Below are 71,595 nucleotides of genomic sequence, written 5' to 3'. Positions count from 1 at the left end.
CAGTACTACTTTGTTGGACTTTGGAATCCCTCTTAAAAAATAGACTCATTTATTCTTAGCCACACATTCTCTCAGCTTCACCATCAGTTTCTCCCACAAATTGAGAAAATCGTCTTCTGTGCTTGCCCACTTTTGTAAAGGCCTTTAAAACTCTTCCTAAACATCCTAGCTGCTGGACATTGCCATATTACATGCATTATAGTCTCCTCCTCTCCACAACAGATCATGGGACAGTAATTGATACAGAGTAAAACAAAGGAGAGAGAGAAGTCTGAAGATATCAAATGAGATGAACTAAAGCTCAACTTTATTCATACGTTCTTGATATTCACATTCTAAATCCTCTGTATTTATAACCAGAAAATAGAGGGAGGGAAGTAACAGAACTAACAGAATGTAAACTAACTATTACATGTATCAAATGAAAATATTACACGTGTTGCAGTATATTATCTGTGATAGTCCCCCTCAAGATGATGTGTATATGTTGTGCACATTCATCTTGGATAAAAGAATTTCAAATGACTTAGAACCCAAAGGTTTGGTCATTAGATCTGCAACTTGATGAGCTGAAGATACATGCAAAGTAGTGATCAAACCTTCTTGTAACTTCTCACGTACCAAATGACAATCTATTTCTATGTGTTTAGTACGTTCATGGTAGACTGGATTTGCTGCTATGTGAAGAGCCGCTTGGTTGTCACAAAATAAGAGAGCTGGCTGGATGTGTTGTTGATGCAGATCAGTAAGTAAAGCTTTGATCCAGATAATTTCACAAACTGAAAATGCCATTGATCGATATTCAGCCTCAGCTGAAGATCTTGATATTGTGTGTTGCTTCTTAGATTTCCATGATACAAGAGAATCCCCAGTGAAAATGCAATAGCCACTTATTGATCTGCGAGTGTCCGGGCAACTAGCCCAGTCTGAATCCGAAAAAGCTTTGATGTGAACCTTTGATGAAGCTGGAAAAATTAAACCTTGTCCAGGAGCAAGCTTGAGATATCTCAAGATTCTCATAGCAGCTTGTAAATGAGGCATGCGAGGGCTATCTAAGAATTGACTAAGATGGTGTACTGCAAATGTAATGTCAGGTCTGGTGTGAGTCAAATACAATAGTCTGCCAATTAGCCTTCTGTAAGCTGAAATATCATCTACTAATTCACCCTCATCTTTTGATAACTTTGTATGAGTATCCATAGGAAATAGCACTGGTTTTGCAGCAAGTAAACCAGAATCTGAAATAAGTTCTAAAGTGTACTTTCTTTGAGATAAAGAGATGCCCTTCTTTGATCGAGCTATTTCCATGCCAAGAAAGAATTTTGCTGGCCCCAAATCTTTCAATTTGAACTCAGCACTTAGAGATCTTTTAACACTCTCAATTGCAGCTATATCACTACTAGCTAGCAGTATATCATCTACATACAACAACAAGGCAACAAATGAGTTTCCTTCTTTCTTAGTAAACAAGGAATAGTCAGCCTTTGATTGTGAAAATCCCATGTTAAACAACACAGAGGTAAACTTGGAATTCCATTGTCTTGAAGCTTGCTTTAAACCATATAGAGACCTTTGCAATTTACACACTCGTTTGTCCCCCTTGCTAAGATAACCTGGAGGAGGCTTCATAAAAACTTCTTCATCCAATTCCCCATATAGGAAAGCATTATTAATATCGAGATGAAAAATTTTCCAATTGTGTATTGCAGCAAGTGATAGAACACACCTCACAGTAACCATCTTTGCAACAGGTGAGAAAGTCTCAAAAAAATCTAAGCCTTCCTTTTGAGTATACCCTTTGGCAACAAGTCTTGCCTTATGTCTCTCTATTGAACCATCAGAATTGTATTTTGTTTTATAGACCCACTTACAACCTATAGGGGTTTTATTAGGTGGTAATGTTGTGAGGGCCCAAGTGTCATTCATTTCTAATGCAGATAATTCTGCAGACATAGCAGCTCTCCAATGAGCATGCTGGACAGCTTGGTGATAAAATGAAGGTTCTGATTCTGAAGAAATAGCAACAGAGAAGGCTTTATGTGATTGTGATAATTTGGAGTAAGAAAGAACCTCAGATATGCTATATTTATTACCTGGATTAGTAGCAAGATCCCTGATGGATGATTGAGAAGCAGAAGCAGCTAAGTTGCAATGATAGTTTTGCAAATAACTAGGCATCTTGTGCTGTCGAGTTGATTTTCTCAAGGGTGGAAATTGATTTTCATCATGTAGAGGTAGGTCTGTGCTAGTTTGAATAACTGTATCAGGGGAAGAAATTTCTGATTGTAGTGATTCAGAATGAGGAATTTCTGAGTGCAAAGACTCAAGATAGATTACATTTTCATTGTAATCTGAAACTGGTTTTGGAAGAACAGAAATGGAACTCTCTGAAATGTTATTTGATTGAGATGTATTTTCAGTCATAGAACTTGTATTCGAGTGAGATAAAAAAGGAAATATTGATTCATGAAATATTACATCTCTGGAAACAAAGAATATTTTCTGTTCCAAATCATAAAGTTTATAGCCCTTTATACCAAATGGATATCCTACAAACATACATTTTCTTGCTCTTGGTGAGAATTTTGATCTATTTTTGGTAAGGGTAGATGCATAACATAAACACCCAAAAACTTTTAAATGATGATATGCTGGAACTGAATTGTATAAAACTTCATGTGGAGATCTGTTATTTAAAATTGAGGAAGGAATTCTATTAATGAGATATGTTGCAGCAAGTATACATTCTCCCCAGAAAATCAAAGGTATATTTGAGTGAAATTTTAAAGCACGTGCTACATTTAATAAATGTTGATGTTTTCTTTCAACTATAGAGTTTTGTTGAGGTGTTTCTACACATGAAACTTGATGCAAAATTCCTTTTGAATTAAAAAAATTTGTCATTTTAAACTCTAAACCATTGTCAGATCTCACACATTTTATTTTTGTCTCAAACTGTGTTTCAACCAGATTGTAAAAAACAGTAAAAATATTTTGAACTTCTGATTTTGTTTTCATTAAGTAAGTCCAAGTAAATCTAGTGTGATCATCCACTAAGGTAAGAAAGTATCTAGAATCATTATGAGTTGAAACAGAAAAAGGACCCCATATATCAGCATGAACAAGATTGAAAGAAGAACTTTTCTTATATGAATGAGTCTCAAAAGAAAGCCTTTTTTGTTTGGCTAGAGGACAAACTGTACAATGATCATTAAGTTTGTCTGAAAAACTAATATCAGGTACATTCTTTGAAAGAAGAGACAATCGAGACATAGAAGGATGTCCTAATCTACTATGCCAGATTTTGGAATTTGTAACAGAGTTTACAGTATTTGATTTTGGTGAAGACTCAACAGCATAAGCACCTGATGGTTGCAAGATGTATAGCCCAGCAGATTTTCTAGCAATCCCAATCATCTTCCATGGGGTAAATTCCTGAATAAAACAAACATCAGGTAGAAATATAAAAGTGCATTTCTGAGATGAAGTAAGTTTGCTAACCGAAAGCAAATTATATGAAAAAGATGGTACACAAAGTACATCTTTGAGAATCAAATTTTCAGACAATTTGACTGTGCCAAGACGGGTGACTGGTACAGTATTGCCATTTGGAAGCTTAACATAAGTGTTTAAGGACTTTGTTATGGAAGTAAAGATATCAAGAGAATGAATAATATGGTCTGTAGCACCAGTGTCTACAATCCAATTTTTCTGAGGTATTGATGAAGATAGTAAAGAATTTGAAGAAAAACTGGAAAGTATCATACCTTGGGTAGTTTGGAAAGGAGTGCTAGAAACAACATTGTTTGCTTGATGGGTGATGGTTTCATTAGATTGTGAGTGGATTAAAGCTAACAATTTCTGACAGTCCTCTTGAGAGAAAGGCATGTTATTATAATGCTCAAAGGGTGTAGCAAGAGGTTGGCTCATGACTTGGTTTGCTGATGAAGACTTTCCTTTCTGTCGAGAGTTGGTAGATTTAAATCCTGGAGGATAGCCATGTACTTTGTAACATTTATCAACCGTGTGATTAGTCATCCCACAATGTGTACAAAATAATTTTGCTCTTCTTTGCTGCTGATTTCCAGGAACAAATCTTTGGCCTGATGAATTTGATTCTTGCATTTTACTCATAAAAGCAACAATGTCAATTGCACTGGTTCTACTAATTTCTCTCTGTTTCTCTTCTTGGACTATTAAAGAAAAAACTTTGTTTATCTCTGGTAGAGGTTCTATCATTAGAATCTGCCCTCTAACAGTAGAAAAACACTCATTCAATCCCATTAAAAATTGAATGACATGTTGCCTATCTTGATATTTCAAGAACTGCTGAATGGCATCACAAGTACAGGTTTTTAGAATACCACAAGAACAAGTGGGAATTTGATTGTAATCAACCAATTCATCCCATAAAGACTTGAATTTCGTGTAGTAATCTCTTACCGACATACTTTCTTGAGTCAACATTGATAAATCTTTCTGAAGTTGAAAAACTCTTGGCCCATTTCCTTGTGTGAACCTATTCTTGAGTTCTTGCCACATATCTTTTGCAGTTTGCGCACAAATGATACTGGCCCCAATCTGTCTTGACACAAAACTGATGATCCAAGAAGATACCATATTGTTGCATCTTTCCCACAAAACACTGCAAGCATCTGTTGAAGCTGGTTGAGATATCGATCCATTTACAAATCCAATTTTATTTTTTGCCTTCAATGCCATCATCATGGACCTGCTCCATGTATGATAATTCTCCCCAGTGAGGACGTTGGACACCAAGATTGCACCTGGTGAATCACCACTCTGTAAGTGGTATGGACTACTCTCTGTATTCGTATTATTAGAAACAGAAGCGGAAACTGATTTGGTGGACATGGCTCTAATCTGATACCATGATACAGAGTAAAACAAAGGAGAGAGAGAAGTCTGAAGATATCAAATGAGATGAACTAAAGCTCAACTTTATTCATACGTTCTTGATATTCACATTCTAAATCCTCTGTATTTATAACCAGAAAATAGAGGGAGGGAAGTAACAGAACTAACAGAATGTAAACTAACTATTACATGTATCAAATGAAAATATTACACGTGTTGCAGTATATTATCTGTGATAGTAATTAAGGAGTTTCACCTATTTTTCTGCAAAACAGATTTTTTCTTATTGCAAGTAACTCAATGCTTACTTTATAGAAGAAACGTTTCACTACCCCCAACACCTTTAGGTTTCAAATGTTCTTCCACCTCATATCCATTGCGTGTGTCATAGATAATTTTTCGAATAATCTCTATTTTTCATCATCCACAAAATAATCAGTCCTCACAGAAAAAATTCCAATTTTTGATGGTTTCCATATCAATCTATCTTCTAATCTTACTTTGCTAAGAGGGATGTTGTAAATTTGCTCAACTTAATTCTTTTTAAAAAATTGTATTAGCCAGTTTTTCATTCCACCCTCTTATATTATGATCTATTAGCTCCCTTACCATTGCATTACTTTCTAGAATCTTGATAGGTGATTGAACAAATAAGAGGAAGCTGGCGTGTTTAACCACTTTTGACCCGCCCCATACTCTAATACTTCTACCATTCCCTACCCTTCATCTCAAATCCTTTTTCAGCATTTTTATAAATCCCCACACACTTCTCTATATCGAAAAAGGTTTATGCCCCAATTTTAAATCTAGCACCAAGGAAGTGGTTTTAAAATATTTTTTTCTTTAAAAACCACAGCAACTGTGGAATTAGGATGTTGGAATATTCTCCCTCCTTGTTTTGATAGTAGCCAATGTTGTATTAAAGCTCTCTATGTCCCTAAATCTCATTATTCTTCCTCTTACCTTATGTTTTCCTATATTTTCCCAAGTTTGCCAATGCAAGCTTCCTTTCACTTGTTTGATTACCCCACCAAAACTTTGACAAAATATCATTCAGTTCTTTGCACAAATTATTTGGTAGGTTAAACATACTCATAGTGTAGATAGATATTACTTATAAGACAACTTTGATCAAAATCTCTTTGTTAGCTAGGGACAAATAATATTCTTCCAATGACTGATTTTCTGCCAAAATTTATCCTTCTAAATGTATTACACCTTGATCTCCCTACCACAATTGGGAGGCCTAGGTATCTTTCATGGCAACCACAAATAACAGCATCTCCAGCTCTCAGTATTTGCTGCTTGACTTCTTGTTTTGTATTTGAACTAAAGAAAATTAAAATTTTTTTCTTTATTCAGTGGCCCTCTCATATTTATGAAGAATCCCTTGCATTTTGCTCCTTTCATCTAGCCTACTCTACCAAATAGAACACAATTATATGCAACCAATTGCATGTATGATATATGACACTCGATCGGAGGCTCAATACTTTATATAAATACTTGTATATATCATGTTTAATACTCCCTTAATGTATGACGCAATGTTTTGACATAATTTCACTGTATAAATACCACATTCTCACGAAATATACGAAATTAATAATGTTCATCGTCAAACGTACGAAATCATGAGGACATGAATGCACCGACTATTGACTTCTTAATTAAAAGGCTAATAATTAAGATTAGGTTTCATTACTGTCCAAGAAACTGATAGCTAGAAACCGGCCACAGCGCGCCATCATCAAATTAAACTACTATAAAACAGTACTTGATCATGATGTGATCTCTTTTGTCGTCTTTTAATCAAACGTTGACAAATTAATTAACCTATATATATGTATATAAATGAAGTACCTAGTGTTTTGTTAATACGCAGTACGCAATTATAAATTGCGTGCTCATCACACACATACATATATATATATATTATCATACCAGTCGACGTCCTAGGACATGATCGAGTAGTTCTATCATCGATCGAATCGAATCCTTAATTTATATAGTTTAGAATGTCCAAGACTTTTTATCTCGAACCATAGAATAATTATTAATTGTTATCATGTACTACTGATCATCTCGATCTTTAATTTGAGACAACTTACTACAATTAAAATCCTCGTAGACAATTCATTAAACTGTACAGTATCAAGAAGTTTTACTTTCATTTAAGTATATATAACCCTGAACGGTGTCGACAGGCGCGAATCATCATGCATGAAGAATAAAGAAGAATTATATTTTGGAAAAGATCTATTTTGAATCCTTATCTCTTTACCGGCAGCCACGTCAATCGTACTGAAAAAAAATATTATAATAGATCTTATTATAAGAGGTGTGCTAACACATAGATTTATCATCCAACATTATCATATGTTTTTGTAATATATATGCAGTGCTACGTACGCACCTTACATATGTAATTACGTATATACGTTAAGGTTGGACAATCAAAATTGGCGTGCGCACCCGTGCCATGCATGATGGCATGCATGAAAATTTCACAATTTCACACGCAAGACATTATATATTCATTTGCCACGTGTATATATATGCGGTCTTATTTTTACTTTTTCTGACAATTAGAATATCGATCGATAACATTTAGGCGTCAAACGAAAATTATGTAATAAAACGGCGAAGGCCGAGAACCAACAAAAATTAATTAAACACATCATGATCACGTACCATTTTCAAAAACATTTTACAGTTTTATAAATCATGAAACTCTCAATATTATAATTATATATATACATATTGATTCCTTTCTCCCTCCACGTCTCAACCCCATTAATATCGGTACCTCATCGATCGATCCTTCTCTCCCTAGCTAGCTATCTTAATTATATGATCTCTAGTCTTCGCATGCGGCCTGAATATCCCTTCCCTTCTCCTTTGACCATCAATGCAGGCTTGTTTGAGGTACGTTGTTTTTTTTTTAATGGAATTTCCGTTAATTGTATTAATGGCGGTTTAATTCAACTTTCAAGCTAGAGGCCGGCGTGTTCATGCATATATATATATATATATATATATATATATACACACACTAGTAGTGGAGCAAACGGACGTTTGCCTAGTAGTGATAACATAATCTAATAATAAAATAATATACATGTCGAAAGAAAATAACATATACATCATAATAACATACATGTTAAAATAAAATTATTTTCATTTGATTGCATTTTTGTGTATTTTAATTAAATGATTGTTTTATTTAATATAATTAGTGGCTCTATTGTTTTAATTTTAACGTGTTTTTCATTATATTATTTTATGATTTATATGTTATAAAATTTATTTTTATGTTCTTTCTTGATATTAATTATCGTTTTACATTTAAATTTCTTTTTATTTTAAATTATTTTATTATTAGATTTAATTATTTTATTTTATTAATATTGAGCTGTGGTGTTTTTATGTATTTTTATTGTACTTTTTCGTCCTGTTAAACTTCTATTTTCCGGTGGGCTTTGTTTTAGTGGATTTTTCCTTTAATTTTGGACCAAGCCCTTTCAGTTTTTGGGCCCAATCTGTGTACTTTAAGCTCAGGCCGCTTATTCCCTTAAACGGCACCGTTTTGGTCCATGCCCTTAGGGCTTTAATTCTTTCTTCTTCCTCCTGCTGGCGCTGACTACTTCTCCTCCACTTTTATTTTTTCTTCCTCTGTTTTATGTGTGTTGCTGCTGCTGCTTCTCCCTATTTCTACTTATTTTCATTTCTTTTATTTTCTCTTATTTTCTTCTTCTCCTGTCGTGTGCCACCTGGTTCTTCTTCCTCTCATTCCAGCCGTGCCCAACTACCCAACCTCCACCGAAAGCCACAGTAGCCCAGCAACGCCGCACAGCTCTTCCCCACACGGAAACAAATAGCTTGAAACCTCTGTTTTGCTTCCTAAAAACAAAGCAAATGCTCCACCGTGCCCAACCAATGAGCTAAGGGCACAAAGCTGTGGAGCCACCGTGAGCTTCCACCTTCGGATGCTGTCCTGGTTAATGCTCAGCCATTTTCCGTCGTTTCCAGCTACTACCATATTCATCCATCTCCTCGATCAGCGGTTCTCCCTCACGCTGATCTCTATCCATTTTACCACTCTCCACTCTCTCATCTCTCTCTCATTTACCTCTTAAGCTTTCGGTCTCTCTCTCATAGTTCTCTCTCTGTGGCTCAGCCGCATGCCACCCTCAGCTCCATCGCCTCTCTTCCACAGCTTCTTTGCAATTTTTGTAAGTCCCTTAGCCGCCTCCAACTTGCTTCTTCTAGTGGCTATGTGTGTGAGGAGTGCTCTGTTTTTGACAAGGAAGAACAAGGGTTGGTTCATGTCGTGGAGGAGCTCACGGCGTCACCTATTGGTGGTGGTTTTCGATGCAGAAATTTCATGGAATAAGGGTGGTGCTGTATAGGAATGAGCTTGATGTGATGACCCGCTTTTAAGTGTATTTTCGCGAAAATAATTGTTTTTATTTTAATTAATATATCAGTTATTTTATTTTAATTTATTTGCGTTTTAAAAATTGGGTTTTAATTTAATTTAATTTATTTGAGGTTGTGTTTTATTTCTTTAAGTTGTTTTGTGGTTTTTAATCTTTTTGGCGGTTTGTTTCGTTTTCCCGGAGTGAGGACTGGACCTCATCTCTTTTCACATCTTTTTCCTTTTTTCTCTTTTTCCTTTTTCTTTTTCCCTTCTTTTCTTTTTCCTTTCTTTTTCTTTTTCTTCTTTTTCTTTTTTTTCTTTCTTTCTTTCTTCTCCCGCTCGACCGAACCCCCCCCGTGCTCTCTCTCTCTCTCCTCCCTCTCCCTCACGCCGGCGTCACCTTCTCCAGCCCCTACCGCCGCCGTCCGGCCACCGTTCGGCCTCCCACCGGTCCCATTCTCTTCCTCTCCCTCCGGTGCACCACCCCTCCAAAACCCATCCCCAACCGGCCGGCCGTTTGGCCGGAAAAGCTCCAAGAAGGGCGCACGGATTTTGCTCCGATCCGCCGCCGTCGCTCCACCTCCGGCCACCATTTCTTCACCACTTCATCACCGACTCCTTGCCGTCCTAACCCACCCATTTCCAGCCTCCAACGACCACCGGAACAGCTCCTACGAGCTTAGTTTCTGTTTTGGGTAATCCGGCCATTTCCGGCCATTCCGCCGCCACCCACGGCCGTTCATCACTTCCAATAGCTTTACAACCATCCTTAGACCATTCCCTATCAATTTCGTGTCCTAGTTTGTCCCCGTTCAAAAGTGGATTTTTTTTTTAACCCACGGCCACAGTGAATTTTCACTGTGACGTTGCTGTTTTTTCGTCGTTTGCAACGCCGCTTGTTTTCTAAAATTGCCGTATAGCGCTGTAAGTATTTTCCAAACCCTATTTTCAGATTTTAATATATATTGCTCATTCAATTATTTACTGTTGTTGGTTGTTGATTCCGGACTGAGTCCGATGAGTTTCGGGGGTCGGATGGATGGAGGACCGAGTTGTCTGTTTAATTGATTTATGTTAGTTGGTTATTTTATTATGCATTGATATGGCATTTCATGGTGTATGCACGTGTGTTTTTGTTTATGTGTGAAAAGCCTGTGTATTGGCGTGAGTGGTTTTACGGGTGCGTGTGTATCACGAGCCCAAGCCGGGATGGATTATTATCTCGGTGGAGCTCCTCTGGTCACTCGGGAGCGGAATAAACTGAGTGATGTCCCCTGAGTTGTCGAGAGAGATGACGGGAGCGGGGCTAGGGGATGCTTGGCTACGAACGCGCCGGGCGCGGAATCGGGCATCGCCCTACTCACCGACTCCGTGGCCCTTCGCTGGCGAGGGCTAGAGGATGCTTGGCTACGCACGCGCGGGGCGCGGAACTGGGCATCGCTTGTTAGGTGTCACATGCGTGGTGGTACTCTGCGGTGCGACACTGGAGCCAGGGTGTGCGGATGACCCCTAGGGGAGGTCATGGTGCATACGGTTAAAATTGGATAATGGTTTATGAGGCCAAATGGGACTTTTGGCGTGGGCCAGATGGACTTCTGGCGAGATATTGGGCCGGATGGACTTCTGGCGAGATATTGGGCCAAATGGACTTTTGGCGGCCAAATGTGACTTTTGGCGTGTTTTTCGGAAAGGATGTGTTTTTTGGCCAAAGGGGTTTTTGGCGTGTGTGGAAAACTTGTGTTTTTGGGCTTTGGGCATTGGGCATGGTTCATGCATATTGTTTGAGTTTTATGTGTTTTTATCTGGTAGTGTTTGGGTTTTACTTACCTGCGGTACCATTCGTGGTTCCGTAGCTTTTGGTGCAGAGTTAGAGGACGAAGAAGAGGAGGCTGAGCCCGAGGATGCGGCTCCGCCTGGTTGCTGATGCTATCTTTTTATTTGTTAAAACTGTATTTGTGTTTTGTAATATTTTATCTATGTATGTTTTAAACAGCTTGTATTAAGTTAAGAAAAATTCTGGTACTTAGTTATGACTTTCGTTATCCGCTGCGTGTTTTTCTGTACACATCTGTTGCCTGGCACACACTCGGCACCCCTCGATGGGATGGTGACCCGGGTTGTCACCATCCGGACGTCTCAATTTCCCTGTGTTCGGGCGTGGGAATTTTTGGGGCGTCACAGGTGGTATCAGAGCGGTTTGGCTCTGGGTAAAACCACATGTCCCGTAGGTAGTACCAGAATGTTTTTAAAGTTGTGTTTTGAAAATTATGTTAAGTATAGTTGTTTTATTTGTTTTATTTGTGTGAGCTTGTTTGTTGTTTTTATTTATTTAGTTATGTTTTGGCATGCCGGTTTCTTTCGTTTCTTGCTGTGTGGTGCTGTTTTGTTTTGATGGTTTTATTTGTTTTCTTAAAGGAGGGTCAAGAGTAGTGTTGTGACAGGAATATGGGGAGACCAGGGAGACCAAGGAAAAATACTCAGGAACTGCAAGAAAATACCTCCAGAGATGACTCCATAGCCGAAGCAATTCGGCAGATGACGGAGTTTATGCAACAGAGTGCGAGGTCCCAACAGGCAGGGCCTTGGCCACCACAAGGGGGTCCTTGGCCACCATCAGGAGGGCCTTGTCCACCATCAGGAGGGCCTTATCCACCGTCAGGAGAGCCTTGTCCGCAACAAGGAGGGTATTGGCCACAACCAGGAGGTCCTTGGCCATATCAGGGAGGGCCTTGGATGTATCCAGGAGGGTCCAGCAGCATGGTGCAAGCCGGATGCACCTATGAGCGCTTCCTAGCGCATCGGACTCCACACTTCACTGGAAATGAGGATCCAATTCAGGCTGGAAAATGGATCAAAGATCTGAGAAGACTTTTGAGGTGTGTGGGTGCACTGAGACACAGCAAGTACTTTACGCCAGCTACCTCTTGCAAGGTACCGCTTCTGATTGGTGGGATACCAAGAGGGTGCTGTTGGAATCTGAATTGGGATCTTTCGCTGCGGTGACCTAGCTGCGTTTCAAGAAAGAGTTCAATGACCGCTTCTTTCCCGCATCGGTAAGGAAGCAAAAGGCAAGAGAGTTCTCCAATCTGGTCCAAGGGGGCGCGACAGTGGAGCTGTACGCCCGGAGATTCATAGAACTTGAGCGGTTTGCTCCTCATCTTGTCGCCACTGAGGAGATGCGAGCAGATCGTTTCCAGGAGGGGCTGCGTCATGACATACGCCGTATGGTGGTCAGCCATCGGATATCCACTTTTCAGGAGTTAGTGGATGTGGCCACCCTTATAGAGCGGGAAAATAATCTGAGTATGAGCTCCCCTTCAGGGCAAAAGAGGCGGAGTTTTTCTGGTGAAGGAAGCAGCTCGGGTTCACCTCAGAAGTTTGTTCAGTGGACCGGGACCCGATCTCAAGCATCCTCCAGTGTTCGCATGGGAGGACGTATGCCTGTTTGTGGAGCTTGTAATAGAGCTCATGAGGGCGAGTGTCGGACGAGTAGCGGACCCCAGTGTTATCGGTGCGGCCAAGTGGGGCATATTGCTCGGGATTGCCCCGTTAGAGCTCAAGGGAGCCGTGGAGGTAGACACGGTGGAAGAACCAACCCGAGACAAGCAGTGCAAGCCCGGGTTTATGCTGTCACACCCGGAGAGGTGGATGATGAGGCACCAGCGACCCATGATGCTGGAGTAATCACAGGTATGGATAAATTTAATTTTTAAGTTGGATTTAATTTTTGGTGCATTTGGTTTCTTCGTTGTTTTTTTTGGATTTCATGGGTTGTGTGTTTGGTTCAGGAAGAGTCCGTTTGTATGAGTTTTATGCTTGTACTTTGTTTGATTCCGGTGCTTCACGATCGTTTGTGTCTTCCACGTTTGCTCGGGTGTGTAACTTGGTCACGGAACCGTTGCCGAAGGCTATGGTAGTGGCGCTACCCGATGGCGAGATGGTGTGGTGTTCCAAGGTTGCTTTGGGATGCCCATTAAATTTTGAGGGAAGATTCTTGGATGCGGATTTGGTGGTGTTCAAGCTGTTGGGTTTTGATATTATCCTCGGAATGGATTGGCTATACCGATATTCTGCGAGTATTAATTGCAGAAGTCGGATAATTAGCTTTCAGCTTCCAGATGGTGATTGTCTGGAATTTGTGGGGAGTAGGTTAAAGGAGAAACCGATAATTATATCGGCAATTCACGCAAGACGAGAGATTGCATGGGGAGCGGATGCATTCTTGGTGCAGATGGTGTCCACGCCGTCTGAGAAGAAGTCTTTGGCAAACATTCCAGTTGTGGAAGAGTTCCCCGATGTATTTGTGGATGACTTGCCCGGACTACCCCCTGTTCGGGAGATGGAGTTTGTCATAGATTTGGAACCTGGAGCGGCTCCTGTGCATAAAGCTCCTTATCGCATGGCACCGGCTGAATTGAAAGAGTTGAAGACTCAGTTGCAAGAACTGGTAGAGAAGGGATTTATTCAGCCTAGTACGTCACCGTGGGGTGCACCAGTTTTATTTGTTAAGAAGAAAGATGGAACCCTCCATATGTGCATTGACTATCGGGAATTGAACAAGGTGACCATAAAAAATAAATACCCTCTCCCGCGGATTGATGATTTGTTTGACCAACTTCAAGGAGCAGCCGTGTTCTCTAAGATTGATCTGAGGTCGGGATACTACCAGCTGAGAATCAGAGACCAAGATGTGCCTAAAACTGCTTTCAGGTCGAGGTATGGGCATTATGAATTTAAGGTGATGCCGTTTGGGTTAGCTAATACCCCTGCAGCGTTCATGGATTTGATGAATAGGGTGTTTCAACCTTACCTGGATTCCTTTGTGGTAGTATTTATCGATGATATACTGATTTATTCCCGAAATGTTGAAGAGCATGTGTATCATCTTAGCCTGGTACTAGAGAGATTGAGAGAACACCAGCTATACGCCAAGCTCAGCAAGTGTGAGTTCTGGTTGGAAGAAGTTAAATTTCTTGGGCATGTAATTTCCCGGGGCGGAGTGGCAGTTGATCCTAGTAAGGTAGAAGCCATTTTGTCCTGGCCACGCCCAACTACAGTACGCGAGATCAGGAGTTTCTTGGGACTCGCCGGTTACTACCGAAGGTTTGTAGAGGGTTTTGCTCGCCTATCCAGACCTCTCACAGCTTTGACTCGGAAGAATACAGAATTTGTGTGGTCAGAGAAATGTGAGAGAAGCTTCCAAGAATTGAAAAACAGGTTGACAACGGCACCAGTGTTAGCACTCTCAGAACCGCATAAGCCATTCGTAGTCTTCAGTGATGCGTCTAAGTTCGATTTGGGTTGTGTCCTTATGCAGGAAGGACGGGTTGTAGCCTATGCATCTCGTCAGCTTAAGGACCATGAGAAGAATTATCCGACGCATGATCTAGAATTGGCTGCGATTGTTTTTGCACTCAAGATCTGGCGGCATTTCTTGTATGAGGAAGCTTGTGAGGTATTTACTGATCATAAGAGCTTGAAGCATTTGTTTTCCCAGAAAAATCTGAATATGAGGCAGAGGCGTTGGCTGGAGCTAATCAGTGACTATCAGTGTGAGATCAAGTACCACCCGGGGAAGGCTAATATAGTTGCTGATGCTTTGAGCCGGAAGTCTCATTTGGAGGATGAAGCCGAACCGTCAGAAATGGATTCGTTACTTTATGGGATGAGAAGGCTCCTTATAGAGAGTTCGCAGCAAGTGGAGATTTTGTCTTCAGTTCTTGATATTCGGGTAACTGATTTCGAAGAATTGAAAGCTCTCCAAAGAAAGGATCCGAAGCTGCTGAACATCAGGAAAAGAGTCCAAAAATCTCGAGGGCCGTTGCACTATAGCATGGATAGTGATGGGATACTTCGGTTTCGGGATCGCAAAGTGGTCCCAAAGGACTCAGATTTCAAAGAACAGATCATGGCGGAAGCTCATGCAGCCCCGTATGCAGTTCATCCCGGCAGTACCAAGATGTATCGAGACTTGAAGAAAAATTACTGGTGGGATGGAATGAAAAAGGACGTTGCCTTATATGTAGAAAAATGCCACACGTGCCGTCAGGTAAAGGCCGAGCATCAGAGACCTGCAGGTATGCTCCAACCCCTCCCAATTCCTGAGTGGAAATGGGATGACATCACGATGGACTTCGTAGTGGGTTTGCCGAGAACACCTAGTGGAAAGAATTCTGTTTGGGTGATTGTGGACCGGTTAACGAAGAGCGCTCATTTTCTGCCTGTTAACAACACCGACTCTTTGGGTAAGTTGACCCGTTTGTATGTCAAAGAGATAGTGCGGCTACATGGCGTACCAAAGAGTATAGTGTCGGATCGAGACCCGAGGTTTACGTCGCAGTTCTAGAAGAGTTTGCAGGCAGCTTTGGGTACTAAGTTGAAATTCAGCACTGCTTATCACCCGCAGACAGACGGCCAGTCAGAGCGCACCGTACAGACCCTGGAAGACATGTTGCGAGCATGTGTCCTGGAATTCCAAGGGAGTTGGGAAAATCATTTGCCGCTCATTGAGTTTGCCTACAATAACAGCTACCATGCGACCATCCAGATGGCTCCCTATGAAGCTCTTTATGGGAGAAAGTGTAGGTCGCCCTTGTGTTGGGATGAAGTTGGGGAGAGTAGGGTAATTGGACCCGAAATAATTCAAGAAATGCAAAGCCAAGTCCGGATCATCAGAGACAAAATGGCGGCAGCTCAGAGTTGCCAGAAAAGCTATGCTGACACCCGGAGGAGAGAGTTGTCTTTTGAAGTTGGTGATTGGGTTTATCTTAAAGTCTCTCCCATGAGAGGTGTTAAGCGTTTTGGTAAGAAAAGGAAACTAGATCCGAGGTACGTCGGCCCTTTTCAGATTCTGGAGAGAGTAGGGTCCGTCGCCTATAGGGTTGCTTTGCCAGATTATTTTGGGGATGTTCATGATGTCTTCCACGTATCATCCCTGAAGAAGAGCTTTGGGCAGCAAGAGCCTCGCTTCATCGACCCAGCAGGTATTCAGTTGCAACCGGATCTCACTTACGAAGTTGTTCCGTCGCAGATTTTGGATTGGAAGGAGCAACAGTTGAGGTCCAAGACGATACCTTTAGTTAAAGTGGCTTGGGGAGATCCGTTAGCTCAAGACTTATCTTGGGAGCGAGCAGCGGACATGAGGGAGCAGTACCCGTATTTGTTCGAATGATGAAGGTATGTATTTTAATCTTGATCTCAGTTGGATTATGAGCGTTTATGTGGCTTGCTTTAAGTTGGTGGTTGATTTGCAATTTCGAGGACGAAATTGTTTTTAAGGAGGGGAGGATGTGATGACCCGCTTTTAAGTGTATTTTCGCGGAAATAATTGTTTTTATTTTAATTAATATATCAGTTATTTTATTTTAATTTATTTGCGTTTTAAAAATTGGGTTTTAATTTAATTTAATTTATTTGAGGTTGTGTTTTATTTCTTTAAGTTGTTTTGTGGTTTTTAATCTTTTTGGCGGTTTGTTTCGTTTTCCCGGAGTGAGGACTGGACCTCATCTCTTTTCACATCTTTTTCCTTTTTTCTCTTTTTCCTTTTTCTTTTTCCCTTCTTTTCTTTTTCCTTTCTTTTTCTTTTTCTTCTTTTTCTTTTTTTTCTTTCTTTCTTTCTTCTCCCGCTCGACCGAACCCCCCCCCCGTGCTCTCTCTCTCTCTCTCTCTCTCCTCCCTCTCCCTCACGCCGGCATCACCTTCTCCAGCCCCTACCGCCGCCGTCCGGCCACCGTTCGGCCTCCCACCGGTCCCATTCTCTTCCTCTCCCTCCGGTGCACCACCCCTCCAAAACCCACCCCCAACCGGCCGGCCGTTTGGCCGGAAAAGCTCCAAGAAGGGCGCACGGATTTTGCTCCGATCCGCCGCCGTCGCTCCACCTCCGGCCACCATTTCTTCACCACTTCATCACCGACTCCTTGCCGCCCTAACCCACCCATTTCCGGCCTCCAACGACCACCGGAACAGCTCCTACGAGCTTAGTTTCCGTTTTGGGTAATCCGGCCATTTCCGGCCATTCCGCCGCCACCCACGGCCGTTCATCACTTCCAATAGCTTCACAACCATCCCTAGACCATTCCCTATCAATCTCGTGTCCTAGTTTGTCCCTGTTCAAAAGTGGGTTTTTTTTTTAACCCACGGCCACAGTGAATTTTCACTGTGACGTTGCTGTTTTTCCGCCGTTTGCAACGCCGCTTATTTTCTAAAATTGCCGTATAGCGCTGTAAGTATTTTCCAAACCCTATTTTCAGATTTTAATATATATTGCTCATTCAATTATTTACTGTTGTTGGTTGTTGATTCCGGACTGAGCCCGAGGAGTTTCGGGGGTCGGATGGATGGAGGACGGAGTTGTCTGTTTAATTGATTTATGTTGGTTGGTTATTTTATTATGCATTGATATGGCATTTCATGGTGCATGCACGTGTGTTTTTGTTTATGTGTGAAAAGCCTGTGTATTGGCGTGAGTGGTTTTACGGGTGCGTGTGTATCACGAGCTCAAGCCGGGATGGGTTATTATCTCGGTGGAGCTCCTCTGGTCACTCGGGAGCGGAATAAACTGAGTGATGTCCCCTGAGTTGTCGAGAGAGATGACGGGAGCGGGGCTAGGGGATGCTTGGCTACGAACGCGCCGGGCGCGGAACCGGGCATCGCCCTACTCACCGACTCCGTGGCCCTTCGCTGGCGAGGGCTAGAGTATGCTTGGCTACGCACGCGCGGGGCGCGGAACTGGGCATCGCTTGTTAGGTGTCACATGCGTGGTGGTACTCTGCGGTGCGACACTGGAGCCAGGGTGTGCGGATGACCCCTAGGGGAGGTCATGGTGCATACGGTTAAAATTGGATAATGGTTTATGAGGCCAAATGGGACTTTTGGCGTGGGCCAGATGGACTTCTGGCGAGATATTGGGCCGGATGGACTTCTGGCGAGATATTGGGCCAAATGGACTTTTGGCGGCCAAATGTGACTTTTGGCGTGTTTTTCGGAAAGGATGTGTTTTTGGGCCAAAGGGGTTTTTGGCGTGTGTGGAAAACTTGTGTTTTTGGGCTTTGGGCATTGGGCATGGTTCATGCATATTGTTTGAGTTTTATGTGTTTTTATCTGGTAGTGTTTGGGTTTTACTTACCTGCGGTACCATTCGTGGTTCCGTAGCTTTTGGTGCAGAGTTAGAGGACGAAGAGGAGGAGGCTGAGCCCGAGGATGCGGCTCCGCCGGGTTGCTGATGAAATCTTTTTATTTGTTAAAACTGTATTTGTGTTTTGTAATATTTTATCTATGTATGTTTTAAACAGCTTGTATTAAGTTAAGAAAAATTCTGGTACTTAGTTATGACTTTCGTTATCCGCTGCGTGTTTTCTGTACACATCTGTTGCCTGGCACACACTCGGCACCCGTCGATGGGATGGTGACCCGGGTTGTCACCATCCGGACGTCTCAATTTCCCCGTGTTCGGGCGTGGGGATTTTGGGGGCGTCACACTTGATGTTGGGATCTTGGCAGCGTTGGATGGTGCGAAGCTACGACATCAAAGGAGAGGAACACCAGCTGTGTAATTTTCTCATAAAATCAGGGGTAAAACTGAAAAAAAAAATTGTTAGACGAAAAGCTTTTCACACATTCGCACTTTATATATAGTAGAAGTAGAGTTTTAATATTTTTATGATTTTTTAATTGTTTTACAGCTCTTTCTTAAATATTTGATGTTAAAGATGTAAACGTTCCAATTATCTGATATTTGACAATTGGCATTATGTATACGCATGCACTGACCTAAAAGAGAGAGTAACTTCTATACGCATGTTCTGATCTGACCAGCTGACAGAGGGGACACAACAACAGATTTTAGTACAGATGCAACTGGTGGAAATCACACGAAATAATTCACTGACATAATCCATTATTCACGAAAAATACAAATTTAAACTACACAACCAGCCAAAATATTACTATTATAAACACAATTTAAAGACTTTTTGCACAGACAGTATACACAAAATTTGAAAGAAAGAGTAAAGATATAAAATACACTGAAACAGAATGAGAATTTATGTTCATTCTTGTAACAATAAAGATAGATGCTTATTATTATAGAAAGATATATATATATATATGGTACTGGTTTTTAATTTGCTGTATAAAATTAATAGCGACCGTACGTCTTAATTTATGGCTAGCGACCAAATTGAACAAATTAAACATGATTTGGTATCATTTTCTGATTAAATTTTAATCTATGTATTATATGATCTAGCTACTATTTTGGAGTATTTATTGGGACACTAACCTTCCTAGATAGCTAGTTATGTATCTATTTTTCTTTAGTAATGAGATTATCTTATCTTGACCATAAGAAATTGATGATTGTCTTTGGATTTCTACTCATACCTCTTTATTTTTAACCACTTGATTCATAAAAGGATGACGCTCGGGCTGGCCCAAACCCGCGCAACCCATTATATATATATATATATATATATATATATTCTCAAAATGATTTTGCTTCATTACAGGGTTAAATATATATAATAATATGAATGACAATATCAAATATATTATATAAAAAAACCTAACTATAAAAGAAAATATCACTTTTTATCTCTCATCTCATTTCTCTCTTTCTCAATAGTCATCATTCCTTCCTGGTTATTTTCTTCTCCCTTCCTCTCTTCTTCCCATTCCCTTCAGGCTTCCATGCCTTAGTGGCCACCATCCTCTATTATGATCTCTTCTTTCTCTTCTCCACCCCGTTCACTTCTACTTCTCCTCATTCTCCTCTTCTAAGCTAGTAAATAACTCTCTCTATTGTCATGGGTCATAGTTGGCAGCTGCGACTCTGGATGACGCATTGACGGGTTTGCAATTTTAATGATCCACGTGCACGACTATGGGCCATATAGATCTGCCCACATATCTCTAAAAGATCTATCTATGCACAAATCTGTATGACCCATCACCGTGGTCGTAGCCTGTGGGTCTATGCAGTACATACCCATGATTGTGATTTGCCAATTACTACTTGGTTTTGTTTATTTGTTTGATTTGATCTGTAATTTTGTAATTTTGCTTTGGTTTTTTATTGGATTTGTGAAACATTTCTGATTTATAGGTTTATTGGGTTTGATCTATATATTTGTTTTTGTTTGGATTTGTTAAATCTTTAACTTTGCCTTGTGCGATTTTGTTACACTTTTTTAATAAAAAATGTGGTGTTGTATGAGGTGGGCGAATGGGGTACTCGCCCTCAGGGGGTGGGGTCGAGGCTCCTCTTACTCTGCCTAATTTCATTGAAAGACTTAAAAAGAATTTCCTTAAGTGAAGATAAAGACTAAACACATCACATATCGAATTAATTTTGGCCATCAAAAATCATAATTGATAGTCTTTAAATTCCTTTAAAATTCATAAAAATTATGAATCCTTACATAAAGTAAAGATATAAAAAATAAGAGAAATTCTATTTATAATCTTGAATGGGAGACGGCGTGTGCAATCTGATTAATGACTATGATAAAAGGGAAAAAAATATCATTTTAAAAATGATATTATAGTAATTTTTAAGTTTTTTTTAAAGATAATTGTATGTGTTTGTATGAGTAGTCCCCATTTAGAGAATGTATGTAGACTAACTTAATAAATACTAAAAGACTCTATTATCTTTAAATGGAAATTTATTAACTAAAAATATTTTTAGTTATTTTATTTTATTTAATAAAGTAAGGAGGGAGTTGAAACAAAAAACAATCCTTATTTGGTAGGCTAAAAGGATTTCTCAAAATTATCAAAATCAAATCAAACATTTTTAAATCTAAATGAATACACTATTTTCAACTTTTCACCTAAACATAAAATCCAAAACAACTTTTATAAATTTTAAAATAAAATTATTTTTAAAAATTTATATTTAAACAATTTCTTAAGTTTATGATCTATCCAACTTCCTTGCATTGGCACGTTCCCAAAGCATAAACGAACTCCAAAACCGATGAGCGAAAAAGAAGGAAATCGAACTCCCATTCACCCGATCATGACGTGAAACGAACTGTAAGCCCGACTTTATATATTCCTCGCGCCACTTCTTAGCGCTCTTACGATCATGCTACCCCATTGTAACTCTTTCTTCTCCATCTTATCCTGAAAGCCCTCGAGCAAAACCCTAACCCCATCTCCAGCCGTCCCAACCTTCACCGTCCCTAACCATGGACTCTGTCGTCAAGCAAGAAGTCCCCGAATGTAATCATCCCCTCCCGAGCCTAAATGATCGACTTCCGGAACTTCTCTCAAATAATATGATTGACAGTAGTTCAAGCGGTTCTTCCGATATCGACGACCCCAACGACGCAGCGTTACCGTGTGATTTACTTGCCCCTGCTTGGCCGCTCGTGAAGTTTGAGGAGCCTTTGCCTGTGACAGAGGCTTCGCCGGTGTCGGCGATTTATCCCGTTAATATGGTGGTGGATGGTAGGGAAGCAATAAGTCCAGTTGTTGGCGGCTGTAAGCAGTTTTGGAAAGCCGGGGATTATGATATCAGTGAAGGTGGCGATGCAGCTTTGACTACTTCTGGTAAATATTGTTAGTGCATGCTTTGTTTTCATTGCCAAAATTATTTGTTACATTGTTGTCGTGTTTTTCTTTCTATGCCTTTCTTCTTCTTGTTTCTTTTACCTGTTTTATATCTAAGGGAATGCACGTATATATATACATATATATATATATATATATATATAAATTTCGCATGGTCGACGTGTCATTCAAACATGAAAATTATATATAATATGCCGTTTTTTAATGAGAATATCATGGCGATAATGCATCTTGAAGCACCATGCTTTCCCAAAAAGAAAAAGAATTAAGGAAGATACTGGGAGCTGTTCATCTTGTGATACTGTTGAATTGCCTATCATGATAAAGCGAATCAAATTCATGATGTAAAAATACAAATATTATTTATTACTCACCAAATTGAACTGACTTCTTGATTAAAGAAGTTTAATTATGAAAAAGTGACAATCAATCATACATTTTTTTGTTAGTTAGGATTCTTCAGTTTCTACCCTATCATGGGATCGATTGAGAATTCCACCACTTACTCTTGTATCATGATCTACTTTGCGCTCTTATGTAACAAGGAATTCATGCTAGCTACAGCTATATGTACTAATCTGTATAATTTAAGTATATTTTGAACTTATTTTATTTAATATTTTGCAGTGGGCATGGATCACGTCAGGGTCCATCCTAAGTTTCTGCATTCAAATGCGACCAGCCATAAATGGGCTCTGGGAGGTACATTATATAGATGGTCGTTACAGCGTGAATATGTTAAATTTTTTCCTTTCCTGTTTGTCCCTTTTATTTCCTCTCGATCTCTTCTTTTTCTCCCTGATCTTATTAAGGTTATGCATAGAAGAATTTACTGATCGCTGACCTTAATTTGTACAGCTTTTGCGGAGCTCCTAGATAATTCTCTAGACGAGGTATTTACATTTTTTATAACTTCAAAAAATAAAAAATAAATATCAGATTGATTCTCATCTCTTCATTTATTTCCTGATCAACTTGTAATTGGTCAGGTCTGTAATGGAGCTACATACGTTCTCGTAGATGTGCTGGGAAACGAGAAAGATGGTACTAAAATGTTGCTAATAGAAGGTACGTATGTAGGTAGCTTTTATAATATTGTTTGCTCTTTTTTTCTTTTTTTTCCTTTTTTTTTTCTTTTTTCTGGAGGTTTCTTTGTTTATATTTTTCGTCTTACTCTAATGGTGAAAAATGCTCGGGAAGATCGTCTCAGCACCCATTCAGTCTTTTCTTTCCTTTCATTAATTTCGAATTCGATCAGAACCCTGATTTATTAGAATTTAATGGTTTCATCGTTTTGGCTGCAGATAATGGTGGCGGAATGACTCCTGATAAAATGAGGCAGTGCATGTCTCTGGGCTATTCTGTAAAAAGTAAAATTGCCAACACCATTGGTCAATGTGAGCTCCTTGATCACTTTCAAAGGATCATACTCATGACAAATCTTATGTAGAAATAATTGGCTCTTGAAACAGTACTCTGCCGAAATCTTTATATGCTTTAATCTTTACTTACATTTTCCCAACTCTCTTCCATCCAGATGGAAATGGGTTTAAAACGAGTACAATGAGGCTAGGAGCAGATGTTATTGTGTTTTCACGCTGTCTAGGAAGTGATGGACAAAGGTAGGTCCTTTGGTTTCTTGCTTTCTTATTCTGCTCTCGGTATATTATGGGTTACATGTATATAATAACCGTCTTTAATCGTTGAAAAATATATCTTACCATAATTGCAATAAGGAAAGTTGCTGATTAACATCATTATTGCTTTCTATTTTTTTTTCTACGAGTTCTTGCAAATAGTTTGACTTTGTTTGCATGTCGACTTCAAAACTAATTTGTTTGTCTATATTTGTCTAGCCTCACACAAAGCATTGGAATGCTATCCTACACATTTCTGAGGGGTACTAGAAAGGAAGATATTGTGGTCCCCATGGTAAGAACACCTTTTTATAATTATTTTAGTCACATTTTACTTGTCAAAAGGAAATTATTTTGGTTAACATTAATCTTCAGGATGCTTTGTAATTATCACTTCTAGAACATCCGCTGCATAGGACTATCCTTATGTATCACTGATTTTTTATTTGGAATGACAAGATTGATTACGAGCATAGAGGACAACAGTGGAACAAGATGATACGATTTTCACAAAATGACTGGAATAGGAATTTAGCAACTATAGTGCAGTGGTCACCTTATGAAAGTGAAGAAGATCTTCTTAAGCAGGTGAGGCTTCTTGTGTTTACTGCAATTTTATCCATTTTAGTCTTTGTTTGATAGTTGTTTAGTCTACTTTTATTTTTCACTTAAGCAAACATGTGGCGGTGGCATACAGATTGTTTTTACTAGAGAGAGGAAATGAAAAGAAATGGGACCAAACATAATGGGCAGGGGATTTCTTTCAAAGGAGAAATGTTACGTTACTACTGACTTTCACTTTTTAGTACAACTAAGGCTTGCTTGAATATTATAATTGTAGCTCCCTCTTATGAGGCTGCTCTCTTATGAGTATATGCTCTGATAAGATTGAGTACGCCAGGGCTTCATGTTTTAGATCTGTTTATGTGTTGTGCGTGAATTGAAAATTAGAGTCCTAATGATTGCAGCAAGATTTCCTCTCTCTGTTCTGAATTGTGCCGTGATTTGTTGGGCTATATCTGAGTTGTGCTTTACCGTTTCCGGGGTACAGCCCTGCATTGACAGGCACCACGTGGATCACACTATGCCTTAACTTGTTTTTTTCTTTTTCATATTTGATGGGATCCTCATTTTATAGTTGTATGTCTCATCATCATTTTATCTCGTTTTCTCATTCTTTACCACGTAGTTCGATTTCCTGAATCATCATGGTACGCGTATAATAATATACAATCTTTGGGATGATGATGGAGGAAGTCTGGAACTTGATTTAGACACTGATCAACATGTAAGTTTCTAACACACTTCCTTTTCATTTGCGCATTTTATTTCTGCCAAAATTCATTCAAACTTTAAAGGTTGTTTATGCAGTTCTATAGTGCTTTACATGTATAATATTTGACATAACAGGATATTCAACTTAAAGGAAACAACCGAGATGAAAAGAGCATACAAATGGCAAAAAGATATCCCAACTCTAGGCACTTCTTAACTTATCGACATTCACTAAGGGTATGTGTAAATTTCTTGCTCGAGTTTAATATGAAATGTCGTTGTGCTTATCGACATCCCCTTCTTAATTCATCTACATACACTAAGGGTATGCGTAAATGTCGTTGTGCTAAATCTCATATTGTCTTGATTTTACTTGCATGGTTTTCTTATTGGCAAGTACTTTTTGGAAAAGGGTCTTAGAAAGATCTGTCAATGTATAATCTATACCATTTGAACTGTTTTAAACTTTGGACATAATCTGCCAGGTTAGTTTCCAAATTGTACTATCAAATTGCAGAAGTAACTGACATTCCAAAGGAATTAATTTCTGTTGTGTCGATTTTCATCCCTAAATGTGAAAATTCAATGTCTGTTACACGTTGGTAGATGATGGTTGTCGAAAGTATATATAAGCATAGGCTGTTACAGGTTTGGGAAGAAAGTCATGCCCCTTTGCAGATCGAATATGCATCCCTATTTGTCTTTTAATTTAGCTAATCGAGTAATTTTCTTGTTGGTTTAGCTGCAGTCTTTGTTTATTAGTTTGTAGCCTGAGTGTCCTTAGTATATTTTGCTTGAGTAAAGCCTAATTGGTTATTGGTAGGAACTGCATTTTTTCTTTGTTTAAGAAGTTGAAGTTATCAGTACAAGTCTCTAGTTTCCTGCTACAGTTACTGACAACATCTTCGGATTTTGTCCCTGCCAGAGTTACGCATCAATTCTTTATCTCAGACTTCCTTCTAACTTCAGAATTATTCTGCGTGGGGAAGATGTTCAACATCATAGCATAGTGAATGACATGATGTTATCACAGAAGATAACATACAAACCTCAGTATAATCCAGAGATAATGCCAGGAGCTTCAAATGTAATGCTAAGATTTAATATTTTAGTACTTTATTTAGCATAGTTGTCCGCCTTTCACTATTGTAACCTGTTTTTGTTCTTATCGCTGTTAACAGATGGTTGCTGATGTGACTATTGGATTTGTAAAAGATGCAAAATATCATATTGATGTTCAGGGTTTCAATGTTTATCACAAGAACAGATTAATCAAGGTTTGTTTTTCTTGTTCTTTAATTTGTACATTACGTCCTGTATTATAGCATTCTTCCCATTGATGAATCAAGCAAAAATGGTTGAGACTAACCTGTCATGATTCACGGGGGTGGGTCCTTTTGTATGTGTCGATTGTCTGTAAATTGAATAGAGCTATTTCAGCTTGTACAGAGTAATATTTGTGGACCCATCCTTTCTCGATGTCCAGATTCTAGTCTCTTTCCATCCATAATCACGAATTCATGAGAAAAAGAAAAACTTTTGCAATATTTATGACTATTTCACCTTAGACCTGGTGGTTCTGCATTTAAATTAGCGGCAGTTTTAATGGTTGCCATGATTGATAAAGGGAACAAGTAAAGTTTCATCCTGCTGGATTTCTAATGTATAATAAAATAAGTTTGTTTTATTGCATTCTTGTCATGCTTTAATTTTATATTTCCTTTTATTCCGTTCTTTAACGCGCAAATGTCCTCTTTCTTTGTCAGCCATTCTGGAGGGTTTGGAATGCTGCCGGGAGTGATGGTCGAGGAGTTATTGGTATTGTTTCTTCTCAGACTGAAGTCCCAGGATATAGCAGTGTTTGTGACTTTGTCAGGAGTAGTTTTGATGTCGTTATTAATTCGAATTAACTCTTGTTATGCCCTCTTATGCAACACAGGTGTATTGGAAGCTAATTTTGTTGAACCAGCTCATGACAAACAGGGCTTCGAGCGCACGGTTGTGCTTTCAAGACTCGAGCAACGATTGCTGTTGATGCAAAAGAATTTCTGGTTTGTTTTCTTCTACTGTGTCCATAACTTCAGAAAATCCAAGAGGAGATGAACAATCTAATCTCTAAGAACTACTTTTCTTAGGTCTACAAACTGCCAGGAAATCGGTTATGCTCCAAGACGACGTCCAGATAAAGAAGCCTTGGAATCTAAGAGAAGGAAGTCCACTTCAGGCACAAATAAAAGATCCCGACCCCGAGATCGTGCAATTGAAGGTGGAGTTTTGCGTGAAGCATCACTACCTTCAGGTTCAAAGGTAGCTGCCATAAACGAAGTTCGACACGTAACCCCTGACAGTAATTCAGACATTGTAATCAAGTTGGACGAAGATGATAACGAATCTGGCAAAAGGTTGTATTATACTATTATTGGTATTGTTAGATTCTAGGAGCTCATATTGCTCGACTGTTGCATTTGTGTTTCCATTCATAGCCAACTCTGAAACTAATCCTTTTTCTTTGCCAGATTGATGAAACTACAGGTGACCGAGTTGCTATCCAATTTACAACAGGAAAGAGAGAAGTGTAAAGCACTTGAAATTCAAGTAAGAAAACAGTGGATTCTTTTTCTTATTTCTTTAGAATCATTTTTCCAAAGAATGGCTAGGATGGGCAGCCAAGTTGATTACACATCACTGCTTGCTTATGAAAGTTGGTCAGAATTTCATGGTATTGATGAAAATATCAATTGAATTGTTATCAGCTTCAAGAGAAACAACAACAAATAGAGGAGCTGGATAAAGAGCAAGTAGCTCTGGTTGATATGATCTCTGAAGAAAGGGGCCGCCGAGATGCACTGGAGGAGAAATTGAGGAAAAGTTTGAAGGTTAGCAAAGTAATTTTAGCAATATGTAGATCATAACACATTTGAAAATGTTTATTTTGCTAATTAATGAAGTAATTTACTTGCCATATATAGGATGCATCCACGACCATTGATTTCCTGCTTGACAAGGTAAATCGGTTGGAACAAGGCAGGAAGGATTAAAGCTGCAATAAAAATTAGGAATACTGAAGCAGAATTAACTTGTCTCTGACCAGCCTTGATGACCAATACACAATTGCCTCACAGATAGAGTAGGGCGTTCATATGGTACTTTGTGATAAGAATATAAAAAAGAAGTGTGCTCCACCTTAAAATTGACGTATATGGAGCACAAACCCCTCATACATGCTTGTATAAACTTTTTAGATGCTTTTAGGAAGCTTATTTTTGTTGATACAAATGATATTATATTTTTTTTATGAATTATTAGATTTTTTGTGCTTTAGACTATGTTTTTACTTCTTCTTTTCTACCTCAATTATTCGAAATATGAGAAGCCAAAAAAAAAAAAAAAAAGAGTAAGTTCTCAGATACTACACTTTGAAGTTTAAAGAAAATTCTTTTTGGAAGTCACTGTGCAAAACATGGCAAGACTTGATTTGCTAGAAAAATTTAAAATTAAGATCTTTTGCAAATCAAATCTTGTCAAGTCAATAAAATGGAGGGGGTGGTTTGCACATTGATGGAAGAACTCGAAGTTAAAATACCTGTTATAAATAATCAACCTTAAAAGTCCACGTTTTGAAAATAAAGAGTAACCATATGAAAGGTTAGGACATGAATACATGATTAGTGAAACGAATCATATAATATGATGTTTTTGGTACCGCCGAAACCCGTTGGATGATCACTCAACTTAACCGAGACATTCATGGGCCTTGGCACATTCAAAGTTTTTGAATTTGGATGTTTCCCCATAGGGTCAGTTTATGGTCTTCAGACCCAAAAGGAATTCTAGTGAAAATGAGACTTTCGGTTTCGAGGCACAACGGTAACAGCCTCTCGCAAGTAGCCAGCCTTGGTTTGCGTTCCGAAAATCATGGGAAAAGTCTGTAGGCATCTTTGTTTGTAACAAAAAAGTAAAAAAATGCAAATAGATAAATTATAAATAAATCATCTGTCAGAGGAAAGTGTATAGTTGTATCTTCCTTGTCGGCTTGAGCATGCTAGTAATCGGTTTGATATGTAGCTAAACACTGGTAGTTTATTTTACCCATAAATTTATCGCTTGATAGTGTTGTGAAGGTAGGGACTCACAAGCGAAAATGAGAAACTGCGTCCACAGGTGCGTGGTTGATGATAACATGAACAAATTCGTATCTGTTTTGACGATCTAATTATGCAAAATATATTGTAATTTCTATATGCATCTGTCTTCCAACATTGATAATCAAACATTATGTGTGACTGCATAGATGAAAAAAAAAAAAAAGTAAAACTGTAATCACGGAATTTGGTTTTGAGGGCTAGTAGGAGAAGATGGAGGGGCATATGGTATCCAAGTTGTTGGGTCCCCAAGATTAAATGTTGGTGGAGGGGGAGAGAATGTAGGGATGTGAGGTATCCAAGTTCTTGGGTCTCTTAGATTAAATCAGGTGGAGGCGGAGGGGAGAAAAGAGATGTAGTAGGAGGAAAAGGGGGGAATCGTGGGAATGGAAAGGGCAAAGATGGTGGGTTTGGAAATGGTAATGGAGGGAAAGGAAAAGATGGAAAAGGGGGAAGTGGAGGGAAGGGCAATGAGGAGAAAGGTGGTAGTGGAGGAAAGGGCAATGGAGGGAGGGGGGGCAGTGGAGGGAAGGGAAATTGAGGTAAAGGGGGCCAAGGGAATCCACTTGGTGGGAAAAATGGAAGAAAGCACTTTGAGGAGTCCAAAGAGTTCTGCAATTCCTTCTGATTTCCACATAAGGTAGTGTTCTTCTTAGATGGCCAGAAACTCAGTGCATTCAAGTTGTATATGCAGAGATTATCTTGCTTAGACTTGACTGATATCACATTTGACGTGATCTTCAAGCCAGGGACGTTGCAGGCTGAAGACGGGCTCCCTATTAAGCTAGCCTGGCACAATGATGTTAATGCCAGACCTTCTACGCAGTTCACCCCATCGACTGTTGGTATTTCTAGCGTATATACTCCGTGTTTATCTGTGGTTCTGTTGACTGAGAATGTGATCTGTTCCATGGTTTTGGGCGAGTTTACTCTGAATTTGCATTGTATTTGAACATCCGCACCTAATCAACCCAACAAAAGCGCACATTTGAAAAATTGGAAGTTGAGATTTCATTCTAAAGTATGAAACTTGAGACAAGTTTTTGGTATTAAGAGCCCAGTTACCTGGCATGAAGTAGCTGTGCCTAGAGAAAGTGTTGCTGGAGCAGATATCACAGTAAACCACACCCACTACGGTGATCCGAGAGACAGGATTTGTTGGTTGAGCTAGGAGTGAAATTGGATGAAAGAACAGAGATGCAAAAAGGAGGAAAACTACAACATCCATGGGAGCCAAATTTGGAGACGGTGGGAAGAAGCTTCTAAAAAAGCATCAATAGTATAACTGATGCTCCATAAAGGCATCCGAAGCATTACCATATAGGTGAGGAATTCTGATCACTGTGCATATAATGAGCCCGTGAGTAGTTGGTGCCAGGACCAACTGTAACCAGAGAGCTAAAATGCTTTATCTATTCACTACAAACAAAGACATGTGAAGAGCCGTTTTTGGCTGATTGCGCAGTGGAAGAGAGTGGGAAGGGTTATTGCTCCGTAGCAGATTGACTAGTACTTGTGGGGTTTGATTTGGAGGTCTGTAATTTCCCATGTTGGAGAACACCAAAGCTTGAAGGCCCATATTGCAGTGGAAGATTGAAAATTTTCGTTGTTTCTGCAGGGAAGCTTGCTTGATTTCTGACTCATTTTTGTTTCTTTACTTTGTGTCTGTGGCAACAAACATGCTCCCATAATTTCATCAAAACAACATGACAAGCGCAAGGGAATGGTGTTGTACTTGTTAGTATATAAAGGTAAGATGGACCAAATTCCGAGTTGTCCAATTTACTTGGCTAGCACTACATTTCGGTCTCCTTCTTGCTCTAGGGTAACCATTCACTTCTTCAAGCCTCTAGAGTTGTATTTGAAGCCGCAAATGCGTGGAAGTTTGGCGGATTCTCAGCCACAAAAATGTAGATTTTGGCTCTTATATTTGAGATGAAACACACAGCAAGCGACAGAACTGCAATGATCATATTTGATTTTTCTGGTCCTTTGTGGGTTGTCTTGCTAAAAAGAGAAATATTTTTGCCCCCACCGGTACAAGTACAGATTTCCCTAGTGGGCACCAATTTCTTGTGGAGCTAAATGAGATCGGGAATTATGATATAATATTATGTTACAGCAGCATTCATCTGCTAACTTGTACAGTCCAATCGTACAAATTATCAAAAAATATACGTGACAGCACATGGCACGTGGCACATCTTTATCTTTCAGAGTATGTGATTGATGTAGGAGTCGGTTGGGAGGGAATGGTTCAAGACTTCAGTGGCTCTCTCTCTCTCTCTCTCTGTGAATCCAAGGAAATTCATTGGCCCATAATGTTGAAATACTTAACATGAGAATGTTTGCAGCCTTTCTTTCTGTTGGTAGCCCATGGAAATTGGGCTAGGTGACCTGAGAATATTAGTAATCATCTAGTTATTATTAAATCTAAATTTTGATTAAAATTAGAATTTTTAACTAAAGTTCAAACCAATAAAGATAGTGCTCCACGGTAGACTATCATATTAAAGTCAAAATAATAATATAATATTATATATTTAAATAATAAATTTTTTAATTTTTTTTAATATTTTACAAATACACTCTATATATTAATTAATAAGGAAAACTATTGTTTCCCAATGTTAATATATCTTAAATTGACATTAGTTTGAATAATCGGATTAATTACAAAACAATAATCAAAGGACTTTACTTAAAAATAATTTATAATCAAAGGACTTTAAGTAACAAACAATTTATACTACGAATTAATTTTTGCATCATAAAAAAAGCTGGGCCCAAGATACAAAAATTAACAGATGGAATTACTGAAGCAATTTTACACAATAAAATAATCTATGGACTTGCTACAGTCACTAGTCAAATTTGGAAAAACATACGGAATTACTGTAGCCCTTTTGGCTAGTCTCATATGGATCAATTTTAACACTTTTGGCTATAATTTGATGTGCCAATGCTCTTAGTTAACTATGTTAGTTACAATGGAGTTGGAAGTATCATATTTTAATTTAAGCTTAACAGCGTTAAATGTTAAGGTAATAAAAAGGCAGTAATTTCTTTTGAAATCAATGGTAGAGAATAGGGCTGAAAGTCGAACGGTCCGGACCGGAAAAACCGACCGGACCGGTCATTTTTGGACCGGACCGGACCGGACCGAATGAGTCCGGTCCGGTCCCGGTCCAATTTTTAAGGGACCGAAGGTATTCGGTCCGGTCCCGGTCCGAGGGTTTTTCACCCCGGACCGGACCGAATAGATTAAAAAAAAATTATTATTTATATAATAGTTGAATTACTAATAGTCTAATACTAATACAATTATATAGTTATACTAATTATAAATTCATAATAACTAAATCATTGTAAGTCTATAACTATATTATATATATATATTTAGTATCAATGTATTACTATATTCTTTAATATATAACTATTAACTATAATATATAGTACTAGTATAACCGATAAAAAAAATATATAGTACTAGTATATATATTAATGTATTAACATATTATAAAAGTTATAGTATAAATTATAATATATCATATATTTGTAAATTTATAATAGTATTAGTATAGTTAACTTAATATGTAATATGTTAGCATTAAATCACTATAACTACATAGAATATTAGTAATAAGAGTATTACTATTATTTAATATAATATTACATATATTATCACTATCATTACATATATTTATTAGTTATAGTATTAGTACTAATAGACTAATAGTATTAGTTATTAATATTACATATAGTTACATATATTACTATTTTTACTATTATTATTACATGATATAGTTACATATATAATTATCACTATTACTAATAGTAGTAGTGTATTACTAATATATATAATAGTATAGTATATGTATATATATTAAATATGTCACAATATAATTACATAAGTATTAAACAAAATGTCATTGAAAAAAAAAAAAAAAAAAACTCGGTGGACCGAACGGACCGACCGGACCGGACCGGACCGAATGGGACCGGACCGGACCGGACCGTATGAAGTTCGGTCCGATCCAGGGTGGGAAAACCCTGGACCGAATAGGTTCGGTCCGGTCCGTAAAACCTCCTCGGACCGGACCGGACCGGACCGAATTCACCCCTAGTAGAGAATGAGATTACAAGAAGCCAAGTCAACCCCTTGACAGGCATATGACAGTTGATGCATCCATGGATTTAGTTCAACAGTAGCCTCTGAACTGTTCCCACAAAATCAAATGATATGGCAAACAGCTACAGAGCTGAAGGCATCATGTCACCGTCCCCCTCATTACATCTCCGTACACATGATCTATAGAGAAAATTAACAACTAGATGACTCGAGTACTACTTGAAGAGCCATGCGTACGGACACCACTACATTTTGCCGGAAAAAGTTACCTCCCTTAACCATCCCAACCATCATTGCTTCGAGGTGTTTCCTGGCCCAAAACACACATAATTTGTTTTATTCTTTACCCTTCACATGGGGTGTCAACTACGATAGATAGAAAGATTGAAACCATGCCAGTTAATATAAGCTTAACTTTCGCCTTCCATTTCTCTATACAAAAGAGAAATTTCAAATACATTAATAATAGTTAATACTTCAATGCAACATCCAGTACTACACAAGTTAGAGATTAATCAGCTCTTTATATCAAAGATTAGTGCAGGAAAATCAACGTCAACAGGACACTAATGTATCTGACGTTGGAGATCATAACAATCAAACCCGCTCCTTCATTTTCTTTCCTTTGTATGTATAAATTCCAAATTCCTGGGGGGTCTAACTTGTCGTGTCACCCTCAGAGCCAGAGGGCTCCAGCCTCCTTGAGAAGTGGGACTAGGGTCCCATTAATGTGGGAGGCCATGACTCGGTCCATGGCACCAATCAGCTTCCCTCCAATGAAAACCACAGGGACAGAACCAGGAGAATTTCCGAGCAGCCTGACCAACGCCCTCTCGATCTCTTTGCCTCTTGGGTCCTGGTCCAGCTCGTATACCGTCGGGTTCACGCCCATACCACAGAAGAGCCTCTTCACAGCGTGGCACATGCAGCAGCTGCTGACGCTGAAAATCACCACCGCGCTCTCCGAGGCCAGCCTCACCACTCGTTCCAGTGGGTCAGGCCCAATGCTCCTCACCGGCATATAGTAACCCCACGAGTACTCAGCAGCTTGGTAATGCATTGTTCTATTAAATTTGACCACGAAGCAGTGAAACAAAGATTAAGGAAAAAAAAAAAAACTTTAGACGCTGGACGCAGAAGAAATAAGGTCAAGGAAAACAAAAGTATACTCGATGAAATCGTTGATGTTCGGTACCGTCCAGATGGGAGTGTAAATGGGTGGGGTTTTATAGGAATTGGGTAGGAGAGGGTAACAGCAGTAAATAAGTGGAGTTTGTCTGTAGTTGTCGCAGCGCGTGCTTGAAGGATCTCGTGGTTTTTGCTTCAAAAGGATTGTTGTCTGTACTGAGTAGCGCGCGAGGTGTCGATATAAGGACAATATGGATTACTCCAAACAGTAAAAGCTATAAAGTGTGAAAAGCAGGGATTGTCAGCTATGGAAGGCGGCTACGTATGGGTATTTGTCTACGCTGAAGGAGAACCGAACCGTATCTTGAGACTCCTTTTCGGGGCAAAATGGTGCCTTTTGAAGTTTCAGGCGCTGGCGAAGACATGGGCACAGGCTTTTACAGGGAGAGGATTTTTTAATAGACGGCTGTGTCCGTCCTTGTTGTCGGACCCTACGACCGAACCCTCGGCCTCTGACGTGACCATTACGCGCATGTTTTTTGGGTTTTGCATCTGGATTCTCAACGTTCGATCATGCTCATGCACAACATTGGTGAGGATCCAAAAGCATCCTTGGGTTTGTCACTGACTTTGACCTACTCCCATCCCATGAAAGCTGAAAAGGAATTAAGCGTGGAGATTTTTAGAGGGTTTGAATGTTCCATTAAAATATGCTCGCTTTACTACCCTGCCTTTTGCTCGGTTGAATTTCTCTGTACGTGCGTGGCTTAAATCTTATATAAATATCGAACGAGAGCTAGGGTATAGAAACTTGCAATCTGCTTTAACATTACAGTATTTTAATTAAAATTAAATAGGCGTATTTATTTTAATTCCCTGCTTAGCATATAATTTTTAAACCTAACTATATATATACACTAATTCAAAGCATCGTGTAAAACACATTTACCTAATTGAAGGTGACAATAATTTTAATAAAAATAATATGATTTTTTTTTTAAATAAAAATTAATGCATTAAGTTAAATTACCTATTTGTGAAGTCTAGGTTGCAATATTTTCCTAGGAAAACTCTATTCGTAGTCAAATTTGCACACCCTTGCACACCCTTAATGACATGGAACGGATTTAATGAAACGGTGCGGATTGCACTTTAGATGGTAGACGAAAAATTGAAATGCTGCGGATTGCTTTTGATGGATTCCTTCTTCCCTCATTCTCCAGAAGCTCTTCTCATCCGTCCCATTCCCCCTGTAGCTTCTACAAGTCAAAAATCGCAATTCATTCGGCATCTCATGAGCCAAAATGCTCTCCTCCCTCTAGCAAGCGATTTCATTCGGTATCTTAGTTCATCTGGCATCTTGCAAATGAAAGTGCTCTCCTACCTCCTGCGAACGATTTCCTTTGATCTCTCTCTCTCTCTCTCTCTCTCTCTCTCTCTCTCTCTCTCTCTCTCTCTCTCTCTCTCTCTCTCTCTCATATCAACGAGACCCACAATTCTCAGAGACGTCCTGTCCAAGTTCGTTCACTTCTTATCTCTAAATTTTATGTCTGAAAAGTAAATGGAGAAAGATGTTAAAAAACCATATTTAGTAATTTCCAGCAATTAAAAGTAGAGCTCCTCTCCACTGCCTCCTCACAATCCCTAATCTTTAAGCCTCTCAATGTTTTCAAAAACTCCGAAACACCATCAAAACAAGCATTCTTCTTCCTTGTTAAAATTGATGGCTTTCACGCTTGTTTGAAGCTTCATTGCTCTCTCTATACCTTTATTCTTGATAAAGGAAAAAAAATAACAGAAGAAGAAGAGGAAGAAAGCTAAGTGCTTCACTTATGCGGAAAACATTTTATATTATATAGAAAAAAAAATTTCTTGAAGTGGGAAAAGATTATCGTTTTGTTTATCTAAATTAAGACAAATAATTATGGATAAAATCTTGCTCTAATCTGGATTTTGATAAAAACACAATGCATGATTAAAAAAGTTGGCTTTTGATGCTCGAACTTGCTGGGTTGAGAATACTATGCTCCTCGAAACTCTCCTCAAGAAAAGCATATTTCTATTTGTTGAGTTTGAGTTTCTTCCAAGTTGACTCATTTTCATCATCATCATCGCTAGCTCTTTAAGTCTCAACCCCAAAATTTCTCTTCGTTTGTTCACTATTCCTAACACATAAGTCCATTTGAAATGATGAAACTGTACGGTTTGGAGAGGATCTCCTTTAGTTCAGCTTCTTTTATTTTTGTTTTACAAATTTACTAAATTACCCTACCAGGTCAACAGGGGGTGCGCATGTGGTATGCGAATTGGACTACCCGTAGCAGAATTGATTTTCCAAATACAGCAAATACTCCTACGTAATATGAATTTAATACTTGTATATGATCAATAAAAAAGTAAATAATATAAATGCAAAAAATTTAAAATATGATAAATTAATACAATTATGAACTATGTGAGATTTATTTCTTTTCCTTACCAGACTATTTCAATTATTTCAAGCTAATATATTTTGAAGAGATCACAATTGTACATCACATTACGAATATAAAAAATGTGATTAATTCTTTAATAAGTTTTTTATTTAAATTAATTCTTTAATTAGTGGAAGTGTTTGTTTAATTATGAGATAATTTGTTTTAAATTTATCAGATTTGTCGTTGGATTTATTTTATGATTTTAAGTTGTGAAATTTATTTTGATGTGCTTTCTTGATATTAATTATTATTTTGCATTTAAATTACTCTTTACTTTAAATTAGTTTAATGTTGGACTTTAATTATTTAATTTTATTAATATTGATTTGTAGTGTTTTTATTTGACTCTTTTTTTTAATTGTACTTTTTCTTTTGTTGGACTCTTTTATTTTCGAACTGGACCTATTTGAGTGTGTTTTATTTTTCTTTTGAGCCAAGCCCATTTGGTCCTCAGCCCAACCCATGAGCCTTCAACCCAGTCCACTAAATCCCCCAAAACGGCATCGTTTGGTCCAGCCCTTACAGCTTCTTCATCTCTTCTTTTCTTCTCCTGCGCGTCGTTACTTCTCCACCTCCTTTCCATTTCAGTTTTCATCCCCTTCTTCAATCCATGCGCTGCTACTTCTCTTCTTGTCAGATAATGGATATAACTAGCAATCCTGAGTGGGAAATAGCTTATCAATATGAGATACCTGTGTTAGCCAAAGTACTCTCTGATGGCACTAAGGTCAGTTTTGTTTTTAAATTTTTTTATTCAAAGTCTATTTTTGTGCTAATTTTGTCGTCTTAGGTTTTCTCAAAGTTTAACGTTCCTCACCTTTATGTAGCTATTTCTTCTTAGCTGCAACGCTTAAGATTTTGAAGTAGCATTTGTAGCCTATGACATAATTTCTTCTTTCCTATGTTTTTCATTGGGTTGTCGTCTACTGCTTTCCTTCTTCCTTTCCATTTTATTTTTGGTTCTTTACCTCTACAAGTCAGCAAATGCCCCCACTCATTCCTCCATTTTCGGCTAGTAATGGTTCAATTTCCATCTCTTTAATTTTCAATTTCTCCTTTGATGTAAAACTATGTAGACCTCTTCCTCTTTAGTATTTATTTTTCATCTATTTTTCTCTCCACTTGCAGGTTTGTTCGTGAGTCTCCATTGTTGTTCTTTCTCTTAATTTTTCCTTACTAATTTCGTGGCTTATGCTTGTGATTTATTCACATTGCATTTCCTTTTGTTTGGTCTTTCATTGCTTGGTTTTAGACGGATCCGTGAATTAAAGAGAGAAAGAGAGAACTCGGGAGGGAGGGAGAGCAAACAATGAGGGAGAGAGAATTTGTGTTCTAAAAGTAAAGAATTGGAAAAAAAGAGAAACAAATAACAGAAAACAAGAAAAATAGATAAAAAAAGAAAAAAAGAATTAACGATAGATAGCCACTTATATAATAAATAGATATATAATTAATTGGATAAAATCCAAGTATAACTCTAGTAATTCCACGCTGGCCTTTTGTTACAACCAAGACCAGTAACACAATCTGGAGCATGCATGCATGCACTTCCATTAGAAGCAAGCCATACATCATATACAGTACAGAAGTAAAAGACTCAAATTAAGTAAAGTTTTCGTTTAATATATTATAAATATATATAAGGTGCACAGTTAAGAGTACTTTTAATAAACAGAAACACTAAATAACCCGATCTTGAAATTATATCCCCACTTACTTTTTTTTTTTAATTTAATGGTTAAGAAAGTATTTTTAAATGATATTATAATTTTTTTAAAATATTAAAAAATATAAATTAAATAAATTAAAAAAAATTGATCTTTTGGAGACCCAGCTCGTGCTACATCCTCCTCACTGCTCTTTAATAAATGATCAACAACCATTAATTATTCTTTTAAGAATTAAAAAAAAAAAAAAAAAAAAAAAAAACCTATCCTACCTATCTATCCTGGGGCTTTGCTACACGCAGTCGGGAAACGCAGTCGGCGTGCAGTCGGCTGTACGGAATGAATAAAAAAAAATTATAAAAAAATTATTTTATATTCAGGAGGACCTGCATGAATTATAAAAAGCTATAAAAATAATTTTTTTTTTTCATGTAAGTCCTGTATTAATTTTTTTTTTACAGCCGACTGCACGCCGACTGCATTTCCCGACTGCACGAATCATTTCTCATCTATCCTGTGCCTGTGCCATGCAGAATTAAAGAACTCACAGCAGTCATCTGTCATCTTTCAATACCAAATATATTTTAGTACTGCTGGATCATATATATATATATATATATATATAATAGAGTATCGTTAATAGAGTATCATTAACTATAAGTTACATTTAAATTTTTTTTAATAAAAAAAATAGATTTCACTAATAAATAATAGTTTTTTTTATAATTCTTTTTAAGTAAAGTCTATTTTTTTTACAAAAATTTATATAGAATTTGTCTATTTGAGATTTACACAAATTATTTTTTTATATATATAATATGAAGCAATCTCATTTAAATATATATATATATATATATATTTAAAACATATTATATTTTATTTATAAACTTATTATCTAATACCACATTATAAGATGATGAGAAAAAGATGATGAATAAATTTTTTCATATATATTTATCTATAAAAAATTAGATATATACAAAATTGACATGTTTTAAATATGCATGGATATTGGAGCAATTCCCCAACAAAATATATGCTGTGTGTACGTGTATGGATCGAGCCCATTTAAATTTCCAGAACATATATTCAATGAATTAATATTACTGTTCATGTCGTTAATTAAACAAATAAAAATAAATAAATAATACTAGAAAAGAGGGACTTATACCCTGCTGGTTTGTCCACCTAAAGCAATGACAAAGTGGCAGTTGTGATAGAAAGGAAAGGGCAAGGCGTGCCCTGCAGCACAGTCTGGATCGGGCGGCGGGTACGGATATGCGCCGAATACCGGAGAGAATATGAGGATCTGATTCCATTCAAACCGGCAGAACCGGGCAGGTCCGACCCCAAACTTACTTTCTAGCTGCATGCTAAAAGTGCATGTCTTCTCTGTTTGGGAAAAATCAGTCTTTCTTTCTCGATCGGTCCTTCTTTTTCTCTCACGGTTCTTAAGCGTCCAACCAAATCTCTAAAGGCTCGATCCTTTGCTTTCATAAGATCATTCAACAAAAGTTCAGTGGGGAAACGCTTTCTTTTTTCTTTTATTTTTTTTATTTTTTTATACAAAATATTACTTTTTGAAACAACTGCATTTATCGATCTTTTTTCATCAGGTTACTGCAACGAAAGAAAGCTGCAATTTCCTATTTACCGTACATCTCTTAAGCCTGATGATCAAGCACAGAACAAAATACAGAAATGTCATTGAAGATTCTCCGGATCTCCATGTGAGGTATCCTGATTATTATTAAAGAAATGATATTGAGTCCACGAGTTTCGTATAATTCATTTTGTAAAAGTAATCAAATATGATATTCATATAAAAAATATTAAATTTTTAATAATAAATTTAACTTTTTTTTAAAACGATTTGTACACTCTACAAAATTATTCAATATTATTTGTATTATTATTAATATTTCTTTTTATGGGAGGTCTTTTAATTATTTAATTACCTAAAAACTGTTCGGTAATGTTTCCACGAATTGAGCCTTTTAACTACCAAAAATAGTCATTAATTCAAGCTCCTACTTCATAGCATATATAACACGAATCGTGGAGAGCATACATCTCGTGTTGCGCAGTCATCCATACGTCATTGTTTAAGGAAGATATCAACCACACTAATAATGTATTGTTTATCTTATTAATAGAGAAAGTATTTGATACAATATTGGAGGAGTGGAACAGAACAAATTCTATCTCTAGATCAGATAGTAATTTATAACAGAACAAAGTTTGATTGAAGTAGTCTTCTAAACTCAGTTGGCTTTCTTGGTTTCCTTGTACTTAACACACCCCACAAGTCCAATGAAATGGAAATTACATTGAGTTTGAAACGAATTGTTGTGAACCTTAATGAAGATAGACGCCTCGTAAATATATCCGCTAGTTGATCTTTGGAGGACAAAAACTTGACTTCAATGATTTTCTTGGCAACCATATCTCTGACAAGTGAAAATCAATTTCTATATGTTTTATACGAGCATGACAAATTGGATTTGCTGATAAATATATTGCTGCTTTGTTGTCATACCATAAGATAGGAGGTTGTGAGACCCTAATGCCAAGTTCTTGCAAGAAGGATTGAAGCCATTGAATTTCAACGATTCTATAGGCTAGTGCTTTATATTCTGCTTCAATGCTTAATCGAGCAACTATAGCTTGCTTTTTGCAATTCCATGAAATTATATTCTATCCTAAGAAAAAACAAAATCTCCTGGCTGATCGTTTGTCATCACGGGAGCTTACCCAATAAAAAACATCTGGTAATGCCTGTAGAGCAGTGTTTTGTTAGGGGTGTATAATAATTGGCCAAACCAGCCGTAACTGAGTGTAACTGGCTGCCAGAGTACTGAACCGACTAAACCGGCAGGAAACAGGTCAGCCGGCAGTAGAAATATCTTGAAACCGACGTTGGTTAGTTTGGTTCTAGCTTGAACATGTTTTAAACCGCTGAATTGGCTGACTTGATATATATATTTTTTATATTTATTTTAGATAAAACGATGTCTTTCACTTAAGTTTAAGTGAAATGAAGTCATTTTACACATAACGGATGCAAAAAAATATAAGGTATTAAAAAAAAAGATATAAGTCAGAAAACACTGTTTAATTTTAGCCAATCTCCTTCCTCCTCCCATATTCTTCTTTACTTTCTCTCATTCTCTCTCCTCCCTAAGACTGCAACTCTCTCTCTCTCTCTCTCTCAGAGACAACCTCTAAGCCACCGAGAATCGCTAGAATCAATACGGGCAATATTTCTCCTCCACATTGGCTAGTCCGATCGGTTCTTCCATGAAAATAACCTCCATCAATTGAGGGTGATTTTTGTTAAAAACCTTACTGATATGGTCGGTTTTCACCCTAGTATTTGTAGACTTGTGAATGGAGAGACCATGATTGATTGTCTATTTTAAATAACGAAGGAGACACTTTACTACTTGCCAATATGATAATTTGGGTTTGTGCATAAATTGAGATAATTTATTGCCTGTGAAAGCTATATCTAGGCGAGTGACTAACAAATATTGTAAAGCTCAAACTGTGCTGCGAAATAGATTGGTGTCACTGAAATCTTCACTATCAAAGGCACTGAGAATTGGTGGAGTTGGCCATTGGAGTGCTTATGGGTTTGGCCTCATGCATTTTTGTCTTTTTTGAGTATATCCATAATATAGCGCAACTGAGATAATATGATCTATCCGTGGGAAGTGAGTGCCTCAATGCCCAAGAAAAAGTTCAAACTTCCCAAGTCTTTGATTGCAAAGTCATAATGCAGAGTATTTAACAGGTCATCAATGTCATGCTTGTGTGAGCATCTAATCAAAATGTCATCAATATAAATTAGTATGTTCATTGTGAACTTGGGAGAGTTATGAATGAACAGAGAAGTGTCTGACCGTGAGCCATGGGAACCCAACTCCAGTAGACAATTGCTTAAACGTGAAAACCAGGCCATTGGGGCTTGTTTTAGCCCATACAGTATTTTTTGTAATTTGCAGACATGATTTGAAAAGTGTGGATGAACATATCCCGGAGGTTGGATCATGAAGACCTCCTCCTCCAACAGTGTACCGTGCAAAAAGTAGTTGTGCACATCAATTTGCCTAATTTTCCATCCTAAAGAAATAATAATGGATAAGGCTTCTTATATATCGTGGTGGGTTTGATAACTGGACTATAGGTGTCGGAGAAATCAACACCAAATTGCTAAAGATATCCCTTGGCTACCATATGTGCCTTATAGTGTTCAACTTCACCGTTCACTTTCCGTTTTATTCGATAGATCCATTTTGACCCAATGATGTTTCGAGCTCATGTAATGGTGGAACTAGACTCCATGTGCCAATCTTGAGGAGGGCATCAAACTCTTAATTCATAGCATTCTGCAATTCCAGGTGTTTTGCCGTAGTGGTATAGCATGTTGGTTCAACATGGTAGAGTCGGTTTCAGCAAGGAGAGCTTTGGGAAGGGGGTATCGAATGGTACTGTCGGTGTCGGTACCGTTTTGGGTTTTAAAATGCGAGGTTTTTGATTGAGTGAGTAATCAATTGATCAGATGAGGGTGAGGGTTCAGGTGAGTTTGGGTGGCAGGAAGGGGACGAGTGGCTTTGGTAGTTATGTCATTTTTTCATTCATTCTTCTCCGTCGTTGTCTTCTTCTTCTTTTTATTGTCATATTGATCTTCTCCTCCGGCATACCCTTTGTTGCTCACAGTGTGCATGTCGTTGGTAAGTTTGACACTATGGTTCTTTGGTCATGAACCAGAGATCTACGATCGCATGACATCATTCCTTGGTTGAAAATCAAAGACCCACGGTCGGTTGACTTTAGTTCAAATTTTTTGTTTAACTTTCATTCGGTTTTAGTTGGTTGATTTTTTTTTTCCAATGATTTATCATTGTTTGGATTTGGTAGGTACCTGCAGCAACGGGAGTTTTTTTTAATGTGATTTGTTGCCATTTGGGAGTGGAGGGGCAGCCGATTCTCGACCTCCATCCGTCCACCCATATGACGGGGACGGACGACCATTCTATAGGGCCGCTCATATAGGGCGGGTAAGTTGGTAACAGGCTTACTAACTTTTCATTAAAAAAAAAAAAACGCGGTAAAGGAGATACTTTTTAAGTATAGTGAATGATATCCGGTCCATAATGACTTTTTCCTGGCCTTCTATGACATTAATGCGACATTTAAGTGTCCTGAAAGTTTAGTACTGCTAGTCGATCGACTAGCTAGCTAGACAGTTTACTATAAAGATTTCCTCAATCTCAAACAAGAAAGATTTGAATGCATCTTAATTTCCTTGCAGGGCAGTTAGCTAGGATTTGGAATAATTTAGTTGCTTTGGCAATCAAAGGATGTATTTATTTTCCTTGAAAACCAATGACGTCGTTGCATTCATTATATATGTGTGTATATATTATATATATATATATATTATATATCATGTATATGCAAGAACAACGTACATGATCATGATTTACAGTACCGATCAAACTATCGCAAGAACAATAATAAGGCGAAGAAACCAAATATTATTTATAAATTCTTATCGGAAAGTAATTAAAATGGTGACAAATCATGATGGAAAAAAGATGTGCATGCATTTATGCAAAAATAATCTGTAACATTATATGATCAAAAACCAAATAACCCACAAAATTAAGGCATATATATAGGATACAAAAAGTATACAACACATATAGAAATTGACGTTAATTGCACCACCAGGATATCTATCTTCTCCCTCAAGCGAGACTTATCATGTTCTTCTCCTCGCCATAGACGTTGGATTTCCATCAAACAATTCCTCAATCAAAGTCTCAATATCTTCTGGCTGGTATTTTATATACTTCTCGCTTTGTCTACCCGGATCCAAGTATTGCTTGAACCTCCCCAGAAAAGATCGGTATGCCGGAATCATTACAGCCGATATCGAAACCCTGAGCTCCGACTGAAGCTGCTCGTCGCTCACTACCCACATGCTCTGCATCTTGTGTATATCCTCGAACAAGGTGTTGAAGTTCTTGAACCTCTCCTTCAACACCGGCTTCGACACCTTCCCCTGCCCACTCACCTGAAGACCCTCATGGCTAAGACACTGCAACACCTTGCTCCATGTCTCTCTCTGATAGTTCTTGTGGTACTGCCTCAACAACGACGACCGCTTTCTGCGCCACGAATCGCCCATCAACTCGTGGATTTCAGTGGAACCCTTCATCTTTTGTAGGATGTACCTCCCATTGTTCATCAAGAAAATGTAGCGCAAAGCGTGATCCCGGTAAAGATTCGACTTCATGTCCAGGTTCGCGTCCAACAGGTCCATGACCTTCATTAACTCTAACGAAAACGGCGATGTTTCCGACGTCGGAACATCATCGGATTCGCCAACATCACAGGTCTCTTTCTCATCCTTCTCGGTCTTGAGGTGTTGCCGAAAGACCTGCTCTAAGGTGTCCTTGTATTCACAGGCGTATTTCAGGTAGTTCATGACGTACCGCGTCAATGGATGCACTGCGCCACTAGGGACCGGGGTCCTCCCTTGATCACTCTTGATCGAGTTCTCCAGATCACAGAAAATGCTCACCACGGCCTCGCCGAGCCGTGTCTTGGCCTCTGAGGCCTCAGATATGAGTTCCTCCGGGTACGAATCGCTATCCATGGCCAGAACCAGATCGCGCAGAGTCTCGTTAATGTCGAGGAATTTGAATAACTTCTCGGCAGATCGCTTCGTCAATACAACCGCCTGTGCAAAATCCAGAAGTTGTATAACGACGGGGTTTGCGAGATCACCGAATAGGATTCTAGATAGAGGCGGGTCGTCGGAGAAAATGGAGTCACACAATTTTCGTTCGTCGGAGAATAGTTTTTTGGAGCACTGCTTGACGGTGTTGATCCACGAGGTGATTTCTCCTTCCAAGGATTCCCACTGCATTCTCTGTACGTCGTCGATGCTTATATACTCGTACCCTAGCTTGTTCAATGCTGCTTTGAAAGCGGTTCGCCTTGAGATGCCATAAACCATAGAACACTCATTCTCGTATCCCGCGAGGATCATGGCCGAGGCAATTTTGTTGATGTCGGAAATGGTTTCTGGAGAAAATTCTGCGACTTCTTCCTCGTCTTTGTCGGGTTCAGGCTCGTGCAGGAGACAACGGTCGTTCTCCTGATTGTTAATGGCTTGGGACTCTTCATGCAGAAGGATGCGGAACTTGTCCTCCAAAAACGACATTACTCGATGTAGTGCGGCGCTTGTTCGGTTCAATGAAGACGATAATGTCGAGCTTGATGGTAACTCATTGAACCTTTTCGACAGCTTCGAAATTCGACTCACGGCTTTCAGAAACGAGTCGTCTTGGTCTCCGCCAAAATTCGTTTTGCCTACATTGTACGCATCAACCATGTTCTCCACCGTGTTTGACAACAACTCCACGCAATCGGGAGCTTGTTCCGGAGGTTTTAATTTATCTTCTCTAGCATTAATGGTTATGGCCTCCAGGAACCGATCAACCTCGTTCAGAATCTGCTCAAGGCTGGGCTCGGGGTCCGATGGCGGTGGAACTTCCACATGAGTTTCCGCTTGTTCGTTTTCTGCATGTTGTTGTTGGCCATCCGATTTCGCTTCAAGGGTCTCTGGATCGTCATCGTTCTTGTTGCCATCTTTTGAAAAACTTCCAGACATCTCTGTAGAATGGTGATTTTTCTCGCGCGATGACTGGTAGAATATATATTAGGCTTTTCAGGTATGGACTTTCAGTTTTGTGTCAAAAGAAATGATGGCTTTTGGGTTGCAGAAGAGAATGGAATAAGACGTGAATAATCATGATGATCTTCTTCACAATCAGGTTGTTACCATAATTTAATTCAATTTTTTTTTTCTATTCCTATAATCATACACCATAAAAAATAAAGTTAATTATGTCTTTTGTATGAGATCGGAATGGCAAAACGAAATGAAAGGGCATGTACGGACGTGGTGGAGTTTCTGTGCTGTGGCCGCTAATTTTGGGGGTGGGAACAGCTGGTACGTTGACCCGTTTGAGAAGGTGCCCCAGCTCCCTCCCGTTTATTTTTTGGGGATGTGCATATTTCTATATGCTTCCCACGATCGACCTCAAACTCTTGGATTTTTGTGGCCAGTGATTCAGTGCCATTCATCATGTTGGGGTCGCTTGGAATGATAACGTGGCGATGGACCATCGTGGTCAAGACTCACGATGAGCCAGCCTCCTGTTAGAATGCAGTATTATTTAATATTCATTGCTACCTGTTCGATCAGTGTTGTGATGCCACTACATGTGTACTACTATTGCTTTGTTTACTGAGGTTTAATGGTAAATTAGAAGTTATTTGACCACCCAGATATATATATAATCAACAAAATAAATGGATAAATTGGTATTGTTTAATACGTTATATTAAATTATAAAATTATTTTTATTGTAAAATATATCTAACATAAGAATGTAACTCGTCCGGTCTAGTTTTGAATAAAATTTAGAATCGAACTGGTATGAATCGGTTTTGTATTTTTCAAAATCAATTATGCACCAGTTGCTCTCCTAAACCAGTATAATATATAATATATATAATATAGTATATAATACTATAGTGATAGTATATAGTAATATATTATAATATATAGTGATATAGTATTAGTATAACTATTAATACAATAAACAAAATGATATAAGATTTTAAAATTTAATATTATATTAATTAGTAATTTATCATATAATATAAAAATATTTTATATATAATTATATATTATATATAAAAATTATATATAATAGAAAAAATTAGAATATATATATAAACAGGTCCGGTCTAGTTTTAGAAAAAGAAAAATGAGAATCGGACAAATTTTAATTGGTTTTAAGAAAAATAAAACCAGTACAGGATTAAACCAAACTCGGAACCAGACCGATCCCATTGGTTTGGTCCGGTCCGATCCGGTCTACTGGTTTTTTTTTTTTTTTTAACCATCACTAATCTAACGTATCATTTAAAGTCATTTCAATTCGTTTATTTACTTTTATAAAAAAAAATTATAAATATAACACTTTTCATTATAAATTATATAGTAAAATAAGAAGATTTAATAAAATTACGTGAAAACTTCATACGTCAACAACTTCAATGAAAATTTATATAAGTTCGACGTATAAACTGGCATTATATATTAAAGATGATGAGTTTTGGTTTGTTCAATTGTGTTTATTTATTCATTTTTTTGTTTGTATATATGACTTGTGGCAAAATATTTGGGCCTAAAAGCTCGGCCGGGTCAGATTGATGAGCGAGCCTATAATTATCATTTATGCCCTAAATTTATACTAACCTATCTGGATTCAGCTTGGGCCGAGCTTGGTGTCGCTTCAAGTGCGTCAACTTGTAGCCTCAGAAAAGGAACATAACCGTAATATGAATTAAAAAGAAAAAAAAAAATCCAACATCATGATTTATATCACGATATGTAGCTAAGGCAAGGCAACTAATATTCCGGGCCAATGTTAGATCGAGGATGACAATAATTTAAGTCCCATACGTTTTGAGTTGGGTATATTGGACGCTACTAATTCTAAGTCATGTCTGCTCACCCAAAATAATGTGACAGACATCAAACGATTATTAGAATACGTTGTCCGTGAGACTCCTAAATATATTCCATATTATATATCATAACAAATATAAATTTAAAAGCCTTTTGATTACATTTGAGAGTATGTATTGTACAAAATAGCACGGACCTAATGTCCGGCCACCATTTCTTGTAGACATAAACAGATACGATAATGATATACATACAACTCTTTTATAATTATTTTACTACTTATTTAAAATCAACTAATGTAATCGTGCCACTTCATCAAATAATTATTTTTAATTTACATAATTATAGTTCAAACAGTAGTACCAGTGTGTTAAGAAAACAAGAAATTGTGTGTTTTAAAATGGAGTGGTTAGGTTACCACTTGACTGGCCTTATGGAGCTGTAAATGTTCCGAAATTGATTGTGAAACTGTGGTTCATTTTGTCAATTTAGCAGCCAATTAGTTCATACGCACGACCTGCAAATTATCAGAATAGTGATGTGCATGTGATACGGAAAGCTCAGCTCACATTCTTAGATTAATTCTGGTCATTTTTTTCCTTGATTGGCGATTTTAGGTCGTCGGCGAATGTTCGGTGTTTTTGAAAAACTTGGAATTTCGGCTAACGAGGCCAAATCATGTTTAGTCTGCATGCAGCTGGAATAGAGGCGGCCAAGGGCAACGATATAATATACAATTTTTTATAATTATTTTATACTTTATTTAAAAAAAATAGAGTTATAAAATACAGTAAAACAATTAAAAACCCTATTATATTAATAATAATAATAAATGAAGTTATGTAGCCGAAAATATAGTTGAGTTAATTGAATTATTTTCAGATTAGTAATGGCCAAGACACCGCTGTACCAAACGCGGTAATCTTTTCCCCAGAATTTGAGTCGGCTTTCATTAATTGGACACGGCCTGCTTGAGGCCAGCGAAATTAAAGAGGAAATGATGAAGAAATATTTATATATCAATCAAATCACCGTTTCCCCAGCTGTTATTTAATTGTAGTACAGATTAGAAAGATTCTACGCGTTATTTGAAAAAATAAATTTATAAATTCACATATTATAAAATTTTTTAGATTTATTTTATAATATAAATAATTTTATAATTTAACATATTAGATTAAAATATATATCAATTTATAAATTTATTTTTATATAATCATTCTATAATTAAAATATTTCTCATTATAGAATACTTTAAAAACATATAGGTTAATATATTGCATGTAATGTAGCGTACAAGGTTAAAAAAAAATGCACTAACCTAGTTCAATATAAATTTTGAATGATAATGACGATAGAACCTTCTTGTGGGTCGATAACTACACAACGGTGCGTTTGCTTTAGGAATATTGCAATTGTAGGTGACACGTTATTCCTTATCTTGTTTCCTTTCAAATCTATGAATTAGTCTAAAGTTTGAAGGCAAAACGTGTAACAATTCAATTGGTGAATTAATGAGAATTCTTAAGAGATACTATTGAGTTTTATTAATTATATAAATCTTATATATATACATACATACATACATATCACCAATCAAAATAAATAAATTCAATATTTTATTATGTAAATTATGTTTGCAAAAATGTTTAAAATCAAAAATATTTTAAAAAAATAAATCTATAAACTGATATAATTTAATGTGATATGTTAGACTGTAAAATTAATTATATTATAAAATATATCTAATATATCATATTTTAATTTTTACAAATAGCTTGAAGTTTATAAAAACCAAAATTCGCCACCACAACCTTTGTCCTTTAAAATTATGTGAATATGTGTAACAAACCACCAGAGTTAAAGAATGTGTACTGATTACATCAACTAAAGTTTTTAGTTTAAAAAAAAAAGAAGAAAAGTTAACTGGATAAAACCTTCTTGGTCATATTTGATTTTATCATTTGGGATTGGGCAATTTTTTCAACCGGAATTGAACAATATTCCCATCCTGCGGCCTGCCTAATCATGTTAGGGGATATACCTTCACTGGAAAAATATTATTGGAGGAGGAAGAGTATGAAGTCAATGTCAATATATATATATATATGTCTAGAAAATTTCTTTCTCATGTAACTTCTAATGATGTCACGTCTGCATAATTTCAGAAGTGACCACCATATATGCTGCTTGTTTCCTATATATAGTATCCTTATTTTTCTGCTGAAAAGGAGGCATTGATTTAATTTCTTTTAATAAATCCAGATGAAATAGAAGCTTTAGCCTCTTGCATAATTAAAATTGAAATTGTCCCATCATAATTTATGTGGCATAAAATTAGTGCGTTGAAAAGCATTCTTGATTGATTAGTGGGAATGGTATCTAATCTTCCACCAGCCTGAAAAGGGAAAGGCTAGGTGGGCATCAAAGAAGGTGCTGCAGAGCAGACACTTCCAAGTGATGTTTTTGTTTCTCTTTTTAAAAGAAGATTGATATTGTATTTTTACGTGATCTTCTTTCTAGATAAGTATCAATGTGTTAATATAATAATCTTCGTGAAAATCATACTTAGTCTTTGAGTTATAGTCTTCCACTCCCTGTTTCAATTAATTGTTTTCAATGAGTAATATATTATTACACAGCTACTGGTATTAGATTGTATGATCTGGCAGCAGTTTCAAGTTGAAATCTGGGCATCTGAGGTGGCCGGGAGACTTCTTGTGCTTATCCAGAAGGCCAAGAGCCTGTATGTATGTATATTAAATATACATGTATATAGTAAATACATTTGGATTAGAAACGATGATGATATGAAAAGGCTATTATTGTACCTCCAATAAATGCATCTTCTAGACTTACATTAATGAGCCAACATGCATGCATTGATCTCTTATTTGGAAGGATAAGTACACGATAATCAGTTTTGGGAAGTCAAAATACATGAAAATTTAATTTAATTTAGGAAATTAATGAAAAATAAAATAATCCTACATCCCATAATATGATTTTTGAGGGGATGTTGAGGGACTATTAATATTAATTTGATATTTTTGCTTTAAAAAATTATTGCAAATCAATTCCATAATTTGTCAAACACCGTCAAAAGATGATATAAGCATGAAACACCGCCAGTCAAAAGGATTGAAGTATAGGTCAGTACGCAAGTCCATGAATTTCATAGTATTCAGACAGAGTCACAAAAAGTATCCTTAAAATCGTAGAGGGCACGGGTGGCGTGAATCATGGGCAAAAACAGAACTGAAAACGACGGAACCGGATCTCCATCTATCTACCTTATCTTCCGCCAGTCTCGCCATTTGACATGTCTCTCCGACTGTGTTCACTCGATTCTCTACGCTAAATCCGGCTAACTACAACGTTAAATGTTGGTAAGAACTAAGGAACATGGTATTATACTACTACAGCGGTAAATACTCTCAAACTAGTTCTAAGCAGTTAAAAACGAGGTCTTGTCAAATGTCAAGTGGGAAAAAACTCGGAGAGTGAGCAGACGCGCGCATAGAAAATTCCAAATTTAATTTGGTCAAACTAGGAGATAGTGGGGGGCTGAGGCCAGAAAGAGATTGATATAAGGAGGGCGTGTGCTGGTGAGTGTGTGAAATATTGAGTGAAGTGTAAACGAAGCCGAAGACAAGCCCGGCTCCTTCCCAGCTCTGTTCCATTCGAAGCAATCTTAAAAAAAAAAAAAAAAGTTCTCTTTGTTATCGTTGCTGGTGGTGCTGCTGCGTGGGACTTGGATTCGGTCGCTTTGTCTTTAATCCTTTGACATACTCGTCTCCAAACTGATCGAATATAGAGAGAGAGAGCTTGGATTTCTGTACGATGGGATTTTGGTGATAATTGGATTGAGATATGAAACGGTAGATTGGCTTTGGGTACATCCGGTATTGTTTTTGGTCTTGGAGATTAAAGGGTTCTAGAAAAGCCGGGTTTTTTTAGTTGATTTGGGGAAATGGGTTGCTTTCCGTGTTTCGACACGAAGGAGGAGGAGAAGCTGAATCCCGTAAAAGAAGGCGATGATCGAAAACAAGGCCAACCCATGGTCCCTTCTGCCATTTCCGGATTGCCTTCTGGTTAGTTCTAATTATTTTTTTTTATAAGTATGAATCTTATTATTCTCGTTTCTATTTGTAAATTTCTTAATACGTTCTTCAGTTCATATGCGTGTGGTGTGTGTATTTTAGCATGTGATTGCTTGATCTGATCTGGGTATTTCTGATTTATTTATGTTTTCCAACGTGTTCATGATTAATTATTTTGCTAAGGATTATGAAACGTCATTTTTTCTGGGGATAGATTAAGTAGACCCCACCAGATTTCGATCCAGTTAACATATCTTCTTTGCAAATTAAGATCTTATGGTGATTTTGATTGCTTTGGTCGATCTGAATGGTTATTAGTTCTGTTGAGATTTTGGCTCCAAATAATAGTGGAAGATACCTATGTTTTGATTTGATTATTTAACTCATAGGTGGATATAGTGTAATCATCATTTGCAAAATCTTAAGGTCAAAGCGTAGCAGAGTGATTGCTTACTGGTTGGGATTATAGTTTAATGGAGTTCCCTTCGTTTGTGCAATTGAGGAGGCGATTTTTCTGGTTTTTGGAGTCTAAACTAATTCAGGTCTCAAGCACAGTGGCTCCCTGAATGTCTGGTTGGGAATTGTGTGATACTTATGGATCTGTATTTCTTCATTATGATGGAATTTGTAGGAGCTGACAGACTTAAATCAAGAAGTAATGCCGGGACCAAAAGGGAATTACCGGGTCCCAAGGATGGGCCTGGTATTCATCCTGGTGTTCATATCGCTGCTCAAACATTCACCTTTCGAGAGCTTGCAGCTGCAACAATGAATTTCAGGCCAGAGTCTTTCATAGGGGAAGGGGGATTTGGACGTGTATACAAGGGCAGACTTGAGACTACTGGTCAGGTAAATTTTTTAATTGTTGCTTGGTCTAGTAGTAATAAATCCATATTGGATGATATAATCATTGTCAGTAAACTTTGTTAACAAGTATATTTTAATATACACAAAAAAAAAGAAAAAAGAATTGGTCATAGAATTTCCAAGTAACAGACAACAGTTGTGCTGGTGACATAAATATGGATGAAATTACCAGTGACAAGCCTTTAAAACGTGGTAGATTTGGAACGGAAGGTGAAATAAGCATGTTTGTTAAACTCCTCATCCTAGTCACATCCTACTGTTCCTGATTCCTGTACCATGCATTTCTAGTTCACCACTTATTTGCGATCCATGATTAGAAGCTGTAGAATTGTTGGGCTTGGGAGAACAGTGACCATTTTAGCAAGTCACTGGTGAAGCATCTTATTTGCTTCCTATAATGATTTTTCTGTGTACAAAGAGGAAAATATAAAATAAATGTCACGGAAGCTACAAGTTTAATGACCATTTTATTCTCGTGTCAAGATTGAAATGCTGAAGACCTAATAATATGCCCCAATTCTAGGAGCTCCTAATTTCTTTTGGTATACATATATGTGGTTCCTTGACTCTGTTTGTTGTCTTTTGCAGATTGTTGCTGTTAAACAATTGGACAGAAATGGTCTTCAGGGTAACAGGGAGTTTCTGGTGGAGGTTCTCATGCTTAGCCTCCTGCATCACCCTAACCTAGTGAGTCTGATTGGCTATTGTGCCGATGGGGACCAGCGGCTTCTTGTATATGAATTCATGCCCTTGGGTTCTCTCGAAGATCACCTTCATGGTAACATCTGGTTGCTTGTTACTCTTTTTCTCTGATCAGAAGTTTGGTCCTCTCTCATTTAGTTTGGTTTCTTAAGTTTATGGCCGTGGTAATTGCAGCCAATGAAGTTTATTGATATCGATAAATCACAATTTAAACCATGTCACCAGAGAGCTTTCAACAAAAGGAAGAACACTATTAATGAACTTTGTCATAGAATGACTAGAAAATAATTTTCAAGAGGAACGACAAGAGTAAGATCAGAAGGGATTCGGTTCTTTGAAATCCTATGAGCAGCCCTAGTTGAGATGTTCAATCAAAAACCAATGTTGGCTCTAAGATCTGATATAGTTGCTTTCTTTTTCCCCTGTTATGCGCTCTTTTGAGCTTAAATAGAATTTGGTAAGAAACTAGTAATCTTGAAGGATTATTATAGGACTTAAAACTTGTTTGGTGTATGTCAAGTAAAATTTGTTCACCTTGACTTACCAAAAAAAAAAAAATCTGTTCACCTGAGGAAAACCAAAGGGGGTTCCTTTTTATTTATTTATTCCTGTTTTAACATCCCCACTCATTTTCGCATCTTTTCTAAACTCCTTGTGCTGTTAATGGATATTCATTTTTCTGATGCACTGTCTTGCATGTTTATCTTCTTGTCTCATTTTCTAGACTTGAATTAACACAATCTGTGGTTCCTTTGTGAATTCTATGTATTGTATTATATTTAAATGGTATCTTTTGTCAGGAAGTTCTGGGTTATTGGGATAGGTTTAATTTTAATCCAAATGATTAATGATTCTTTACCCATGATTTGGACTATCTTCCGAGGGATTGCTCTACTAGATGTTTGCAGATCGTAATAACAATATTGACTTTTATAGTAGGTTATTAATAAAGTTGACTTGCCCATGGGCTTTTATGTACTAGATTGTTCTAAGCTTCTTTTTCCGTATACACAAAACTCAAGGAAGTGACAACACTGTTCTCCTCTAGTAAACAATTTTGTATTTTGGATATTTGAAGCTTTGATAAAACTCCATATTGCAGTCCAAGGAATTGAGATTCAATGAGATTAACTATGTGAGAACTGCTGATGTGGCTAACATGTCTCAGCAATTGATATTCTCCTTCACGCAATTATTCAACCCTGTTTACTCTTTATCTAGATTTTGCCAGTTAATTATGGAATTTGATTGCCGTGCAAGTGGGCAAATGAATACTCCATCTCATGCTTTATGGCGTGGCAAGATTTGTCTTGTCGATGGTGGGTTTGCTAAATAGGAAGTCACTTTAATTGCTAGTGCACTCCATGTTGGAATACATTTGGAACTTAATTATAAAGCTACTGTGAACTAATTCTGTTTGATGATTTGGATGAAATTGACGCATGTAAATCACAATTTAAGCTGTATGCTTTCATATAACTTCTTTTTACTTATAAAAAAAACTTTTCATCAATAGTGCATTTCTTTTTCTGCAGATCTTCCACCTGATAAAGAACCACTTGATTGGAACACAAGGATGAAAATAGCTGCTGGTGCAGCTAAAGGTTTGGAATACCTGCATGACAAAGCAAATCCGCCTGTTATTTATAGGGATTTCAAATCGTCCAATATCTTATTGGATGAAGCATTTCAACCAAAGCTTTCTGATTTTGGACTCGCAAAGCTTGGTCCTGTAGGAGACAAGTCACATGTTTCCACCAGAGTAATGGGCACTTACGGTTATTGTGCTCCTGAGTATGCCATGACTGGACAATTGACAGTGAAGTCTGATGTCTACAGTTTTGGGGTGGTCTTTTTAGAGCTTATTACTGGACGTAAGGCTATTGATGGCAGCAGGCCCCATGGAGAACAGAATCTTGTCGCATGGGTAATTCCCTTTATTTCTTGTTTGTGTAGTCTTCTCATGCCGGCTGTGTGGGTCTCATATGTCCAGACTCCACCCCCCCCCCCCCCCCCCCCCCCAAAACACCCCAAACACAAAATTTATGTGAGACACAAGTAGTGATGAAGTTTTTATGTGTATGCAGGCACGTCCACTGTTCAATGACCGTAGAAAATTTTCAAAATTGGTAGATCCACGGCTGCAAGGGAGGTATCCAATGAGGGGTCTGTACCAGGCTCTAGCTGTGGCATCCATGTGCATCCAAGAACAGGCTGCCACCCGTCCTCTCATTGGGGATGTGGTCACTGCCCTCTCGTATCTTGCAAACCAGGCCTATGATCCTAAAACAGCTTCTGGGCATGGCCACAGAGGTTCGGGTGATAGGGATGAAAGAAGAAACAGAGATGACAGAGGTGGAAGGATTTCTAAGAATGAAGAAAGTGGAGGGTCTGGTCGGAGGTGGGACTTCGAAGGATCTGAGAAAGATGACTCCCCGAAAGAAACTGCGAAGATGTTAAACAGGGATCTAATTAGAGAACGAGCTGTTGCTGAGGCCAAGATGTGGGGAGAGAATTGGCGAGAGAAAAGACGACAAAGTGCACAAGGCAGTTTTGATGGTAATAATGGATAGTGCCAGTGTACACTCAGGGGGCACCATATTCCACCTTGGCTCCACTCCAGCCGTATTGCCACGCCATGTGAAGAAATGTTGGAATCTGATGTGAGTGAGAGTAGATGGGGGTAATTGCAAGAGGACTGATGACCTGGTGCCCATATGTTTTCTAATTTTACTTTTTCCTCTTTATTTATTTTTTTAATTTTTTTACAGAAAAGAAGGAGAAGAAAACAAAAAAGAAAAAAAAATTGTAAATAATCTGCTAGGTGAATGGGAGCAGAAGAATAGGACGTTTTAAAAAGTTTTGAGAGTAAACAGGTCTAGTCATTCGTCCTACATCGTCTTTTTGTGCTTCTTGTTACCCTGTACCTTGTCTTTTTCAGCAACTTGCCAAACTAAACTGTTAGTTTATCCTGAATGCGTCCTACATCGTGCCGGTACTGCTCTTGTATTTTTTTATCAACTTCGTCTTCCACTGCTCTCTAATTGTTTGATAAAGGGTTTGGGAGTACATGAATTTGATCTCCAGGCATTCCTCATTGAGAAGGCCGGGGAGCAAATTCCATTGCTCTCTATTTCCTCCTCTTGCTTGCTCTCGCTCTATTCACTTGCCTCTATACTTTCTTTATTTAATTATCCTTTTAGTTTCCTTCTTTTGATCACCAAATATTTATAACACGAAATTAATAAGTCTAAAGGTGCTTAAAAACCCACTTTTCAGGATGATCTGCTTCTAATTAATTTTGAAATAATTGAAAGGGTTTTGTTACACCATCCTATATTACAAATTATACATGTTTTATATTTTTTAATTAAATTCTTTTATTTATCATTCCTATATCACGTATTTTTTAAGATAAAAAATAAAAAATTATGTATGGTGTGATAACTTGACGTGGTACTACACATACGTATGTTGTTAAGTGATGAAATACAAGGTAACTAGTTGGCAAGCAATCTGCCAGCACAGCCACCAGCTCAAGCTACATCTACATGCAATGTTAATTGTACAAAAGACACAAGCAAGAGAAGTATTGGAATTGAGAAAGAATCAGATGGCACAAAAAGGCTTTAGCATTTCTTACTTTGTTTGTATAGCCTATAATTTTTGTAGGCTATACACGAGCTCTGTACATGATATATAAGATGTAAAATCATTGATTAATACACAACAGAGAAAATTCTTTCTCAATAAAAGTTCTCTCACATGTCAAAGCATCAAACTTTTCTCTTTTGTTACATACGTAGTTCGATAGATGGACGCCTGAGCCCAACTAGTCTGTGATGGCTAGGCCTTATTGAAGATCGGTCTCCCCTGACTCAGTATTGAATTTGGGCAAGTAGGGTGATCCTAATTCCTCTTATTTGCTAGGAAAGAAAATGGTAGAAATAAAAGAAAAGATCAGGCTGTTGTGATGGCTTATTCACTTATTCAGTCATGACCTATGAACTACATATATACCTGGATTTGCCATAGATAATTAGTTTGAAGGGCAGTGCCACACAGCCCCCATTTTCCTCCCTTGTGATCTATTCTTTTGTTCTTTTCACTTTTTTAATTTTAAATGAATATTTTAAAAGAATTGATAAGCAATAAAAATTGTTTTTTAATTAAAGAAGAATCAATCAAGAATTGGATACATTTGGCAAATGAGATAAGATTAAAAATTTTCAAAACTTTTCATAATTTCCTTTCTAAAAATCACTCAAACACAAAATACTTTTCAATTTCAAATTTTAAACTTTTCATGTAATCATTACTTAGCTAATTATTATGACTTTTACAAACTTAAAAACAAAACATAAAAATTAAATTTTTTCTTTATTTGAAGTATTTCCTCTAACTACTAATACAACTTTTTTAAACTATAAAATAAAAAATAAAATTCAAAATTTATTTTAACTTTATAATATTTTTATTCAACTTTTTCTGTCTCATTTTTCAAAAGACAAGAAAACATCTCAACTCTTCTCAACACTTCTCACTACTATTCATTACTTTATTATTACTTTTCACCTATTTTTACTATTATTCATTACTTTTTACCTATTTTTTATTACTATTCATTACATTATTATTACTTTTTATCTATTTTTTATTTCTATTCACAACTCTGGTCAACACTTTTCAACACCCAAACCAACTAGAATTATGAGATATTCGTTTCTTTTTAATACAATTGTTCTAAGATATTATTAGATAATTTCACTACTATATATTCACAAATTATTTAAAAAATATTTTATTACTATTTAAAAATTATTTAATTACTATTCATAGATATTATGAAATATTCTTACTATTAAAATGAGTCTAAGTCTTTAAAGCAGCCGTAAAAGGTGCTACAATTGATTATTGATATGATATTCATCATGATTCATGAGGCGGCCGTCTGGTACAAGAGATCATTTGTGAATCGTGATTAACTTTAAAGTTCAAAGGAATCGAGGGAGATTTAATTTGATTGGCCATTGGCTCGAGAAAGTGCTACAAACAATTCAAAAAAAAAATAAAAAATAAAAAGGTGAAAAAGAGCATCACAACCTTTCTGGAGGGTATAAAGGCTCCTCTCAAGAAGGTATGACTTGCGTATGGGCTAGCACCTTTGGCAGAAAGCTCAATCGTGCTTGTGTGGACGAACCTCTCTCTCTCTCTCTCTCTGTATATATATAGTCTCAATTAATAATGCATGCTGAGGTGAAAAAACAATTAATAACAGAAACATTAATAGGTATTGCCATTTGCAAATCAAAACCCACCTGTTTTTTTTATCATCAACATATATCACAAAGGTTTTCTGGAATAAAGATCAACAACGATGAACATTGTTGTTTGATTCACACATAGGACAGCAATCACGTGCCATGCACGCGCGAGCAAGCGAGCGAGAGAGAGGGAGAGGGAGAGGGAGAGGGAAACAAAATGCAGCATAGGAGACATAGATAGGCACTTTTTGGGCAGATCACGATCCCAGTGCTCTAGAGACAAGACGGTGACAGTACATGCGAATAATTAAACTGCACATTCGATTGCGTGGAGATCAGGACCCGGGCTTTCCATGCTTTTCTCATCAGGCTCGTCTCTAATTTGTTCTTCATGCTCTTCTTTCGCGCCATCTTTTTTCACATCAGGATCACCACCATCAGCATATGGCTGAGCATCGACCGGGTAGACTTCAGAAGCCCCTAGCGTGCTTATGATCACAATGCTTTTTATGTGCTCTGGGAATTTCTTCTCCCCTGTGACCTTCTTGGTTTTGTTTCTGTATATTGCGTACAGCAGCATTTGAAGTAGCCCCAGGATAAAACCCAGGACGTTTGGGAGCTAGAAATTATTCAGGAAAACAACACACAAAGTAAGATGAAAATTAATGGCTGATCACAATTACGTAATTAATATATAGGAAATAAGCCGGGAGAGAGTTTTGCGGATGGAAGAGTTATATATATATACTTACTGCAACGCAAATATCCTTCAGGAACAGACCATAACCAAACCACATTATGGCACTCAATGTGAGGAAAAATGATAGGCTGAACGGCATAAACTCAACACTCCTGGATCGAATTACCTGTGCCTAAAAGAAGTAATGATAGAAAATTAATTATAAATCAAAGAAAAGAAATATGAAAATTATAGTTTTGAATGCTTTTCTGCTCACCACAATGCTCAAGGGAGCTGCAAACACACACACAGAAATTGCAACACATATCCATCCCAGAACTTGGACACGGTATGAACTTTTCACCAAAAACTGTGAAGTGACAACTATCAAGGAAAACACCCCCATGTTCATAGAAGCAAACATTTTGAGGGTCATATTCTGCAGTCAATTAAAATTTAAAAATCAAAATTATTAGAACAAGAAAATGGGTAATTAAATCAAATCATATATATATAAATATAGGCCGTCTTGGTAAAAATTACTATATATATATATATCATGATGCATGCTTACCCTGGGAGCCTTTGGGGCGTAAGCAAGGAACATGCTGATGTAAATCATCTCTATGAAACATCCAAATAGGTTGATGGTGATGAGAAGCACGGCATCTTTTTTTTGTAACGCGTAGTACAGCCAAAGCATGGCACTGAACAATGCCACCAGATAAGGTATCGATTGGAAACCTTCAGTTGATTTCTTTCTGAAAATTCGGCAAAATGTCGGCCTGCAATATAATTATCGTCATATATATCATGTATATTCCTTAAACCCTTATTGATGAAATAATAATAATAATAATAATAATAATAATAATAATAATAATAATAATAATAAATTGCATGTAAGCAACTGAAACAAAGTTGGAGAAATAGAATACTTACAGTGGAGCCAAGTACACCATGAATGAAATGATGTTACCTATATAGCATTGAACAGAGTAGAAATTAATTATATATTTAGTTTTTAGGAAAACTCACTAATTAGTATCCTTGTGTAATGGGTCACGGAAACATACACCAGGAGAACAACTCATAACCGGAAACACGGCTACATATCAACAAAATTCAATAAAATGCATACGTGATAACTCATCGATCTTACTAGTTCTTGATATTCATTTGGAGAAATAATACACACACACACACACACATACATACATACATACATACATACATACATATATTCTAATCTCTGTATGAGAAAGCTGGTGCATCATCCATTAGAGCATCACACACCAGTACTATTCATACAAAAAAGTAATAGAAGATCATATAATATATATTAACGTTACAAGTAAAAAAGTTAATATCTACTATAGTACATAACTAAAAGCACACATTCGTTAAGAGAGAGAGAGGGAGAGAGAGAGAGAGATCAAATCAGAGAAGAGGAAAAGCTAAAAGCAGAATTAGGGAATCGAACCAATTCGCTTAAGCCAAAAATAACATACGTACTATAGAATAAGAGTGCACAAAAACCTTGGAACTTTATGTGAAAGTATACTCGGACTAATTAACCAAAGAAGAAGAAGATCGAGAACAAACAAGAGTACTAGAGACGAGAATTGGTCCTGGTCCGAACTAAATAAAGTTGGTGGTTGCAGCCCTACGTATTCTGACAAAACCTAACTAGCTATCAGAATTATTCTTTCTATATATGTATTTATAGAAAGACAAAGATTATGAACGTAATAGGTGGGCAATGAGAGCATGTATTTTGACATTTACCTAAGATGCCGAAGGTAAATGTCCATGCGTGGTGATTGTTCATAATTGCCATATCGAAAATGAAGAGCAAAAATTCCCCACCCTACACCCCCTCTCTGATCTCTCTCCCAAAAGACAAATGCAGGTCCTGAAGAAACCTAGCTCTCTGTCTTAGCCAAACCCAGGAATCTCTTGCAGACAGTGAAGGTTGGAGAGGGATGGAAAAATAAGGCTCATGGAGCTTCATTTATATACACATGCCGAGGAGAGAAACAGAAGAGTATGCGTGCGTATTGAACTCGTTCTGGGTTCATGACAGGTGGGGGCATTAGTAGGTAGCGTACCATAAAATCATTCACTCAACCGCAATCCCACTCCCACTGCCGCCCACCCTCGCGTGTCGAAACTCGCCCACTCAAATGCCGCAAAATTCAGTATGCTGGGGAATGGTACCTAAAGGCTAAAAACGGTTTAATATTCAAAACATATTCAGCTGAAAAAAATTTATTCATCAACTTAATTCTCATCTTTTCATCATCTTATAATGTGGCATTAGATAATAAATTTACAAATAAAATACAATAAATAATTTTTAATAATCTAATATCACGTCATAGGATGATGGTAAGATGATGAGAATTAGGATGATGAATAGCATTACTAATTTAATTGGGCATTCATACCGATTTGAAATGATTCCAACTAATTTAAAAGTCTCTTTCATTCATTTGTGTTTGTGAAATTAGTTTTATTTTTTATTTTGTATCAGGCGGGTCGGGTCATTTTTTTTTTTTTTTTAGCACAGGCCTACTTCTTGTACAAGGATACGATAGATCAACTATATATATACATATATATATATATATATATATATGTGTGTGTGTGTTAACTTTTCATCATTATATTAGATAATAAGGATAGAAAAAATAAAAATATGCAACATGAGATTATGTAGTACTTTATTTGAATCATGAATAAGAAAATAGGAGCTGAATAATAAGTTTATATTAAATTAGTTTGTGATTGTGCACAAAATACTAATTTTCATGACCTTATAAAATATAGCTAAAGGGTATTTCTTTTTTTCATAGAGGGAACATTTGAAGCGAAGAAAAAAAAAAAACGAAGACAATTGAGGTCAAATACATAAATTAAATGCTTAATTAAGCTATTTATATTTATATATATCATATTCTTATTGAAGTTAATTATAAAATAACTCTTATTTTAAAATTTTTTTACATAGGTATGATTTTAAATGTTTGGACTGCATTATAGAATATATTTAAATTCTTTTTATTAATACTAAAATATCACATTTAAAATCATCATCAATAGTACTCTAATTTAATAAATTGATTAATTATAGAATTCATTAAATTAATCAGTCGTTCTTCAAATAATATTTCGGCTTTCAATTGGACTCATCATGTAGCAATATTGTGTGAAGATGATGTAGGCGGGAGGATCGCGGTTACATGCATTTGGGCCATTTCAACAGGAGGATGAGAAATATTGGACGCGCCTGGAGAAAGCGCGTAACGAGGTTGAAAGGGAGCTTAGCTAGGGTTTTTACGTTACTGGCATAACGCAAACTATTAGTTGTCGAGGGTAGAGCTCGATTCACGTGACCTCTCCAAAACACTCATTTTTAGCCGTTTCTTTTTTCTCTTAATTTCTTTCTATATTTCTCTCTCGCCGAATCAGCCCTAAGTGTCAATCGTACCACCCCCTCTCTCTAGATCTCTCACTCTTACACGATGTTCACAAGCTTTTATTTTTAATCACTTTCCGTCCAATACATTGTCTATTTGTCTGATAGTGTCTACATGGAAACTAGCTAGAACATTTCGTGTGGTATATGGGAACGCACGTTCTGGCTTTTTTCTTCTTGAAGCTAGCTAGCCCTTAATTCCTTCGTTCTTTTGCGTTATGTGTGTACGTGTGTATATATATATATATATAAGAAAGAAAAGAAACGATTTGTAGAACAAGTCTTTATAAAAAAGTAGACTTTATCTAAAAAAAGTGTAAAAGAAACGATCTTTTATTAATAAGATATATTTTTTTACAAAAAAAATTTATAAGAAACTTGTCTATTTAACGTTTGTACAAACGTTACTAGGAAGAAAGAGGACAAATTTGATGAGCTATAGTAATAATGAGGTTGTTATTCTTTCTTGTTTTTATTACCTGTTTTAGGATTTGCTTTGCGAATATTGCTAGGTGGAGGCGATTCAGGGCCACAGCCAGCTGCTCTGTACAGGAGTGTACAGTAGATCGTCTTTTTCTTTTAAGATTTTTATTTTGGGTGTATGTGGTCACTAATTAGCTGCTTTAAGGAGTGCAGTACATCATCTTCTCAAAAGAGGGCTCCTTTAGACCATGCATGAGTTTATCATTAATACGGTGGCCGGCGGGCGCCAGCTATCAATGTATTTTTCTTAAAAGAAAACGTTTTAATTAATTTTGGTCTATCTGTTAATTATTGTACGTGATGGATCATGAATTGCTTACGCGAGAATATATATACGGAATGGATCTTCATGCATCTAATTGTTAGTGTTTAGGATCGATCGATCCCAATCATTCATGCCTTAATTCAAACCTATCCATTTTGCGTCACTAATCTCATTAATTGTTTCAATCATATAAATAAAGTTTATGATTGCTTTATATCTGGTTAGGGGAAATGAAATGACGCAAATAAAGATTGACACCGTTGGTTCTTCTGCCCTTTTTAGCGATCTAATCTTCGATCTTTGAATGCATAAATATTGTTGACGTAACGCTACTGTTAGCCTTTGCTTTCTGCTCAGCGCCCTTTAGGGCCAAAGTTTTCGATTTAAAAGGCATATTGACATGCATGCAGTACTTTTTGTCACTCATTTACTTATAATAATATGCAATCACGCTGCTAATATTTAAAAAAAAAAAAAAAAGAGCTAAATTGGTCATCTACGTAATAAAAAACATGCACAAATATATATATATATATATATATATATTTATATATATTTAGGAATAATATCTTTGAACAATATATATATATATATACGTACCTAGCTAATGAAATTTGGATCGAGGAAATACTACCAATTTTTAAACGGCTTTTGAAAAAAGTAATACGTGCTTCATGATTTCTCTTGAATTTCTTTGATTCATTTGATTTCGTCATATATTTGAGTCGAAGATAAGAATTGTCCATCAATCAATCACGAACATGCTGGTGAATCTTTATTCGGCTGCCTCCCCGAAGGCCCCCATACTCCACCATATGGCAAGGGTATTATCAACCTTTGGCTTTGGCCATTGGGTTCGAAACATTCGGAATCCTATCTTCATTAGCTGATCATGATCATCAATATGCGAAGTGAGGTGGGATGAGGAAGATAAGGCAGACCATGCATGATTAGCATTACGAGAACATATCTCTCTTTAACTTTGGTGCGCCTCTCTCTTTTTTTTTTTTTTTAATTGAAAAGATAACCAACCGATCATATTTTGGTCAAAGACACCCGGAAATATATCGATCCATGGTCCCGTTCCCTTCTTTTATTGCTTTAGGACGTCACGATTTAGCAATGTAGAAAGGGATGAGAATGAGGTGGAATAAGAAAGACAATAATTAGCATTAATCTGTGAAATATACATGCATGCATGCATGGAGCTTTAATTAAATATCTTGATATATATACAGTAATTAGCACCCAATTATTCATCGATGGTTCCGATCGACATGATGATCATTAAGAACACGGTAAGCAAATGAAAAGAAAAACGACCATTCCTTGATTACAAAGATAAAACATATATGTTTTGGCTATTGATCAATCCCAAGAGGCTATCGTTGCAAGTTGGAACTATATGTCCGACTAGTAATGCAAATCATGATTTGATTACGCGCAAGCAGCGACCATGCATGCATCTTTTATCTGCAGCTCATTCCAATACCATATTGCATGTGTAATTAATGTTCCATTAATATATATATACCTTAATTTGTTGTATATATATAAAACCTAAAGGGAACTTTGATGTATGCAAGAGCAAGTGATCGATATCAACCAAATTAAAGAGCATATATATATATATATATAATGCGGCGATATTTTCTTTAATAGCTGGGTATGGTGATGAGCTGGCGGCTCAGGTCAGTGCCTGCCTACCTACCTCCCTTCCCAATATGCATTTCCCCCCACTGTTTTATGCTCCCTTTTATAGCTATATATATATATATATATATATATATATATATATATATATACTAGTAGTGGAGGACGTTCCCTTGAACGTTTGCTCTAGTTATGAGAAAATAATTTAATAATAAAATAATATATATATATATATCAAAATAAAGTAGCATACACGTCATATAACATACGTGCCAAAATAAAATTATTTTCATTTAGTTGTATTTTCGTGTATTTTAATTAAATAATTATTTTATTTAATATACTTAGTGGCTCTGTTATTTTAATTTTAACGTGTTTTTTATTGTATTATTTTATAATTTATAAGTTATGAAATTTATTTTAATGTTCTTTCTTGATATTAATTATTATTTTACATTTAAATTACTCTTTACTTTAAATTATTTTATTATTGGGTTTAATTATTTTATTTGAATAATATTGAGCCATAGTGTTTTTATTTAGTTTTTTTAATTTTTATTGTACTTTTTTACCTTGTTAGACTTCTATATTCCGGTGGGCTTTGCTTTAGTGTATTTTTCCTTTAATATGAATTTTATTTTAAAATTAAAAAAATGAATTATTTTTTATTTTTTATTTAAAAGTTTAAAAAAATTATAATGATTAATTTAAAAATATTTATGTTTATATTTAATAAAAATAATCCATTCTAACAAATATGAAGGAATATTGAAAAAAATTTAATCTTTATATTTAATAGTTAAAATTTCATAAAAAGTATCACATCTCATTTAGTATCATTCCAGTGCCTCTAAAATTAACAAAACTCAATTTAACGGAAGCAAATAAAATAAACTAATACACCATTTACGAACATAGAAAATTTTTACACTGGATTACACAATAGCAATAGAAAAGACAAAAAAGATCAATAAAATGTTGTGCATAATTTTGAGGATTTTAGTACCCTTTGATAAAGCTCGTAATAGGTCAGGTGAAAATATCATTTTAACAACAACTAATATTTTCTTCTCCCTTGTCTCTCTCCTCTCTCCCCCCACCCCCATCGCCTGCAACCTCTCTCTCTCTCTCTCTCTCTCTCTCTCTCTCTCTCTCTCTCTCTCTCTCTCTCTCTCTCTCTCTCTCTCTCTCTCTCTCTCTCTCTCTCTCTATTTTTGACTATCTTAAAGCTGCATCTTTGTAAAGCCTTTTGCTAGCTTTCGAGACATCATTGCAATCATTCTCCATTACTGAAACTAAGGAGGAAGAGAAAAGCATGCAATAACTGCCTCGTTGATGAATTTCCATTAATGGAACCTCATGAGATTATTGCTCCAAGTGCAGTTTCTTCCTCCTCATCCTCTTCTTCAAATTCCTCCAACTTCTTGTGAGAGTACTTAGATCAGTTTCATAATTAAAAAAATAAAACAAAACCCAGATCATAAATACATCTTACCCACCAAACATATCACCAAACAAATCATAATAGCAGTAAAAAAATAGATGAAGAAAAATGAAGAACATAGAGTTTATTGAAAGAATTTGGGGCTTTGAAAATTGGTGAAAAGCTTTACAAAGATTTATTTTTTTTGTTCTAATCATACGAAGATGTATTTATTTTAGAAACAAAGAGCTTTATTTGGAGAGAAAACATGTGGAAAACTGGTGAAAAGTTGGGTGGAAGTGAGAGCTTTATTTTAGAGAGAGGAAGCGTCGAGAGAGAAGATGAATGAAAATAAAAAAATTTGATCAAGTACATGTAGGCCTATGCTTCCCGTAGCGTCTCTTATATCTTTTCTCTAATTAGCTCAAAGACAACTTTTTGAGTCTTCCAATGTAAAAAGCTGCTTTGAACTTGGCCAGTAGTAGCTCGGCCATGGCGTGCACGGTGTGGCCGTTGGAGTTGTAGCTCAAGATGCGAGTCTTCCAACGTAAAAAGCTGTCGACTGTCTGATATAGCTACAGTAAATGATCAAAATATCTACTTTTTACACGGATACAAAAGCACAACATGAGTGTTAAAAAAGAGACTACACAATACACACGGATAAAATAAACGGAATGAAAAATTTAATGTTTATTCATGTAGTAATGAGATAGACACTTATTATTATAAATAAATATATTTTTTTACATCTCGATAATCGTTTAGTACTTTATAATACACACGGATAAAATAAACGGAATGAAAAATTTACTGTTTATTCATGTAGCAATGAGATAGACACTTATTATTATAGATAGATATATTCTTTCACATCTCGATAATCGTTTAGTACTTTATAGCGGTTCAGAGACTACTTGATTAATTAAGATCATGTGATCTCATAATCTTTTAATTTCTTACTAATTTATCAGACGGCGACTACATATATATACAAGGCTTAGCAGATTGATCGTTAATTCATTGAGCACTAACTTGATGTGGGTCTAATTGCCTAATTTTCATTTTTATACAAAGCTTTAAAATGACGTTCCCTCCCCATCAATTTGGTTCTATGGTGTAGTGGTTAGCACTCTGGACTTTGAATCCAGCGACCTGGGTTCGACTCCCGGTAGGACCTTTTTTGTGTTGATTCTGAATTTTTTAATCAATTCCAACTAATACTGTGACGAAATGGAGCTCAAAGCAAATGTACGTGAAAGAACCGATTGATACTTTATTCTTTATTAATTTTTTTGGTCTTAATGTTCAAGGTTTTCCCAAATATAGCATGTGTGCATGTGATTCTGCATAAATTAACCAACTTGATTGCTAATAGTCAAATCATGCTGCCTGAATAACCAAAATAATAGCAACATTAATTCGACATGTTTTGTAATGGACATCTAAGCAGGGCCCGCTGATCCCCAATGTGAGCTAGGTGGTTGGTTAAGGCCCCACAGTAAAATTATGTCTAAAAAATATTAAAAAGTTAATTATATATTAATAGTTATTTTATTCTAGAATATTCATAAGCATAGTAGACTTTATATGGTAGATATTTTTCTTTTTTATTATCAAATATGTCTAATAGAAAATATGTATTTAGATATAAAAAACTTAAAAAAGAAAAAAAGAAAAAAAATAGAAGAATAGAAAAATTGATTGAATCCCAAAAATAATCTTTAAATAAATTTGTTACTAGCAATAAATAAAATATAATAAAAAATTTAGGTGAAACATTTATAAATGATCAAGAAATACACCAAAAAATACCAAAAGAAAACATAATAAATCAATAAATACAACAAAAAGGATATGGGGATAATGAAACAATCCAACAAAAGGGATCTAAAGATAGTGCTCAAGCATATACTGCTACAGCTCTTGCTGAGAATCTATGAAAAGTGTAGAAGAAAATAAAAATATCTTGGGCATAATATATAAAATAAATTAATACACATTCGACGTACATATTCAAGATGGTGAAATCCATAATCACTATCTTAAGCATAATATACAAAATGAATTAATAGACTTGCTATCAACTGAACTTAAAAATCATATTATTAAAAAAATCAAGGAAGCAAAATATTTTTCAATTATACTTGATTGTATTCCAGATGCAAGTCATTAGGAACAAATGTCTCTCGTACTAAGATGTGTTAATATTTCAACAAGCCCAATAAAAATTGTTGAACCCAAGATTTCAAGTTTCGTATAATTAGATATCTACATATAGATTTTGATGATAATAAATGAATTTAAAGAATAAAGGAATCTCAAGCTCAAATTGCCTACACAATAGAGTCAAGCACATCAAGGAGTGCCCAAGCATGAGCAAGAACAGAACAAATTCACATTAAAATCATAGAGTAATGTTGTAAATTTCTTAAAAATTCAAAATTAGGATTAAGACTCAAAATTAATATTTTATCATAAAGCATTAAAATACATCTTCCACGTGTGCATGAATATTTTAAAAATTAAATTTAAAAATTTTGAAAGATGATTGATTGTCGTCTTTTACATGGGCTTTACATGATTAAATATTTGAATTTTGAAAATATTAAAGATGATTGATTGTCATCTTTCACGTATGCATGTTTTATTTAAATATTTTCAAAAATAATTGATACTTTTTTTGACTTGTATAAAAGGTAGATGTTTTTGTTTGAAAAATTTGAAAAGTAAAGTATACTCCTTTTGTCATATGCAAAAAGTAAAAATATTATGTTTAATTTTTTTGAAAAGTAAAGTGTGCTCCTTTTGTCATATGTCAAAAATAAAAGATTAGGTTTGAAGTTTTTGAAAAATGAATGATGTTGTCTTTGACAATTGAAAAAAAATAACTTTTTATTTGAATTTTTCGAAAAAGTGAATGATATTATATTTGACATGTGAATCTTTTTAAATTTGAATATGAAGTCTCATATGCCTATAAATAGATCATTTGAGAGTTTCACAGTTACAACATCAAGAGCATACAACATTCATTCAAAGTTTTCATTCCCTCTTCTCTAAGTATTGAGCCTTAATCCTTATTCATTTTGAAAGATATAGTATGCGCTGTATTGTTCTTATTTCACTCATTGATGAGTGTTTTCTGATAACTTACCCACTATCAGCTCTTGTATCAGTAAAATGGTGTGTATAACCATTGTACTTGTAGAAAATGTTCTACACAGGAAATAATTGAATCACCACGTGTAAGGTGATTGCAAGTGTAAAGGGTGTTCTACACGGATCCTTTGTAGCGGTGTTGTTCAAAAGTATAATAGGTTTCTATCTCCACCTGAAGGAGGTTGAATAATGAATTTAAGGATCCTCGATGGGTAGCTTGAGGCGAGGACGTAGACAGTGTGGCCGAACCTCGTTAACATACTAAATTTGTTTCTCTCTTACCCTTACTTTTTATATTTATTATTGTTTCGTATTTTGTTTATATTTTATATTGTATATTTGATTTATAATTGTTATTTTTTTAAATACAACTCAATTCATCCCCCTCTTATGTTAGTCATCTGGGTAACAATTGGTATCAGAGCAATGTCTCTGTTATAAGATTAATTATGTTTTGAGTTAAGATCTTATAACTAACATTGCAATTTCATTTGGTAAACGTCAATTTAGCAGTCGGCCTTAACTCTTTTGTGGAGACAATTACTTATTCTGTAAAGTTAGAATGAGATATTCCTTCAGGGTCAATGTTGAGAAATCTGAAAATATATTGTAAATGGACTTTATATTCCAATAAAAGTGGTTGATGGAGTAAATGTCAAAAAGGAAGTAGAAGTGTTTGATCGTGAAAACGATAGACTTTATATTTTGAATTTAACTGCTATGAATTTATTATTTAATGATCTAAATGGAAATGGGTTTAATAGAATAATAACTTGCGTTACGGTAAAGGAAATTTGGGATAATTTGGAAGTTACTTATGAAAAAACTTCGCAAGTCAAGTAATCAAAAATTTATATTTTTACTCATGAATATAAAATGTTTAAGATGAATGATGATGAATCTATTTCTATTATGCATACTCGTTTTATTAACATCATTAATAACTTAACAGCTCTTGGCAAAGTTTATTCCAAGATAGAGATAGTAAGAAAAATTCTCAACTCTCTACCAAAACGCTGTGAATAAAAAATGACAGCGATTTTTGAAGCTAGACACCTCAAGAAGCTCGAAGTGAATGAACTTATCGGGTCACTTATCACCCATGAGTACACATTGAAAAGAAGAGAAGAAGAAGAAGAAGAAAAATCAAAGAAGAGCTTGACACTTAAAACTGTTAGCAACTGAACTTACAAATCATATTATTAAAAAAATCAATAAAGTGAAATATTTTTCAATTATACTTGATTGTACCCTAGATGCAAGTCATCAAAAATAAATGTCTCTCATACTAAGATTTGTTAATATTTCAACAAGCCCAATAAAAATAAAAGAACATTTTCTATAATTTATTAGATTAGATGATACTTAGTGGAAAATGTATTTTCAATAAATTATTAAATGCAATAAAAAACCTTGAACTTGATATTATTAATATTCGAGGACAAGGTTATGATAATGGGTCTAATATGAAAGGCAAAAGAGCAAGGGGTGCAAAGAAGATTGCTTGATATATAAATCCCAAAACATTTTACACGCATTGTAGTTATCATAATCTTAATGTTGTTATATGTGACATAGCTAATTCTTGTCCTAAAACTATTTCAATTTTTGGA

General features: G+C 36.5%; 6 protein-coding genes, 1 long non-coding RNA gene and 1 other non-coding gene across 8 annotated transcripts; 4 read left to right on the top strand and 4 right to left on the bottom strand.

The window, feature by feature from the left end:
* Positions 1 to 21,268: 21,268 nt before the first annotated feature.
* Positions 21,269 to 28,113, top strand: LOC122311963 (protein MICRORCHIDIA 7-like). Its single transcript, XM_043126764.1, has 18 exons — positions 21,269 to 21,859; positions 22,508 to 22,582; positions 22,739 to 22,773; positions 22,870 to 22,948; positions 23,185 to 23,277; positions 23,418 to 23,502; positions 23,737 to 23,812; positions 23,977 to 24,105; positions 24,707 to 24,805; positions 24,928 to 25,029; positions 25,718 to 25,879; positions 25,974 to 26,069; positions 26,559 to 26,610; positions 26,732 to 26,843; positions 26,928 to 27,194; positions 27,309 to 27,387; positions 27,546 to 27,668; positions 27,762 to 28,113. Exons 1-18 carry the CDS (start codon positions 21,496 to 21,498, stop codon positions 27,828 to 27,830), a joined length of 2,097 nt encoding a protein of 698 aa, XP_042982698.1. The 5' UTR covers positions 21,269 to 21,495; the 3' UTR covers positions 27,831 to 28,113.
* An 892-nt stretch (positions 28,114 to 29,005) lies between these two features.
* On the bottom strand, positions 29,006 to 30,644 carry LOC122311964 (proline-rich protein 4-like). The gene is made up of 2 exons (XM_043126765.1): positions 30,000 to 30,644; positions 29,006 to 29,896 (listed from the first exon to the last, which is right to left on the bottom strand). Exons 1-2 carry the CDS (start codon positions 30,160 to 30,162, stop codon positions 29,250 to 29,252), a joined length of 810 nt encoding a protein of 269 aa, XP_042982699.1. The 5' UTR covers positions 30,163 to 30,644; the 3' UTR covers positions 29,006 to 29,249.
* Positions 30,645 to 33,471: 2,827 nt separating this feature from the next.
* LOC122311965 (glutaredoxin-C1-like) lies at positions 33,472 to 34,275 on the bottom strand. Its single transcript, XM_043126766.1, has one exon. It carries the CDS (start codon positions 34,124 to 34,126, stop codon positions 33,743 to 33,745), a length of 384 nt encoding a protein of 127 aa, XP_042982700.1. The 5' UTR covers positions 34,127 to 34,275; the 3' UTR covers positions 33,472 to 33,742.
* Positions 34,276 to 39,521: 5,246 nt separating this feature from the next.
* Positions 39,522 to 40,207, top strand: LOC122309705. Its single transcript, XR_006242504.1, has 2 exons — positions 39,522 to 39,679; positions 39,955 to 40,207. It is a non-coding gene; the product is annotated as an uncharacterized LOC122309705 (long non-coding RNA).
* A 3,724-nt stretch (positions 40,208 to 43,931) lies between these two features.
* On the bottom strand, positions 43,932 to 46,554 carry LOC122309701 (exocyst complex component EXO70B1). The gene has a single exon (XM_043123278.1). The coding sequence runs from the start codon at positions 46,026 to 46,028 to the stop codon at positions 44,109 to 44,111; it is 1,920 nt and encodes a 639-aa protein (XP_042979212.1). The 5' UTR covers positions 46,029 to 46,554; the 3' UTR covers positions 43,932 to 44,108.
* A 4,688-nt stretch (positions 46,555 to 51,242) lies between these two features.
* On the top strand, positions 51,243 to 56,593 carry LOC122309702 (serine/threonine-protein kinase PBS1). Its single transcript, XM_043123279.1, has 5 exons — positions 51,243 to 51,994; positions 52,635 to 52,852; positions 53,459 to 53,648; positions 55,108 to 55,499; positions 55,660 to 56,593. Exons 1-5 carry the CDS (start codon positions 51,874 to 51,876, stop codon positions 56,143 to 56,145), a joined length of 1,407 nt encoding a protein of 468 aa, XP_042979213.1. The 5' UTR covers positions 51,243 to 51,873; the 3' UTR covers positions 56,146 to 56,593.
* A 2,278-nt stretch (positions 56,594 to 58,871) lies between these two features.
* Positions 58,872 to 61,511, bottom strand: LOC122309703 (bidirectional sugar transporter N3-like). Its single transcript, XM_043123280.1, has 6 exons — positions 61,304 to 61,511; positions 60,458 to 60,494; positions 60,090 to 60,300; positions 59,793 to 59,954; positions 59,589 to 59,708; positions 58,872 to 59,455 (listed from the first exon to the last, which is right to left on the bottom strand). Exons 1-6 carry the CDS (start codon positions 61,353 to 61,355, stop codon positions 59,144 to 59,146), a joined length of 894 nt encoding a protein of 297 aa, XP_042979214.1. The 5' UTR covers positions 61,356 to 61,511; the 3' UTR covers positions 58,872 to 59,143.
* Positions 61,512 to 67,928: 6,417 nt separating this feature from the next.
* TRNAQ-UUG lies at positions 67,929 to 68,000 on the top strand. Its single transcript has one exon. It is a non-coding gene; the product is annotated as a tRNA-Gln (tRNA).
* The last annotated feature ends 3,595 nt before the right edge of the window (positions 68,001 to 71,595 follow it).

The sequence above is a fragment of the Carya illinoinensis genome, chromosome 5 (assembly GCF_018687715.1).
Source record: "Carya illinoinensis cultivar Pawnee chromosome 5, C.illinoinensisPawnee_v1, whole genome shotgun sequence".
Lineage (NCBI taxonomy): Eukaryota > Viridiplantae > Streptophyta > Magnoliopsida > Fagales > Juglandaceae > Carya > Carya illinoinensis.
Note: the sequence above shows the minus strand (reverse complement) of the source record. Positions and strands in the feature narration are given on the sequence as shown.

Excerpts from the sequence above, each read along its gene's own strand:
- LOC122311963 (XM_043126764.1), top strand. The coding sequence starts at position 21,496 with ATGGACTCTGTCGTCAAGCAAGAAGTCCCCGAATGTAATCATCCCCTC. Across the intron at positions 25,030-25,717 it reads CTTATCGACATTCACTAAGG|AGTTACGCATCAATTCTTTA; the intron begins GTATGTGTAAAT and ends TGTCCCTGCCAG. Across the intron at positions 27,195-27,308 it reads GATAACGAATCTGGCAAAAG|ATTGATGAAACTACAGGTGA; the intron begins GTTGTATTATAC and ends TTTCTTTGCCAG.
- LOC122311964 (XM_043126765.1), bottom strand. The coding sequence starts at position 30,162 with ATGGATGTTGTAGTTTTCCTCCTTTTTGCATCTCTGTTCTTTCATCCA. Across the intron at positions 29,897-29,999 it reads GCACAGCTACTTCATGCCAG|GTGCGGATGTTCAAATACAA; the intron begins GTAACTGGGCTC and ends TGGGTTGATTAG.
- LOC122311965 (XM_043126766.1), bottom strand. The coding sequence starts at position 34,126 with ATGCATTACCAAGCTGCTGAGTACTCGTGGGGTTACTATATGCCGGTG.
- LOC122309701 (XM_043123278.1), bottom strand. The coding sequence starts at position 46,028 with ATGTCTGGAAGTTTTTCAAAAGATGGCAACAAGAACGATGACGATCCA.
- LOC122309702 (XM_043123279.1), top strand. The coding sequence starts at position 51,874 with ATGGGTTGCTTTCCGTGTTTCGACACGAAGGAGGAGGAGAAGCTGAAT. Across the intron at positions 51,995-52,634 it reads CATTTCCGGATTGCCTTCTG|GAGCTGACAGACTTAAATCA; the intron begins GTTAGTTCTAAT and ends TGGAATTTGTAG. Across the intron at positions 52,853-53,458 it reads GACTTGAGACTACTGGTCAG|ATTGTTGCTGTTAAACAATT; the intron begins GTAAATTTTTTA and ends TGTCTTTTGCAG.
- LOC122309703 (XM_043123280.1), bottom strand. The coding sequence starts at position 61,355 with ATGGCAATTATGAACAATCACCACGCATGGACATTTACCTTCGGCATC. Across the intron at positions 60,301-60,457 it reads ATGGTGTACTTGGCTCCACT|GCCGACATTTTGCCGAATTT; the intron begins GTAAGTATTCTA and ends ATTATATTGCAG. Across the intron at positions 59,456-59,588 it reads TGAAGGATATTTGCGTTGCA|CTCCCAAACGTCCTGGGTTT; the intron begins GTAAGTATATAT and ends AATAATTTCTAG.